This window comes from Grampus griseus (genome assembly GCF_964374135.1).
Source record: "Grampus griseus genome assembly, chromosome: 2".
In the NCBI taxonomy this organism is placed as follows: Eukaryota; Metazoa; Chordata; class Mammalia; order Artiodactyla; family Delphinidae; genus Grampus; species Grampus griseus.
The window spans coordinates 104527531-104599619 of NC_139018.1; the positions used below are offsets into that span (position 1 = coordinate 104527531).

At 43.5% G+C, this 72089-nt stretch overlaps 1 protein-coding gene across 1 annotated transcript; it reads right to left on the bottom strand.

Moving 5' to 3' along the window:
* Positions 1–10359: 10359 nt before the first annotated feature.
* Positions 10360–56589, bottom strand: LOC309818090 (nuclear receptor ROR-alpha-like). The gene is made up of 2 exons (XM_082647532.1): positions 56400–56589; positions 10360–10717 (listed from the first exon to the last, which is right to left on the bottom strand). The coding sequence occupies exons 1-2, from the start codon at positions 56563–56565 to the stop codon at positions 10704–10706; spliced, it is 180 nt and encodes a 59-aa protein (XP_082503658.1). The 5' UTR covers positions 56566–56589; the 3' UTR covers positions 10360–10703.
* Between the last annotated feature and the right edge of the window lie 15500 nt (positions 56590–72089).

Below are 72089 nucleotides of genomic sequence, written 5' to 3' on the forward strand. Positions count from 1 at the left end.
TCATGACCCCCCCCTTCCATCTTCCAAGCCAACAGCATAGCATCTTCCAACTTCTCTCCCTCCCTCCCTCTCCTGTGTACCAGCATGCGCGCTCTCTCTCCCTCTCTCTCTCTCCCCACCCCACCCCACCCCACCCCACCCCTCTACTTCCAACATCAACCTCCTTCTCTCCCTCTGACTTCCCGCCTCTCTCTTATAAGATCCCCGTGATCACACTGGACCCACCCACATCATCTAGGAGAATTTCCCCATGAAAGTCCTTAACTGACCACATCTCTGAAGTAATGTACTCACAGGTTCCAGGAACTGGGATGTGAACATCCTTAGGGGGTCATCATTGTGCCTCCCACCCTTCCCTACAGGATCATTATTTAAATGTGAGAAGAGAATACATGTCTAGTCCCCTGCACACTGCCTGGCCCCCTGAAAGGACTCCCAGGATGTCAGCCACGGTTACAGCAATAAAGCAATACAAGCATCACAGGAGTGAGGGAAGTGGTTGTCGGTGCTTCCTTAGGTAAAGTGGGGCCACGTGGTCAAATTTTAATGCGAGCCGCAGGAAGTACTATTGTGGCCCAGAGACATCCCTTTAGTTTCATAGCCTCACCCTTCATTTAAAAAAAAAAAAAAAAAAGTTTATTGGCCACCCCCTAGATACCACTACTTCCCACTCATAGTAAGACTTAGGCTACACAGTTTAGGTTATTCAGCTAGTGACTGGCAAGGACAGGATTTGAACCCTCTTTTGTTCGACTCAAGAGCCCATTCTCTTTCCAGGCACCAGGACTGGCTCACAGGCACTCTGGTCATCAGAACGGCAGCCAGCACACTCCTTCAGGGCAGAAGGCAGGTCTATGCTTCTCTCGTGTCCTCTCAGCCCTCCACCCATCGATGGACACACAGGGATGTGGGCCATGACACCCTGGTTATGTTTTGAGGAGCAGCAGATTCCGATGAGATGGATAAATGACTCTCAACTGGGAGCAGGCATCACAATCACCTGCAGGGCCTGAGAAAACAGATCATAGGCCCCACCCCCAGACTTCCATAGGCCTGAATTTGCATTTCAAACAAACACCCAGGTGATGCTGCTGGTGGTGCAGGCTGACGCTTTGAGAAACACTGTTCTGGAGTGATCTGGGGATAAATTCATTAGAGGAGAATAAATGGCTCAGGTCTGTGGGACCCATGCTCCCTAGTCCCCACCCACTCTTTCCACTTTTTGATTTCCACAGAGCTGCTAGGGCCACCTGACTAATATATCCAGCAGACGGGATGGGACCTACAGCACACTGTTCACTCCACCCCCCGCCTCCCCACCCCGACTCCTCCAGGTGGCCCTTATTGGAAGCCTTAGCTTTGTATCATCTTCAGAAGGAGGCCTGGGTCACAGGTCCTCCCAGTCTCTGCAGCTGGGCCAAACAATGAAATACAACGTAAGACACCAAACATGCCCTTTGGGAATGAGGCAGCAGGGCAGCGGCGCGATGCCTTTAAAAGGGCAAAGGTTCTTGGGGCCAGGGATCCTCAACACCTCATCCACAGCTCAAGGTCATGAGCTAGTCAGGGTTCAAGGAATTCGGGAGCCAAGTTTTCCTGTGTGCTCCGTGGTGGTATTTTTTTATTTTATTTTTTAAATTTTTTATTAATGTTTATTGGAATATAGTTGCTTTACAATGTTGTGTTAGTTTCTGCTGTACAGCAAAGTGAATCAGCCATACATCTACATATATCCCCTCGTTTTTGGATTTCCTTCCCATTTAGGTCACCACAGAGCACTGAGTAGAGTTTCCTGTGCTATACAGTAGTTCTCATTAGTTATCTATTTTATACATAGTGGTGTATATATGTGCAATCCCAATCTCCCAATTCATCCCACTCCCTCCACCCTCAGTATTCATACGTCCCGTTCTCTACGTCTGTGTCTCTATTTCTGCTTTGAAAATATGTGGTGGTATTTAGATGTGACCCTCCAGCCTGAAGGTCATGCACATCAGCCTATTTTGGAATAACTGTTGATGAAGATTTTTTTTACACTTTGCTCAGGGGACCAGTTGCAAGGAGGAGCTTTTTATGAGAGCAATATATATTATAGACATCTGAATATATTTCCATGAGAAAATAAGGATGAAGGAAACAAAAAGATGGTGTAATGTTCTTACATGACAGATGAATATTTAATACGCTGGGGCTTATCTTTAAGAGAAAAAAAAAGACCCTTTGCAATTTGACATGCTTCCTACAACAGCAATCCATATACAAAATGACAAACACTACAGGCATCCATATAAATACCATGTATTTCATTATTCCCTTATTACAGTGGCATAAAGACCAGCTGCTACATGAAGTATCATGAAAACATAAATTACTGGTTATAAATAGAGTATTTAAAGCATGAGGCCATCCAAAACGGGTTAGTTTAACATAGGCTGCTGAGAACAAGTCTGAGGAATTGATAGGACAGGCAGGGTATGCAGATGGCAGGAGATCAGCCAACAGAAGCTGCAAGAGGGGTTCTTGAAACAGACTTAGAGGGAGATAGAGTGGAGCTCTCAGGGGCCCAGAGGAACAATTCTGCTTTCAGTTGACCCTTGCCACCCCAAGAGGGACCAATTCACAGACTGCTTATCACCACTATTTTTAACTTCCTGGCAGGCTAACCCAGTGCAATGGGAAAATTGCCCAAAGTAAATACACACTCTCCCTTGATTCTTCTCCTGGCAAGTAATTTTCTATTATTTTCCGTTAGAACCATTTCCAGGATAGATCACATTCCAGAGGCAGGGCTTAAGTGTGAAGGTCCTGTAAGGAGCATCCATCCTAGACCGGGGAGCTAAGAAAAGCCATGTCTTCGCTCTCCGCTCTAGAGGCTGTGTCCAAACAAGCCCTTTAAGAAGCTTTCCAGGCTCTTCACCTTCAAGGCTCCTTTGTTATTTTTATTTCCTTGGAGTTTTGCTACCAGACAAGTTACACATAGTCATGCATGATTATTTTTCCATGAGACAGGTTAATATGAATAACGGGTTTTGAGCGTTTCTTTATGTCAGGCCCTGTACATGTATTCTCTCACGGAATCCTCTCCACAACTCTCTGAGCTGAGTACTACTGTTATCCCCGTTTTACATACAGGAGTTACAGTCATACAGGTGAAGTAACTTGCTTGAGATCCTGCAGCTGGAAGGTGGTGGAACTTGTCTGAAACTCAGATCTGTCTCCAAAATCCATGCTTTTAACCACTATACAGTGCTGCCTTACCTTACAAGTTGCCCCACCATGTTAATACATTTCCAGACCAAAGAAAGGACTAGTTAAACTAGTTACAAACTTAGGAAGGATGAACACATAACTCGCATTAGATTTTTCGAAACAATTAACATAGCTTGAAGATCCCCAGTGAAGTCTCTGTGGAGCCCTAGCTCTCCCAGATCTCCCATGAGGAACCCCTAACCTAGAACTACAGGAGTATCATTTGCAATGAGCATCTTCTAGGTCTGCACAAAAAGAGCTAGTTAAAAATACTGTCTGATGCCCTGGGATCTAAGGTCAAATCAAGTCCAAACTCTGAAGGACATTCAAGGCTCTTCTTCACTTGGCTCTCACAGATATCTCTTCAAATCCACCTTTCAGAACTGTGTTATGCACAGAGTCTGGAACAAGAGGTGAGAGGACTGAGAATCCGTAGCAGCCTCCCCAGGAGACCTTTGTAGGTAGGTAAGATTGGGCAACATTTCCATCCTGACCATGACTCTTCACAGACATGGTAACTAATCTCCCAGGGCAACTCACCACGTAATAGGCACACTGCCTACTCTCTCAGCTTTGTGCTTTGCTCTGGACCATTCCCCAGCCTGTCCCACCCTCTCCTCCCAGGCCCAGCTCCCAGGCCTCCTCTGGGAACCTTGCCTGCTGTCTCCTGTTAGCAGTTGTCAGGTCCCACCCGCCCCCATAGCACCCTGCTTACATTCTGCCTTCTATCATGGAGAGCTGTCCCTAGTCTGACCCAGTAGACAGTTAGCTCTTTAAGCATAGGACTGGTTCTCACTAACCTTTCCCCACCCACCCACCACCCACACCCCCACTCTTAGCACAGGCACCGGCCAAAGAAGGTTCTTAATAAGGATTAGCACATCTAATTTGTCACCGGAAACCAGGAGTAGCTACTGTACTAGAAACAGGAGGAAGAGGGAAAGGGAAGGGAAGGGAGAGGGGCTCATACAGCAATTAAACAAAGAGAAGAAAAATGATGGTTCATTTTTTCCCTTAAGAATGTGATCCAGGATTAATAATGCACAAATGGTTCTCAGGACCTAGTATTTCACTGTGATCAAAACTTCCTGTAATAAACTCTGACATAAAGTTTTTTTTTTTTGAGTTTTGAAATGAAGTGTTTTTATTGATTTTAAAAGGTATGCAAATTAATTACAATTTACAAACAAACCTAAACTTTTGAAAATGATAGATTATTTTAAAATAATAATAACAGGTGAAAAAATAGTTCATTATACTCTATAAGAAATCATAGCTCTAGCTCAGTAGGAGGGTGTAACTCTATTTTATCACAGATGACAGATTTTGTAAGAAGCCAAATAAGTATACAATTTGAAAGATAGAGTGGTATATTGCTTAGTTACCTATTCTTTTGTATAAGTTTTTAATGAATAGATCAAACAGAAAAAAAAATCCTTAGGGGATTACACTATGCCATATCTTAAAACATTTTGTGCCACAATTCTAGCTTCAAATTATTTCTAAATACAAAAGACCATCTACCTCAGGCTAAGTAAAATCTTCATTTTAGTAGACATACTCAGTAGGTTACCTAACTGGTGGATTTTATTGACATAAAGTTTTAATGTTTGCATTTGTCATCACTATCAACCACCTCATTCACACCCAAAATAGAGCAAAAGTCTCCTGAGCCTGACTGCGCCTTCCCAGACCCCAGGAAGCCTCAGGCATCCAACTCCACATTTTCACTTGGCATCTGTTCCCTGGGGGAACAGAATTTACTGATTACCAGCCAATGTTTATTGGGCACCTACTGTGTTCCAGGAACTGAAGCCTCTATTTATATGCATGATATCTAATCCTCACCAGAGCCCTCTGGGATACTAGGATCACCATTTTCTAGATGAGAAAACTGAACTCAGGAGGTTGAATAACTTGCCCACAGCTGCACAGTTAGCAATGCTGGAAGTTGAACTCCAGTCTGCCTGACTGAAAAGTCCATGTTCTTAACTACTCTGCTAATTTTTAAATAAGAACATCCTTGTGATTTTCCAGAGTATAAGCAGTGACATCAAAATATCAACGGAAGAAGAAAAGGCTCTAGATCGAGGCTGGAAAACACTCTGCCAAGGACACAGCTTCATCATGGGAGCTTACTGGCCAGGGGCACAGAGCTCATCAGGCAAAGGTTCGAGCCTGCCCAGGGGCACCTCTAACTAAAGATGCCACAAGGGCTGTGCCCTTCAGTCCTGAGAACCCTGGGCTCAAGGGGACCTGGCGCTTCGCCAGCACTGCGTCTCACAAAGTTTCACGAACGGAAGGGCCAGGGAGACTCCGGACATCCCCAGTCTCATCTTCTCATTTTGAAGATGGGAAATTGAAGCCCAGGGAAGCTAGGTGTTTGCCAAGGTCACAGAGCTAATAAGCCCCTAAGCTGAGGTCCTAACCCATGTTTCTTGCTGTGAGTCAGACTTGTCTTATTTTCCTTAATAATTTTTTTTTTAAATCACAAAGTAAATAGGATCACTGTAGCAGCAGAACAGGAAGAGCTGACATGAAGAAAAAAGTGTCCCCTGTCTCACTCTAACCCCAGGCTCCTACCTTCCAGAGATCAATGGCTTGATATGTACAAGTCATACACTGTCATACTATTTCCTAGACTCACACACTAACAAAAATATAACACACACACATTTATTCATTTCTGAACCTTTAGCACTTAACATATGTTGACTATATTCCCAGGTCAACTAGATCTAGTTCCTTCTTACTCAGTGCTGCACATCACTCCACAGCGAGGAGGGTGTACAGTGCATTCAAACAGCCTCTTACTTGTGGACAGTCCAATCACGGGGTGCACCTTCTGCAGGTCATCCTACTGCTGTTTAAGTAATGAATCCTGCCAGTATGGGGTTGGGGGTTGGGGGGGTGGTTCTAACTCATTTAGTTGCATGTGGGTCAAAATGAAAACCTGGTCTCCTAAATGGAGGCTATGGCCAATCTTGCCTAAATGGAGTGACTAGGGGAATACTTAGTTTTCAGAGAGGTTCCGTTTCCTGGCACATCTGATGGCCAGCCCTTCCAGTAAACCAGTCTATGAAAATAAAATATTTTTACTGACTGCTTTAAAACTTACTTCCTAAGTGGCATGAACTTGGATGAGCCGATGTTTCTCCATCTGCAAAATGGGAAAATAATAGTACTCACCTTAAAGAAGTTGTGCAATTCAAAATCAAATGAGATAATACATATAACGTGTCCAACATGATGCCTGGCATACAATAAGCATTTAACAAAAATGGTTACCACTCTTATGGTTGTTATTGAACTTCAGGCAGGCATTCGCACATGATCAAACGAGAGACAAAGGTTATGATATGAATGTTCATGCTTTCTATGTCTTGACCTCTTATTAACATGTTATCGCGTGTTTGTGGAATGCCTGTTCCCATAGGTGGGGGGAAGCGGATGGTGAAAAAGAAGGGAGGAGGGTGGGTTGGCCTCAGATGGATGTTGGTGGTTGAAGATTTCAAAGACACTGAAGAGATAATCCAATAATCCCCACACAGCCATTCAGTGTGTATAACAGGCCTGCCATGAAATGACAGAAGCAACTCTCATGTTTAAGTCTAGAACATTTCAGCACCCACAAATAACGCTACCTCTAGCAGAAAGGAAGAGGATTCGCTGCTTTGGGTTAAGGTTAGAGAATTCAAGTGAGCATGGGGATTGAGGGGATGAGTGGGGACTTGTGTTTCCAGAAATCTGTTTTTAAAAATACTAATAGGCTTGGGTTTTTCACTCTGGACATTTTACATCTTTGAATATGTTTGTAATTTGTGTGGTCTGCACACTCCAGATTTCGTTTTGAAAGGGGAAATTTATAAATCACTGCATTATTACTACAAATAATTGAACCAAAGACTAATTTGTGGTTGCACACATGTTCACAGCCACGTGAAAAATACTGCTGTCAGCACCAGGGCCCAGTTTCCATCACATCACTGTTTTTTACAATTTAATGGGCCTCTGAATGTTGCAAATCTGAGAGAGAAAGAATAAAGAAATGTTTTTAAAGTAAAAATGAGGAAGAAAGAAGAAAGTGAAGAAAAAAATGAAGAGGGGGCTTCCCTGGTGGCACAGTGGTTCAGAGTCCGCCTGCCGATGCAGGGGACACGGGTTCGTGCCCCGGTCCGGGAAGATGCCACATGCCGCAGAGTGGCTGGGCCCGTGAGCCATGGCCGCTGAGCCTGCACGTCCGGAGCCTGTGCTCCGCAACGGGAGAGGCCACAGCAGTGAGAGGCCCGCATACCGCAAAAAAACCCAACAAAAAAAAAAAAAAAAAAATGAAGAGGAAGGAAAGAGCAAGGGAGGGAAAAAAGTCTTCCTTCCATTTCTTTATTCTTAGCCTTAAGGAAAACTTCCAAGAGCTCTACCGGAAAGTGTGTTGGAATACTCCGATTCTCTATTAATGGTATTAAAAAAAAAATAGCAATGGACCTAATGTGTGTTTTTCAAAATCCTTTGATTCTAAATCCATTCAACTATAAATCTGGGTTATTACTTCAAAAGCTAGATACATCCTGACTTTCCTAAAGTGACACAAAATATTCAATCCCAGGCCAAGAAAAATCCCAAACCAACAGAAGTCAAGGAAAATTGAATACAGAAGCTTTCAACTTGAATTATTCAGATCCAAGGAAATTAAAAAGTCTTTCATCTTTTCTCCCTAGTTAACTTTTAAAACATTTTAAATACCCTGCCCTAAATATTTCAAAATATAATACAAAAGTGATCAAATTCCATATGTGAGTTGAAGAGCACAGATAAATATATCAATTTTACCTAGAATATGCATACCCATTTCTTTCAAGGGTACTAAAAAATAAGTACTGTGTCTATTAAAAATGCTTTTACAGTCGCATTGGAAAGCTTTTTGATATTTTGATTAATTTAACTCTAAAATAAACCATCACCCCAAAATGTTCCTTAAAGATGCCACCAGAAAACGACTAGAGCTAATCAATGAATTTGGTAAAGTTGCAGGATACAGAATTAATGCACAGAAATCTCTTGCATTCCTTTACACTAATGATGAAAAATCAGAAAGAGAAATTAAGGAAACACTCCCATTTACCACTGCAACAAAAAGAATCAAATACCTAGGAATAAACCTACCTAGGGAGACAAAAGACCTTATGCAGAAAACTATAAGACACTGATGAAAGAAATTAAAGATGATACAAACAGATGGAGAGATATACCATGTTCTTGGATTGGAAGAATCAATATTGTGAAAATGACTATACTACCCAAGGCAATCTACAGATTCAATGCAATCCCTATCAAATCACCAATGGCATTTTTTACTGAACTAGAAGAAAAAAATCTTAAAATTTGTATGGAGACACAAAAGACCCCGAATAGCCAAAGCAGTCTTGAGGGATAAAAACAGAGCTGAAGGAATCAGACTCCCTGACTTCAGACTATACTACAAAGTTACAGTAATCAATACAATATGGTACTGGCACAAAAACAGAAATATAGATCAATGGAACAGGATAGAAAGCCCAGAGATAAACCCACGCACCTATGGTCAACTCATCTATGACAAAGGAGGAAAGGATACACAATAGAGAAAAGACAGTCTCTTCAATAAGTGGTGCTGGGAAAACTGGACAGCTACATATAAAAGAATGAAATTAGAACACTCCCTAACACCATTCACAAAAATAAACTCAAAATGGATTAGAGACCTAAATGTAAGACCAGACACTATAAAACTCTTAGAGGAAAACATAGGAAGAACACTCTTTGACGTAAATAACAGCAAGATATTTTTTGATCCACCTCCTAGAGTAATGGAAATAAAAACAAACAAATGGGACCTAATGAAACTTAAAAGCTTTTGCACAGCAAAGGAAACCATAAACAAGAAGAAAAGACAACCCTCAGAATGGGAGAAAATATTTGCAAATGAATCAACGGACAAAGAATTAATCTCCAAAATATATAAACAGCTCATGCATCTCAATATTAAAAAAACAAACAACCCAATCAAAAAATAGGCAGAAGACCTAAGTAGACATTTCTCCAAGGAAGACATACAGATGGCCAAGAAGCACATGAAAAGCTGCTCAACATCACTAAGTATTAGAGAAATGCAAATCAAAACTACAATGAGGTATATCACCTCACACCAGTTAGAATGGGCATCATCAGAAAATCTACAAACAACAAATGCTGGAGAGGGTGTGGAGAAAAGGGAACCCTCTTGCACTGTTGGTGGGAATGTAAATTGATACAGCCACTATGGAGAACAGTATGGAGGTTCCTTAAAAAGCTAAAAATAGAATTACCATATGACCCAGCAATCCCACTACTGGGCATACCCAGAGAAAACCATAATTCAAAAAGACACATGCGCCCCAATATTCACTGCAGCACTATTTACAATAGCCAGGACGGCGAAGCAACCTAACTGCCCATGGACAGATGAATGGATAAAGAAGATGTGGTACATATATACAATGGAATATTACTCAGCCATAAAAAGGAATGAAATTGGGTCACTTGTAAAGATGTGGACGGATCTAGAGTCTGTCATACAGAGTGAAGTAAGTCAGAAAGAGAAAAACAATATTGTATATTAATGCATATATGTGGAATATGTAGAAAAATGGTACAGATAAACTGGTTTGCAGGGCAGAAATAGAGACACAGACACAGGGAACAAACATATGGACACCAAGGGGGAAAGTGGCGGCAGCGGGGGTGGTGGTGGTGTGATGAATTGGGAGATTGGGATTGACATGTATACACTAATATGTATAAAATGTATAACTAATAAGAACCTGTTGTATAAAAAAATAAATAAAATTAAATTTAAAAAATTTTTAAATGCTTTTACAGTAGCATTGGAGAGCTTTTTGATATTTTGATTAATTTAACTCTAAAATAAACCATCACCCCCAAAATGTTCCTTAAAGATATAAGATACTCTCTAAGAAGAAACTACCAATGATGACACCCCTTTTACCAATACGCACACACCACCAGACAGGAGAAAATGCTTTATGAATTAGTTTAAACGGAAAACAACCCCACATATAACTGACAAACAGAAAACTGCCAAGAGATATCTGATAAACAGAAACATCACACCAATGGTACAGTCTTGAATAGCTAACTGCATAGAATACGCAACTTCTGAAATATCTTTTGATGGGATGGAAACATTTTCGTATATCTGGCCCATTATTTAATGTTTTTCCATGACCCTCCCTCATCCATATACTTTGGCACAAAGAAAACCTAAATACAGGAGGTCTCCTTTCTTTTGTGGACTTAAACCCAGAGAAACACAGTCTCATGAAATATCCGTGGACTTCTCTTTTGACGTGTAGTGTAGGCTGAAGGCCACCAGTCTGCAGTCGGCTTCCTCTGGTTCCTTTCAAGCCACCTCCAGTGTTTCAGCATCTCCACTCTAGGGAGAGTAAGGGCATCATTTAGCACAGCAGTTCCCACAGATGTGGTCCTTGGACCCCTGTAGGTCCCCAAGACTGTTTCAAGGAAACCGATGAGGTCAAAACTGTTTTCACAATAATACTTAACACAAGAAGTAGAGTTTTCCAGAGGCTACATGATGTGTATGGCAACAGATTGAATGCAGAAGCAGAGGTGAGAATCCAGCTATCTTCTGCTAAGCCAGACATAAAAGAGATTATTTACAAGAATACAAAAGAATGCCATTCTTCTGTTTTCGTTTTGGAAAATAGTTATTTTTATTATAATATGTTATTTATGGTAGGATGCAATGGGTTTGTTACTATTTTTAAATAAATATATTTTTTAAACTTTCTCTATTTTCAGTTCTAATATGGCAAATGTCATTCACATTAACAAATGCTCTTGAAGGTCCTCAATAATTTTTAAGAGAGTAAATGGATACTGAAACCAAACAGTTTGAAAACCAGTTATTAGCACAGTTCTTGACTTACAGTATATGCTCAATACATAAATGTGTGGCAAATTGACTGATTAAAGGGCATTAATTATTTTTAAATGTACAAGAGACTCCAGAGTTCAATATATGGATATGGCCAGTAAAGACCCTGGGATGACCGTGTTCAGGCCTCTGTACCTGCTCATATGATTTTTTTAAAAGATGGTAAGAACACAAAAGTGCAGAGCCAAAACAAAGACAGAAGATGCCTGGTAAGTACAGGCTAAAGACAGGTAAAGGCAAATAAAGGGGTGTAGGTACTGGTGGCAATGGGTTCTGATTATCAGTGGATTTCCTTCATCCATCCTATCACCACTTATTTCTCATTTCAGAGAAACAGTATGTTCTCTGAATTCAGAGAGCATGTCCTTCCAAAGGGGTTTATGAGGACTTTATACACAGGCTAATTAAACTATGTAACATCCTGAATGATTCAAGTGCTTAAGAAGACCACGAAGTCATGGGGTCATCTGTGTGGACCAATTAGTTAACTTTCTTGGGTTCCATGGTGTTCATGTGCTTCTTCCAATCTTTCTTCCTGGAAATGTCTTCTTTATCTTGTAAAATCCATTTTGGACAATACCTCCTCCAAAATGCTTTCCTTGCCTTCTTTCCCAGAAAAAATTTAAAATTCCTTCTTCTGACTTACCTCTGTACCTTGTACATATGTCTGTGGCAGCATTGTAGCACATGCTATTGAAATTCTTCATTTCCACTATCTCCTTAGTAGACCCTGAGCCACTTGCGGGCAGGGCCCATGCACTGCCTACCTTTGTGTTCCAGTACCTATCAGCGCCAAAACACTGTAGACATTTTAAAAACCCACACAAACTCTAGTCAGTCACCTTACAGACGCATAAGACAACTACCAGAATTAAGTACAATGCAAAAGAATAATAAGGAAGTTACTACTTGAAATTCTACTTGTTTCCAGCCAGCCAGAAATCTAGCACGTGTGTCTTAGTGATGATGAGTTAGTCTTGCCATGTTTGAGAATGAAGAGCAGCCCACTTAAAAGAGAGCCGTCTCCTAAAAACACATCTCCTTGGAAGAAGCTTTAGCTTTGCATCGTTCTGAAAGGATACAAATTGCAAATGGTAGAGGCAAGTATTACAAATGATAAATGAAACCAAGGTAAAAACTTCACAAGGCAAAAAAATGTAGTGAAGTGACAAACAGTCAATTAGCAGAAAAGGACTGGAGAAGAGGGGAAATCTAACTATCTGAATGCTTATATGACATCAAAGAAGGCTGGAAAGTCATGCTCTAAGATCAATCAGGCTTTGTTGCCACCTTTCAAGTGACATGCCCATCAGCAAAGAACACACATTTTCATTAGTATAGCAAAGGAAGAATTTGTATGCCTAGGGTTAGTGTTGGCAAAGAAATGGGTAAAGTAGGTCGTTTCCATGTTTACCTTTAAGAATGCGGCCATATGGTAAGAATGAAGATGCTGCCCAGAATCTAATATGGAAGAGATGTCCACATGCCTCCAAAAGGTGAGAGCAATACCAGTAGCACTCAAGTGGAAATTTGAGATAGGGTAACTAAAGGCCATCTAATCTTATGAAAAGCTCTAGCGAGTAAAGGTCTTGAAGCATAAAAGAGCTTGTCCATCCTCACAACGACCCTGTATAATTGGATGTGTATCCTTTTGTTAGACTTTGAAAATAGAAATTTATTTCTCATTCATTAGTCTGATTTCAAACCACCCTTACTGGATGTCTCAATTATCAGAGACTCCAAGGTCAAGTAACACCCAGACACGCTCCGTATCTCTTTTCTTTACTCCATTATAACTCAGTTTTCCTCGTTAGAGCTAGAGTCTTAGCCCAGGGGAAAATCTCATTGCAGAACCACAGAGTGTTAGAGGTGAAAGTCACCCCAGGAAGTGACTAATCTAACCCTATCCACTTTAGGAAAACTGAGGCCCAGAGAACTCAAATCCCTTACCTGGGGTCACACAGCTAAGGACTGTCAGAAGCAGACAGGGCCTCAAGTTTCCTTTCCTGCAGTACAGTGCTGTTTCCATCACACCAAAGCAAAGAAGTACAGATACTCGTTTGGAAATGTGTGTTTGGACAAATCGCTAGCCCTGAGCACCACTTCCTCCCTACATAAATATAAGCAATGCTTTCCACCTGCCACCACTACCCCGGGAACACACACAGCATGTGTTTATTACCTCGAGCTGACTGAGGGATGATGGAAGACAGACTATCACCATGAAGCAGCAGAGCTGATCCTACAAGGAGGCAGCGAGAGGGAGCTCAGGCCCAGGCTTGAAGAGCGGCCCACACTTCTGTATGTTTAAGAAGATGGGCTGTTTGCCTAGCCTCAAAGTGTCTCCCTGAAGTGTTCGTTGATTTCAAAGGGAAAAAGAGTGACTTTACAGTGGAGAAGCCTATTACACACCACCTTCACTAATGGATGGAGGTCTACATCCCCCCAAATGGGAAAGAGTGGGGTCCTTTTCCCCTGACATGATGTGCTGGGAAGGGCACTGCACCACTGTGGGCTTCCCCTGCAGCCTTGGCCTCCACTTAGCCATCAGGAAACACCAGATCACCCAACCTGGGGGACATTCTAGAAGGTACCTGACTAAAGCTCTTCACAAGGCTCAAGATTGTGAAAAACAAGGAAAAACCAAGGAACTGTCCTTGTTGCGGGAGACTAAGGAGACAAGACAACTCTGCGATGTGGGATCCTGGATTCGATTTTGGAACAGAAAAAGGACACTGGTGGAAAGCCAGTGTGAAATCCAAACAAGGTCTGTAGTTTAGATGGTGGCATCTTGCTAAGGCTCATTTCTTAGTTTTGGTAACTGCAGCATGGGGATGCTGTGGAGGACGCTAACTTTGGGTAGGCTGGTTGAGAAGCGGGCAGGAGTTCTTTGTACTGTCTTTGCAACAGTTCTGCATATCTAACATTATTTCAAAAGTTAAAAAAAGTCTCTCCTCCATCCTGAGGCAGGGGTCAAATCCCAGCCTCCGTCATCTCTTGCTTAGTCTGGTACAAGGGCCTCACTGGCTTCCCTACAGACCACCGTGACCTTAGGCACAACAAAGATCTCAGCTCCTCCCATGGCTCTGGTGGCCTCACCAGAAGATGGTCTGCAGTCACCTTCTCCCTCTGGTCTCTTACCACACAAGCTCCATGAAACACCCAGAGACTGAGACCTGCTCTGCTACCACTCGCCTTTCCTGGGATGCTCCACTCTCTTTCTCTAAGTAAAAAGCTCCTATACATCCTTCGCTGCCCAGCTCTAAAGTGCTCTGGTTAACCTTCGCCCCAGGGAAGACACAAACACATTGAATTACTCAGTACTCCATACTACAGCTCTCTCTGTGGCCGGACCCACCACACTGTGCAGAATGGCACATCTATGAATTGTCTACGGAATACAATTTGTCTGTTGCATTTAATCCCTTAACTCTTTGTCACTGACGTTTTCATGTGCATATGTGCTGTGTCTCTGACTAGACGGTGAGCTCCTCCCTCCCTCATATGTCCCAGCACAGCACTCAGCCTACGTGGGTCATTTAAAAAGATGTGTTGGGGTGGTGAGTGACTGAAAAACCATCCTGTACCAGGAGATGAAAGAATCTGGGGTTATACCTGTGGTCCTCAGCCCCTGTGTGCATCAGAAGCAGCCGGGAAGCTTGTCAAAAATGCAAATGCTTTAGCACAGCCTCTGCAGATTCTGACTCAGAGGACTGGGGAGGGTTCTAGAAATTGGTATTTTCCACTAGGTCCTCCACCCCTGCTAGTTGACTGTGCTGATCCCCAAACATGAGAACCACTCACTCTTTCACAGTGTGGGTTTGATGAGCTCAGCTCACCCGCTTGCCCTTCAAACTCCCTCCCTCTGGGGTCCGAGGTCAGAGGTGAAGTCAGAAGGAGTCACTAAAGGAGAGAAAAGTTCGGGGCCCTCCGTGCCAGCTTCCCTCAGGAACTGGCTCCCCATCTCGGAGGCAGCCGAGAGGTGACTGTATCTAGAGAGCACACAAACTACTTCTCTGCTCTTTCTGAAATGCCAGCGAGTTTGAAAGGCACTTTGTCCAATTAGAAGTGTGGAGAAATATTCATCCTGTCCATGACAGAGATGAAGTGCTTCTTTCAAAAGCAGCGGTGGCAGCCTGCCAGGTTTAAGAAGTCCAACTCTTCCACACTGAGCCAGCAGTTATTAATTAGTTTTATTAGTGGCAGGTCTTTAATGCAAAATGACAGAGGGAGAGCACGAAGATCCCCATTGCTACTAAAATACAAATTGTCCGGATTTAGGTTGTGTTGTTCCCCAACATGTATAGGCGGCCAGCCAGGCCCAAGTGGGGAATGGAGGATGCAGCCAAATGCCTTTCTGCAGAGTTCCGGACTATTAATGGCATGACAAAGAGGCTCAGATGCTTACCTCAGGTAGCTCTCTCGGGGAAAATCCACCACTTTGAACGATCAAGGAGGAAGAGCCTCCTAGGAGAGGACAGGGGCATCTGAGGGGAAAACCAGGAACACGAGGATGGGGTGGGGACGGGCTGGGGGCCTGCGTCATCCACACTGCTCAATGTGCCCCTATAAGAAATGAGCACTTCCAGAGAACAGTGCGGGGAGACTTTGCGGAGAATTAGACTTACACTGTCAACCTGTTTTTTATGACCATTAATCACATTTGTATTTATAAGCGCTAAGACAGGATAATCAAATCTCATGCTTCAAAGCATATGTTTATCACCACAGGCATAGAAAGGAAGGAGAAAGAGTTTACAAGCCTGCACTGTTGGCAAGAGCGGCTGTTTATCTGGTCGCTTCCCCAGAAGCCCCCTGGGGGGCTCTGGAGAACATTCTGTGAGGGAGAAGACGGAACTGCCCAGTGTCTCGCTTTGTCAGTGTTTCTACTTCCCTCTGCGCTGGTCCTAAGGCAGGAATTTAAAGGCAGTCCCCTAACATCCTCTCCCGTGATTGATGCTCGCTTAATACAGCCCTGAGCTCTTTGCCTGGGGCCTTCCAGACCTTCCTCCTTTGCCCCATGAGAGGGAGGGTCCTGACAGGCTCTAGGCGGTGCCCTTCTCCGCGACACCTTTTCTTTTAACGTCTTGTACATTCCCTGTGGTCCCCCCAACTACCCTCTAACCCAGCCTCGAGCTGCCTATGGCTTGAAGAGGTTTCACATACCACCTACCTCAGTAGCCTTCCTCTAGACCAGGCCAGAGATGTGAGAACTTTTTCTGTCAAGGGCCAGATAGTAAATATTTTAGTCTTTTTTTTTTTAATTTAAGAAAGATATACTTTTTAAAATTTTATTGGAGTATAGTTGATTTACAACGTTGTGTTAGTTTCAGGTGTACAGCAAAGTGATTAAGTTATACATATACATATATTCGTTCTTTTTCAGATTCTTTTCCCGTATAGATTATTGCAGAATACTGAATAGAGTTCCCTGTGTAATACAGTAGGTCCTTGTTGGTTATCTATCTTATATATAGTACTGTGGGCATGTTAATCCCAAGCTCCTAATTTATCCCTCCCCCCCTTCAATATTTCAGTCTTCGCAGGCCCTACAGTATCTCTGGCAACTACTCAACTTTGCCCTTGTAGTCTGAAAGCACATGTAGATGATACATATATAAATGGGTATGGCTGTGTGCCAATAAAACTTTATTGCACAATTGAGCAGTACGTGGGCCGGGTTTGATCTGTGGATTGTAAGTTGTCTGGCTCTTACTCTAGAGCAGCAGTGCCCGATCCAGGGATCCAGGTGCTAATGAGTTATGCAAAACTGGATGGAATAGTTCCAAAATTCTGACAGAAAAGGTGTATTTGCGTTTGCAATACTAGCACAGACTAACCCAGATCTCCCGGCTGGAACTGTATTAGCTACTTACTTTGACAATACATGCCTCCCATTGTCTGACTAACGAAAATTGGGAAATAACCATTAAATAGTTAGGTGATCAAAATCTTTCAAAGCATGAGGTCCATGATTGGAAGAGGGCAGGTAATAAAGTGGTCCTACTGCTTATACACAAACGGGGCATCTCAAAAGCATCTAAGGCCACATGTTTCTCTAGGAGATTCCCTCAAGTAGCTCAAAACACTTTTAATGAAGGAGGACATAGTCTCCTAACACATGAATAACATAAGTCAGTGTGAAAAAGCCTTACCACCATTATCAATATTAAGAAGGAATATCTGGAGGACTCACTGAGAAAGGAAACATTTTACAAGCCTGTCAGAACCAAAGGCACTACAAATTCAGGCCCAGATTTTCTAGAACTGAATGGAAAATGAAAAAATACACAGCTCTGGGGAAAGAAAACAAGAGTAAAGAGACCCTGCTTCTCTTGACGACTTGGCTGGGTGATAAGTAGCAACTCACTGAGGATAAAAACCAAGTCTTCATCTTTGACTCTTCAGTGTTAACACAGTACGTAAATGTTTCTTGAATGAATGAATTTTTACATCCATGCTTGATGTTATAAAAGATTCAGAATTGAATATGAGATGACCTTTGGCCTCCCAGGGTTAATGGTCTAATAAAAGAGAACATAAGAGGATGAAGACATAAATAATACACAGCATCTATATGTAGGCACTGTGTTTGCAGGTTCCTACTCAGCATCCTTGGCCTCTTGTCTTAGTAAAGATCCACTAGCCTTCTTACCTAGCTTCCCAGCTCCTAGTAGATCCAGAGTAGATGATTTAAAGAATGGTAGAAGAAGGAGCCATATGAGGCCAGCACAATATCAATGTCCCAGCAAGAAGGAGAGCTACAGCCTAAAAGGGGCCCCAGATGCTAAAGATAGAACTAATATCTGTGCTTATTCCAGCATTGTGAGAAACAAAAAAAACCCAAAAAACCAAAACAAAAAAACCCCAGTGCAAACAATATACATATTCATCAACAGGGATGAATAAATTAACACGTGTCTACACTATGGGAAATGTTGCAATTCTTAATAAAAGGAATAAATTAGATTTATATACATTGACTTGAAGTCCATGATACATTTTGAAGTTCATCTGTTCCTCACTCCAAAAGCTTGTTGAAGCAAATTCTCATGTATATAAATAAGTTATTTTCTCCATCAGTTAGCGCATTGGCCAGAAAAAAAAAATCAGTGTGTCCTGCATTAAGAACATCAGTGTGCTCAGACCTAAAATGAGGAAACACACACAAAAATGCTGTAACTCCTCAGTTTACAAAGGGTGGCCACTAACAAAAGGGACTCTAATAGATTCCCTAAAATTGAGTATTTTACAGGGTGCATGGAAAGCATGATGTCTCATGAAAATTAAACTGACTAAACTTTACAAAGACATCTTCTACATAAGGTGAAGCCTACCTTTAAATATCAGAAGATGCTTTTGCTAAAAAATAAAGCCATGAAAAATACGTTATATAAATAATTCAAGGAAGAACCTATATATCACCCAATGGATACATTAAAGAATGCTTGCATATATGTATATGTGTGTATATATACACGTATAATTTCATATATTTTTCACATAAAGCATAAATACTTTTGTTTATTTATAAGAATTCTATTTTCCTACTGGCTTCCTTTAAAAATATAAACACCCAATTGATCTTCAACAGCTCATAACAGCATAGTTTTGAGATTCCTAGCCTATCAGCTGAGAAATTAATGGTCTATAAACAAAGACTAAATGCATCAGGGAGATATTTTGTATATTTGGGTTTTCACTGGGGAAGCAGTGTTGTGTAGTAGAAGGAACATAATCTTTAGAGTCGAAGAGACCTTTGATGAAAGGCTGGCCCCACTGCTGTGGCTTTGGGCAAAGCTCTGAACCTCTGTTTCCTCATCTAAAAATAGGAACAGCAGCCCTTCCCCTGCACAATCATTATGCAGGATAGAAACACTACAAACGAAGCCTCTGGTACCACTCCCGGCCGAGAGTATGCACTCTGTCACTGTTACCTACATTATTATTTAACAAATTGCTATTTGTGATATCATCATCAGAAAAAAAAAAAAGGGAAATCCACTCTGATCAGGGCACACCTAACAGGTGAGAGTAAAAAGTGAAATGGGAAGTTGATACCACCACCCAGCCCCGTTCAAGTTCATGCTGATGTGCACCAGGACACTAAAATGCTGGCTACTGGGTTTCTCAGGCTGTGTCCAAACCACTTTAGTCAAAACCAGAGCTTCGCAGATGAACACACTGTCAAGCTTTAAAATATTCATCTTCCCCTTCTACCCTTCCTTCCAGTGGAATGGAGAGAGTGACTGCTGATCTAGGCTCTCTCTCTCTAAAGAATAAACACAATAAAGTGGCACTCAGGCAACCACAACCCACGCACTAACCCAAGGACACACCCTCATAACCCCAAGTACAGTTCTGTCCATCAAGGCACCTTCAGCAAGACCCAAGCTGCCAATGGGCTCATTCGTGAATTCTGCTTCCCCGCATTCTGTAGTCTGGCTTCTGTTCTGAAAACCTGGTGGCAACAGGAATATTTTAAAATCAGGTCTGCAGAGTGCTATAAGGTCTGAATGCCAACGACTATTGCCATTCAAGCTTCACTTCTCACAGAAAAGGCTCCCCGGAATGAAGATGACAACTGCAGGCCAGGCTCAATCTCAACCTTGTTTAATGGTGCACAAGGTACTTAAGTGGACAGCCAAGGGAGATGCGCAGCTTTTGGGGGGAAGCTCTCCATAAAGCATGTTGTGTGCAAACAGAGGTCATGTCGACACCAGTCGTCCCTAACCAACACATGGCTATTTAAGTTAAGTGCTAACCTGTGGTTTCGGCCATTGTGATTTATTGAGGAGGATGGTGTGAATAATGCAGAGGACTTGACCGTTGGCCCTTAATTTCCCTCATTTAGGCAGGCTGCGCTTCACCATAAAATAGTCATCCTGTAAATTAATGTGTTTTATTTCAAAAGTGACATGTTGTACTGGCTTGTGCTTCAAAGCAAATTACTCTGGATTGCCGGTTTCCCAACCAGGGTACAAGGGTTCCAGCCCACTCGACCCACGGTCCAAGAGAAAATCTAAATGGGAGGGAAAGGATAACAGATCTACCATTCCTACCAGGGGCCTACAGATACTCCATTCACCAGCAAAGGCAGACGTGCTACAAAATATGGGGAACCGTGCTCAGTAACCGGGCGTCATCTGCAGCTCTGTGCTGGGCCCAGTCTCAGCTACCTGGTAGCATCCCAAATACAGGTGCCTGCAGGACCCAAGGTGGCTCTTCACTTCGCTAAGACTCAAAGCCAGTTGGGCAGTGAGTCAGTCTATTGCTTTTCCTCGCTTAGCACACTCAACAGTGAGTCAGGGAATGAATGAATGATTGGCACATGCGGCTCCCAGTTTACATCCAAACGCACTGTGTCCCTCACCCGGCATATGTGATTTGGTGAGCAGAGCACCTTCCAGCTCCGAGCCTCTGGCTCTCAGAGAGCTCTAGCAAGTCCCTTAATATCTCAGAGTACTTACTTTCTCATCTGTAAAAGAGACACAGCCTCCCAGGGCTGCTGTGAGGTCCAACAGACAAGGTATCTACGGCAGTGACTGGTAAATGCAGAAGAAGTGTCTGCAAATATTAGCTGTTGCTACTACTATTATAACTCCTTAGTGTTGAAACCTTCAGCAACTCTCTTTCACCAAGAGAATAACAAAAACCCCAGCAGTCAAGACCCACTGCAGCCCATATTCCCTCTCCCACCTTACATCTCCCTCCCTTCCAGGATAAACATCCATTCCAAACATAACGTCTTTTGATTAATCCTGCAACAGATGATGTCAGTTCCCATCCCTTTTACTTTTGTTGGTATCATCCTGAAATACTCCTGTCTTTCTCTCAGCTCAGCCTAGCTAAATTCTATCCTCTCATCAAACAATAATATATTTGTAGAATCCACTGTGCTCTCCACAAGGCCAGGCACAAGATTCAGGATGGCCGTGGAGGGTCATACAGCCCCCACCAGAGGTGGTTAAGGGTGCAGGGTGGGGTCACATGACCCAGCCTGAGCCAATGAGTATGTTTTTAAGGATTCACACAGCCCCAGGGGGAGAAGACAATTGTACTTTTTCCCTTGGATCTCTTACTGGAGAAGAAATGCCTGAGAACAGAGAAAGGCCAACTCAGAAGCTCTTTGGCTGTCCTGACCTTCCCCTTAAACTTTCTAGCTACGTGAGCCCATTAATTTCCTCTTTTGGCTAGTCTGAGTTTGATTTTTCTCATTTGAACTCAGAAAAATTGTGACCAATACCAGTATCAATAGTAGCTCCATTTGAATGTGAAAAACATTACGTGAATTGCTTTACATGTATGATATCTTTTAAATTCTCCACTTTTACAGTGGTAGATCTGCTGAGAACCAGAGAGGTCTGATAATTTTCCCAAGATCACACAGTAGTGCCAGAATCAAAGGCCAAGACTCCCAGCTAATGCTCCATTACCACCATAAGCCACCGGAGGCACTAACCTAAGTGGATGGCTCTGAGGCATAGGAAGGGTTACTGGTCTTCTAAGGCCCCATTTTCAAGAACTGCCTTAGTTGAAAGGGGCTCCATAGCAATTCTCTACAGCCCCGAGGAGGGCACTGTTACAAAGCTCACCTCCTGCTGCCCTTCACTCACCCTTGCAGCCAGGCCAGACTCATAATGAATGGCCAGTGAGAAGTACACTGAAGTCCAACATGAATCAATAAGAGCACTAATGAAATTGCTTCAAGTTCTAGAGCAGAAGGTAAGTTGAATGCCTTTCAGAGATGTACGACCCTGTGCCCTTCCAAGTTCCCAGAGAAGAAAAGAAAATGCACATGGTGGGGGCAGGGGGAATAGGCACAAAGCAACACATAGTTCTTACCTTGACTTAAAATGTGTGATACTCTCTCAGACCATATTGTTGGAGAAAGCAACAGAACTGATTTCATAGATAACAGAAACTCAGTTTAGTTTGTCACTGTTCGTATTTTTGAATGAAACACTGGACATTTCAGTGTGCTATTAAAAGAGTTTCCTGAATATTTTTTTTAAATGACTAAAGGTTTGGAGGTTATTAGGAAGTAGAGAGTCTTTGTTAAAAGCACAGGTAGAGCCACACTGCCTGGGTTTGTATCCTTGTTATATAATTTTCCAACTGTTGTGACCTTGGGCAAGTTAATTAACCTCTCTAAGCTCCATTTTCCACATCTGTAACACAGGACCATTCTCATTTAAGTGCCGTGAGAATTAAGTAAGTAAAATGCTTAGCACTGTGCCAGTAAAAAAAAACTTAGCCCTTTTTTTGTCATTATAAGTAACATTGTTAAGGTTGTTACTTTATGTCATCAATTATTATTTTTTTGTAAAGCAGTGGTTTCTTTAGGATCAACAGTGGTATACAGGTGGGTTTGTGCCATCCTTAAATGACCCCAGGCTGTTTATAATTTTTTTCTCTGCTTTCTGTAGTTCTTTTGACACTGTGAGATTTCAGACTGTGGGCCATTACTGCTGTCAGCCTGGATATTATTTACATTCTGCTTCCAATTTACAATATAGCCAAGCTTGTGAAAATTACACGTGAAGCAAGATTCGCATCTTTAGACTTTGCAATAACTCTCTCAGCCACTAGAGGTCTACTCGCCATCCCCTGGTTCACTGCCCTGTTGGGCTTCCCAGAGGTCTGCTGGTCTATCCTGAGTTCCATGGTTAAACAAGCCAAACCATGTTAGATAATGCAATGATTTCCTTGGTATTCAGAGCTCTCCACAGTGGGGTTCAGGTCTACATTTCTTATCTCCTACTCCACTATTTACCATATACAAACCATCACTCCCAGACAAAGCATATTCTACTGTTTTCCATATCGACCTTGGGTCTCTTCATCTCTGTGCATTTTCACACACTATTTGCCCCCACTGATAAGCAACTGAAACCCCCTACACACACACACACACACACACACACACACACACACACAATCCCCAGTGAGCTTTCCATCTACCTAAATTCTTTTCGTCCCTCAAAGACTCATCAAGGTACACCTGCACTTCAACTTCCTAGTGATCTAGCCCCTCCTTTAGGTGAACTTTAGGTCTATACCAATCCCTAGCCAATGAGTCCCAGACTATTTGTGACGGATCTCAAAGGATTATTTTGTACCTTGATTTAACTCAGTACACATTGATGCTTTGCCTCGCCAATGAGACCATAATCTCCTGAGGCCACAGATGTCTTTCTATTCCACATGAGTGTCCAAGAGCAATAAAAGGAAGGTCTGACCACTTAGTGAGCATCTCATATGCGCCAAGCACATTGCCGGCCGTTTTATAATCTTGATCGGTATGCTATTAGGTGGATATTTCTATTGCCTTTGTAGAAACTGAGCCTTAAGGACATAAAATTATTTGTCCAAGGCCACACCGTAGGTAAGCCAAAAGCCAGAATTCAAAGCCAGATTTGACCCCGAAAGCCATGTATTTTTGCCCCATTAGATCATGTCTATTTAGCATCGCGAGCAGTACCTCCTCAATAAATATTTAGGGCTTGCTTGAATAGCTAAGGAGCAGCTTGTGCTGAATACCTGGCGAGATTAGACCATCAACCAACCAGTAACATGTGTCACCGGTCCTCAGACCCCCTGAGTCTCTGTGTGACAACTCAAGCAGCTCAGCAGTCCCCCGACAAGCCAAGGCTGCTTCAAGATGGAAAAGCCTCCTTTTCTGGCTGCAGCAGCTCTTAAGACACCATGTCTGGCCCACCGGCCCACTACAGCTTGCAAGGGATCTAATGATCTTCTCAGAGGAAAACTGGGGAGGTGAGAGCCACAGAGAAGTAACACGACAGCACACAAGGCTACGATCAAAGAGTACACGGGGGCTCGCACGCACATTTCCCCTGCGAGGAGCTTTACAATTCCAGCAGCACTCCTATTCAGTTAGCCATAATATTATGAAAGACGCTGCAAACAACTGGATTTCATTTCAAACAGCATAAATTAACAAATTGCACATGTGCACACAGCATCTGCTAACCTAATAATTAAGATATTTTAAAAAGTCACCTAATAGCACCCAAGTCAGGATAATGGGATAATTGTTACAGTGTTTAAAAAAATTCAAAGACGTACAAGCCATGCACCCATGGAGCGCACCAAACGGAAGGTTGTGTTTTCATGGTCTCTTTGAGCTCCATGTTTGGATTAGCACGATGTGAAAAGCAGCAACTGCTGTTATGTAACTAAACCCTGCATATACAGTTGTCAGTCGGGGTAAATTTAACTCTGCAGGTTTAAGGCAGAGCTGGCTTGCCAGAGCAGAACTTAGGAAACAACGAAAATTTAAAGCCACACTGTCCCGTGGACCACAGGCGCTGGTTCAGGAGCTGCTGGAGAAGGCCAGCCCGGCCAGTCTGTGCCATGCTAGGGCACTAGCCCCCTGTAATAGCTGCTTGGACGACACCGAGGGCTGACAAGAGCATGGTTGTTCAACTACCAAGCTGTCTGCATTTTCTCTCTCCCCACATGGCAATAAAGGCACTTAGGGGGCCTAACGCAGTCCAGAAGGAAAGGCACTGAAACCTAGAATCAGGGCGAGGCTTTAATAACCAGTTGCTTTCCAGAGAACAAAGTGGGTCCCCATCCCCAGGCGAGGGCTCCACCATGGCCACAGCATGGCGAAGGCTAGCCGGGGAGGAACTGTGGCCTGGGTTCTAGGCCTGGCCCTGCACTGCCAGCCGCGGGGCTAAGGAGGAGCCCCATCACCTCCCTGTGCCTCAGGTTTGTCAACTGCAAAATAAGGACGAGGGTTAACTCTCCAGGAGGCCCTTCCAAGCTTATCATTTCTCCCTCTGGTTTTATTGGCAGATCTTTGTTCATTTCAGACAAGGAATAACTCTACAGGGAACCTCTCATTCTAAACTGGGTTATGTCAGGTGAGGCCAAGAGAAGGACATTCACTGTCAAGATGTCAAAAGAGATAAATCCACTGGACCATGTTGCCCATCCTCTTCACTCCCTAGCAGAACTCATTATGAAGCGGGTTTGTCCTGGACCCCATCCAAAGAGCCTTGGTGAACTCAATCTCGACAAAGAGGTGTCCACTGATAAGATGTTCTTCCCCTGCATATCTCAAAACCTGATGGGGAGGTGGGGGTGGCCAGGAAAGAAGCCATCACCACTAGAGACCCCCAGGGAGCTCATGGAGGCTGGAGAGCTGTGTTGGTTTATTTGTTGTTTGTTTCGTGTGGTGTGAGGGGCATATTTTAACAAGGACGGAGCAGACTGGAAGAGATGCTGAAAAAAATTCACAGCATGGAGAAGATTTTCCACTCTGTTTTGTAAACTCAACAGGGCCAGACTAAGCAAGCAAGCGAGATACCTCAGGCACAACACTTAAAGGGGGCCAAAAAACTCAGTGATCAAGATAAATAATATTTTAATACAACACTTTAAAAGTTAACATTCATGAAAAAAAACATGATGAACAAAATAACAGAATCTTGAACAGAAAGCGGAGCAGTCCAGTAATGACCAGACAGCCAGATTCTTCTAAAAGAGTAAGTCTAGTTTGTGTGAAATAAACGATCATAACGTCTTCCCATCCCGCTTTAAATTTAGATCTAAGAAAATAACCAGGGGAAATTACCGCTGATGACTGATCCACATTTTCATCCTTGTCACATCCACATCTGCATTTGCTAAACATTCTGATCATGGATATTTGGGAATGAGTACTATTCTGCAGAATCACGCTGGTGGGATATGCCAATGAGTGGGATCCGGCTTCTGTTTGCTAAGACCAGACTGTGCAGAAATTCTCAAGGATGACTCCCAGGAAAGTTTGTGTCCTGGAAGGAAATATTCTCCAAAAAGGGTTTATTCTAGAATGACAGTTCTTTAAAATAATTACTATTCAAGCATCAATAAAGCTTTGGCCTGCATTATATTTTCCTCTAAAAGGAAAAGACAACTCTGTATGCAGCTGTTATGTTTACTTTGCTGGAAACATAATTCTGATGATGCCACCCCAGCTCAAAAACCTTCCATGGCTCCCAAGTGCCCACAGACTTAAATTCAAACTCCAAAGCCCAAAGTAATCAAGAACCTTACTCTCTATGCTAATTCCTATGACTCGCCTTTATTCCCCCTTCCTCCACCCACATACCAGGAGGCCTGTCCCTTTCCCCACCCTGGCTTTCCAGCTTTCCTGCCTTTACTGAGGGTGTGGCCCCCTAGAAGCAGAAACACCCTTCTCTCACCTGCCCAACCACCAGTCCTTCTCTAAATCTTATTCATTCTTCCAATCTCAATTCTACAACTACCTTCTCCATGAAGCCTTAGAGCTCTTCTGGGTGCTAAATTGTAGGACAAATTAACGTTAGTAAGAAAGATTTCCAAGTAGCTTCTGTATTTCAGTTTAACCCAAAATTAACCAAAACACTTAACTGACCAAAAATGCCCCACTGTCAAAGCATACTGATTCCTCCTTCTTTGCTCTCAGAAGCAGCACCACTGCGGGGGAGGGGAGAAAAGAAAAAGAGAAAAATGGAAAAAATAAAGCTCCTTTTCCTCATTGTTCCTCCTGGAACAAAAAATAAAACCAAACACATCCAACTTCTAAGGAAGAGGAAGTATGGAAAAGAGGTCTGTCCAGTGGTCCCAGATACAGATACAACATGAATATTCTCTGGATGCTGAAGAACACACACACAGAAACACACACCACTGTTGGCCCGAGCAGGGGAGGAAAGAAAAATTCCATTTCGAGTCCGGAAGCTTAACTGAAGCCCCCAGCTATCCCAGGCCTGTGCCGCCTGCCCCAGGTGATTTGCTTCCACAGCTAAGGGCCTGGTGCTCGAAGCCTGATTTTCCCTGAGCAGAGCGATTCAAAACCACCTTAGTCACACAGATAGAAGGTGAAAGTATATTCCAAGCAAACTACTGGACTGAGGTTGAGTTTATCAAACCAATTACACCGAGATGTTATGGGAAGTGGGGGGGAATGTAATCACGTATGACAGGGATGATCAAAACTGCTTACACAGTAAATCAGGAAACTGATAATGGGCTGACAACGGCATATACCTGACTGCGGAATTTCAGGCTCAGATTCCCCAGGCTTGTAAAACGGAAATAACGACACTGAACCAGCTGTGCAGCACTGCTGGGCACCTGGGCACCTCTGGGGTGAAGGATGGAGGGTGAGGAAGGCCTGGCACTGGGGGTGGGGATGGGCAAAGGAGCCCCTCTGATAGGCCCACCTCCAAGACCGTGGTTTGCAGGAAGCAATTTCTCTCGTTGCCCTGCTCAAAAAACATCTTAACGGGTCCTGACCTTGGACACAACAGAAACACAGCACTAAGTCAAGGGACTCTTTGGGGAGCGGAAAGAGACAGAAAGAAGTCAAAGTTGTCCATCGCGGTGAGGACTAGAGACTGCCGAGCGCCACCCGGCAGAAGTCAGGGAGAAGAATCACTCTGCACGGTTTCTGGCCGAAGCTGACTTGCTGAGGAATGGCCTAGAAAGCTATGTAGGCCTTCTCGACGACGTAAGAAAGCACCCCACCTGCTGGGAAGGTCTCTCTCCTTTTGAGACCCTGCCTCTCAGGTGTTTAGAGAGCCATCCAGGGTAGGCAAGGCATGGAGAGTGGGGTCACTGTGCATCCCAAATAAAATAGTAATAAATTAATTTGGGGGAACACAGAGTCACTGCAGGAGCCGCGGGGCCCAGAGCAAAAGCCAACTGCAGGAGATACCTAATGAATCACTGACAGACAGGACACCAAAACAGAGGCCCTAAATAAAGCAACTGACCTGAAAAAGGAAATAAATACCTGCATTTTAAAGGAGGGGCCTCATATTCCTCTGTGCATCACTGGGCTTTGTTTTCCATTCACAACGTGGTGCCTTGAAACACCCTAACAAGTGTGGCTGACTCAGGGCACGGGCTTAAACTTTATCAATGCCTGCAACAGTCGTGATCTGCATCAAGCTCAATGCTGTCCTTTTGGCAGTTGTTGCACATAATTGAGTGAAAAAAGCTGTCAGTCTAAAGCCCCGATCCCAAGGTAAATTCACTCTGAACTAACCATCTGCCAGGGCTTCTCCCACGGTAGTCAACACGTATGATCCAGAGGACTGGATTCACTTCCTCATAATTAGATCATTCCTGAATTAAATTGACGGTCCCAGGGGAAACAAAAAAAATGCAAAGCGTGTTTTGAGACCAGAAAGCAGAAGCCGGCTGGTTTTAACAAATGCAAGAAGCTACATATTTTTTCACAGCGATAGAGCAGCACCATAAACGATTTTTCTAAATCAGTCTTCATAACAATTATTATCTTCCATGCCACCCTCGTAATTTACATTTGGGTTTTTGTTTTGGAAGTTGAGGCATTTCTTGGAGGTACCACGCACAAACCCAAAGGATGGGTAGCTATTGTTTTCAGACCCAGGTGCCAAGCAAGGTCAGACCAGGTTGACCAACCTTATTAAATGTTGTGGATGTCAAAGTCTCTATGAATTTGTTGCCGCACCCATGAACCTGCTGCTTCTTCAAAATAAAGGGAAAGAATTACAGGCTGTTTCTTATATCGCACAGTAGCCGTGGTGGCTGGTAAGAGAGGCGGGTAGAATAACCCACTAAGAAATAAATCTGGAATCAGGCCCCCAAAACAATGCAATCATGCTGTGAGCCTAAAAAAATGGTTAAGAGATGAAACAGGGGCAGGTGGAATTCTGAAGGTTTCTCTGTAAACATGATTTCATTCCCTGCCAGTAATTGGGTGATTTGCCTCTAGTCAGATTCAGTCCTGTGGGTACTTAACTGCACAAGTATCTTCAAACCCTGCATATTAACTCAAATTTTTCCAGGAAATATTTCTGAATTAACTAAAGTATTTAGTAATTCTATTGTTCTTCAGAAGTTTGCACACCACTGGGTTATCATGACATTTCTGATGAGACAGAGACAGAAAATAGTGAACCACTGTCTCACAGGGCCTCCTCCAGCCATGGGCCAGGGAAGATTAATGTAACTCAAAATAGAATGAGACCAACTCATTTTTGCCTGAATATCCAGATTAGACATTTCAATGCCCACTTTTGTAGGGTTGTGATGTGAGAGGTAAAATAAAGGAGGATGGACAGAAACAGAGAAAGAAACATGAGGTCCTCGTAACATCACAGACTAAACAGAACCTAAGGGATTACCATATGTAACATGTCTCACACTTGCCTGATTTTAATAGCCACCTGGGGCATTTCCTAAACACACAGCGTTTTTACGTCCTCCTTCTAAAGATCTGGATTCAGGTGATCTGGGTGGGCCTCCATAATGTATTCTGTTATACAAGCTTACCGGAAGCAAAACTTAGGATGAAACACAGAGGCCAGAAACAAAGCAAAAATGTTAGAGCCAGAAAAGTAATGACGTCATGATGCAGTGATGGCCTGGGTTGGGGGCAGGGGGGGACACATCCCTATATGTACACACCCTGGGGAGGGCTCATAGGGGCCGGGGTCCTAACACCCTCACAGCGATGGGAGACGTGACCTTGTACCCTTGCTAGGCCAAAAGCTAGAAGTGAGATCACTACTAAAACAGAGATCCATGAAAAATTTCCCCCTTCATGAAAGAAACACTACAAAAACTCTACCTCTGACCAAAGGAAGCGAAAAAGAAACTCGCCACCTACTGAGAATTCCAGGTAGGTAATAAAAAAAAAATCTCCTATAAGAAGTTGAAATCCTAAACCAATGTAATATGCAACTGTATCCAGGTTCTGAATTTATACTACCCTTGTACTGTAAGATAGGAACACTTCTACAGCTCCATATATACAGGACTCCCTGATGAAAAATTCTGATCGAAGATGAATCTGCAATCAAAAACTACATAAGGAAAAGATCCGTTATACATCAGATACAAATTAAAAAATTAGCACCATAAGAACTTGACATAATAGAATATTATGGTAGGTTCTATAGAATAAGCTACTCCGAAATTATTAAAGAGGTTAAAAAAAAAAGAGGATAAACAATGAAGTGACAGAACACTAAGGCAAAAAATAGACAAGTTTGAAAAAAATTTCTAGAAAGGACAAATGTTAGTCATTTAAAATTAAAAACTCAAAGAACGTGACACAAAAGAATATGTTTGGTTTGTTTCCACTCATACAAAACTCAATACAAGCAAAACTAATCTATGACAATGGAAGTCGAAAGAACATTTAGCTTTGGGAACAGGCAATGTCCTCTATCTTGATCTGGGTGACGAGTACAGAAGAGTATTCACAGGTAATGCCACGATTATTTCCTTGTATGCATATTAAATAACCATGTAAAAAATTCAATGGGCAGTTTAGATGCAAATTAGACATAGAAGGTTAGTGAACTCAAAGAAAAAAGCAAGGAGATTGCCCAGAATGTTGAACAGAGAGAAACAGAGATAAAAGGTATGAAAGAGAAGAGAAACAGAAGATGAAATGAGATCTCACATACATCTAAAAGGAGTTTCAGAAAGAGAGAGAAAAGAGACAAGGTCTGAGAATTTTCCAGAAGGAAAGCATTATCAGAATGAATAAGCTCACCGAATCCTGAGCAGAATGAACACATAAATCCACAATAAACATATCATAGCGAGCCTGCAGAACACCAAAGACAGAGAAAAAGTTAAGAGCAACCAGGAAGACAAATTACCAGGAAGACAAATTACCAGGAAGACAAATTACCTATAAAGAAGCAACAATTTGACTGACAGCCAAAACATCATCTACACAATTGGTTCCTCCTATAGGTCAAAGGCCACTGCCAACTTGTTGACAACGTGGAGAATGCATTTTGCTTGAAACGACTGCAGGGAGAACATTTTTCTCACTAAGAGCCTTCCATGTTAAATGCATCCTTCATTCACTTCTTCAACAGGTTTTTACTGAGCACCTACTATGTGCCACCCTGGTCAAGGAACTTCCTCGCTCTCAAAGAGCTCAAAACTCTGGATTCAGATACTCTGACAGTAGAAATACAGGTGATCTAAAAGGCCAAGGAAATATATCTAACCCAGAGGAGAGAGGTCAGGGAAAGCTTCCAGGAACAAGCAAATCCAAGCTGAGGTCCATCAGATGAACAGGATTAGCAAGGGAAGATTTCAATCTATGAGAGCAAGGGAAGACTGTCTGCGCTGCTGCATCTCTAGGATTCAGAACAGTACCTGGCACCGGGGAGGTGCTCTGTAATTGCTTACTGAATGAATGAGTGACGGGCAAATCAGTGGAGTGGCTAGAACACAGGTATAAGGGAAAGCAGGTGAAGGCGAAAAAGTATTGCATGTTTGAGCACCAAAGTTCAGTACAGCTAGAGAACAGAGTATGTATGTGAGTGCAGGGAAGATGGGGTGATGAGGAGACAGGTGCAGGATGAGGCTTGAAAGCTAGACAGGGACCAATTTAGGCTATGTTAAAGGGTGTGGATTTTATTTTAAGAGCAATAGGAATTCAATGAAGGGTTTTAAGCAAGGGAGAGGTATATTAGATTTGCATTTGCAAAAATCACTTGGGTCCTAGTGTCAATGTCAGGGAAGTTAGCACTGTTCTATAAGGAGAAAGAATACTTCCTCACCAGTAACATGAGGAGCAGCTTTCAGATTTCCCCCAAAAGAGCTTGAGAGAGAAGATGGGAGGGAGGGAGAGAAAGAGAAGAGGGAAACAGGGGGAGAGGGGCAGCGGGGTGGGGGAGGGAGGGAAGAAGAGAGACCGAGAGACCGTGCCTGAGCAGGTCTAAGAAATAAACATAAAATCCTGGCTATCCACATCCTGCGGCGGGTGTGTTTTCCAATCAGCCCCGAGGCTTATGGCAGAGATAAAATAGGAAAGGAATATGTCCCCAGCTCCAGCTGAACATTCTGTTCAGGCTTTTCAATCTAAAAACTTCAGTGTGCTGGTCGGCACCGTTGCTGTTCTCATGTTGTTTGCCCTGCACTGGGCCAAACCCTGCCTCGAAATACCAACGTGTCACATGTGGGCCCAGGCAAGTCTCACTAACTTTATGAAGTCTGGGTTTCCCCACTTCTTGCAAAAGCAGTGAACCAGAGAAGGGTCCATGGTAATAATTATGACTTTCCTTGTATGGACGGCTTCCATACCAGGGGCGGCAAGCCCACAAGAGTCTGGCTGAATAAAACCATGCCCCAGCCAATGCCAAGTTCAGCAGCTTCTCTGTTGGCAGCTCCTGTTAGGGCTGCAAAGCGCTGAAGGAGCTGGGGGAGGTTCTGAGGATATGTTCCCAGGCCCTGGCACGTGGTAAACTCGGCACCTTTAATAGTCACAGTCTATGGCACGTGCAGCTGCCAAGCCGCAATCACAGGTTGCTCTGAGCAGTCGGTTAAAGTTACTTGTAAGGACTGCATGCAGGAATTCCTCCAGCAACATCGGGGTTTTGCTTTGTCTAGTCAGCCGGAAGTCGGCCAGGGCAGTGAGGAAGAGTTAAATCTCAAGGAGTTCTCTGGCAGGACCACCTCCAGCCCAGGAAGGGCAACAGGATACCTAAGGAATGAAAGGAAAACCTGCAACCAGAACGACGAAGAAGCTACCACAGGAACAGCCAGAGGGCAAGAGAGAGTAAAGAACCATCTCTAGGGGAGGCTGTGGTCAGCTGACTTGGCTGGACCCTACACAACTCCAGGGAGCTCCATCCGCTGAGACTGCAACCTCCCACCTCTGCAGATGGAAAGGAGCATAAACAGAGACAAAAAGGCCCCCGGGGCCCCAGGGCTGCTGTCTAGACACCGTTATTACAGTCAGGGGAATAGGATGTGAGCTGTGGTAGGAGAAGTCCGTGTCCTGGGCTCTGACTAAGCCACTCGCAAGAGGCCTCAGTCTTCTCATCTGCAAGATGGGGATCATAATACTTGCCTCATAGGGAGGTAGAGAGAATTTTAAGAGCTGAGCTCAGTGTGCTCAGGGCCTGGAGCAGAGTAAGTGACCAATAAGTAGGAGCTCGTAACTATTAGGAACTCTTATCAAAACACATATCAAGGTAACTGTTCTTGCAAACTCACTAAAGATACAGATAATATTTTATTTCATATCTGTAACCTAAATGCCTAGTACAGGGTAATATTTTATTTCATATCTATAACCTAAATGCCTAGTACAGGGCCTGGTAAGCATAAGAACTGAATACATGGTTGTGGAAGGAAGGAGAGAGGAGGAGGGAGGGAGGTGGAGAGGGAGAGAGCCGGGGACTGGGTCCTTTATTTCTCTATCTTTGGCTCCCAGCAACAGTAGCAGGCCCTACATTGAATGCTAACATTGTCACAGATACCGTTTGTTGTATGGAAAGTATCTACTCATCATCTACTTATTCACAAAACGATAGCTGAGTGCCTGCTGTATGCAAAGCCCTGTGTTGGGATCACTGGAAAACACAGAGGTAACTCTACTGCATCCCTATCCCCAAGGATCTCACGATTTAGGCAGAGACTCATATATAAATACTTCTAGTAGTGATCAACTGTGATAATACTGTAACATGGGTCCAAATAAGACAGGCCACCGGCCTTCCCTCCCTCACCCCACCCACGAAGTGACATGACACTTTTCTCCTAACTGGTTCCTTCCTGCGTGAGAGGAGGAAATTGTTTCCCTCTTTAAAGCCGTGGTTCGAAGGGCAAGAATGTGATCATGCCTGGATGCAGCCTGCTCATCCTTAGGAAGGCCTGGAAGCACCCAGCCCTGGGCAGGCTTCTCTGCCCACAGCTACCATAGCTCAGGCCCGGCACAAAGGGGGGTCTGAGGTTTACTAAAGAATGTCCTGGTTTATCTTTCTCTACAGTAACCTACCATATGGATTCAACCAAGGCAAAGCTTTCCCAGGATCCAAGAGGCAGGGTGTGATGCTCTAAACATCACTTCCACCACTGGGAATAGTAAACAGTATTACTGTTTACTAATTTAGTAAATATCTAAATTCCAAAAGATATTACTGATGCTGTGTATAATTAGGATGCTAAATAAAACAGAGTCAAGCTGCTGGCTTACAGAGGCCTAGACGTATTATGCAGTTGGAAGAATATACATGTGTGTGAATCTATGTGTGTACATATACATACACACACATGCATGTGCACGCACACACATACACATACACTACTTATGGGTCCAATTTCTGAGATTTAGACTAGAGCATGGCTACAAAACATAATGAACCCATGGAGGTGAGAAAGACAAAGGCAGTAGCCTTTCTCCTTCATCCTCCATGACACACTAGCCAAGAAAATTGAATGGACCTGGGAATAGATGAAGATAGAAACATATTGCAGATTAGCCACATTTCAAAAGGTAAACTCCAGGGCTTCCCTGGTGGCACACTGGTTGAGAGTCTGCCTGCTGATGCAGGGGATGCAGGTTCGTGCCCCGGTTCGGGAAGATCCCACATGACGTGGAGTGGCTGGGCCCGTGAGACATGGCCGCTGAGCCTGCGCGTCCAGAGCCTGTGCTCCGCAACGTGAGAGGCCGCAATAGTGAGAGGCCCGCGTACCGCAAAAAAAAAAAAAAAAAAAAAAAAAAAAAAAAGGTAAACTCCAAACTGGAGAACCATTTGAGAAGCATTCAGAGTACTGAATTGCTACCCTCCGTTAGCTAAGAGCCTACCAAATGGCATACACATCTCATTTTCACTCACAACACAAAAAGAACACCAAATAAAATCCCTAGAGTCTAGCCTATGGCATCTCTTTCAAGAAATCAACAGCCCGAATACTTAACTCAAGCTTCTCTCATTTTATCCACCTTTTCTTCACAATTATATTCAGTGGTCTCTGTGATTCATAGCTGAAAAGTGAAGAATGAATTTCTCTACAAGTATTTCCCTCTCTGGATTTGTTGTTGCTCATAATAATTCTGATGACTTTCAGAGGAAAATGCTGAAAAGTAACATTATTACATCAGAGTCATGGCCAGTATCCTTAACACTTGCTTCCAAGTATTTCATCACCCAAAGTGTAAAACAACAAGCAGGCTGTCACTGGGAAAGCTTTCGACTCATGTTCATTTATGGGGAAACCTCACATTAACATTAACCGTATATCATGGAGAAGGGTCCACAGCTAGTGTTTTCCCATTTACTGATAGTTACTACATGGTTGTTTGATCACATTTTCAATGACCCAGACAGCTCAGTCCACTAACTTGGAAGATTTTAAGTGGTTTAAAACACAAAATTCTGGCCTCTTCTACTAAAGAAGATATGAGATAAAGAATTAGCATTTCTCTAAGAGAGATCCGTTCTTTCCCCATATGGAGTAGGCTACAATGAGAGTAAGTACCCCACAGGACAAAAAAGGAAGAAAAAGGAAACTATCAACTAATGAATGGATAAAGCAAATGTGGTATGTCCATACAATGGAATAGGATTCAGCAATAAAAAGGACCCAGATAACAATACCTGCTACAACATAGATGAACTCCAAAACCATGATACTAAGTAAAATAGGTCAGACACAAAAGACCACATATTATATGATTACATTTAAGTAAACATCCAGAAAAGGCAAATCTCCAGGGACAGAAAGTAGATGAATGACTCTCAGACTGGGCCATAGGAGGGTGTAGTGACAACAACTGGGCATGAGGGATCTTTTGGGGGTGACAGAAGGTGTTCCACAACTGGATCGTGGTGGTGGTTATACAACTGTATAAATTTACTAAAAATCATTGACCTGTATACTTCAGAAGGGTGAATTTTATGATATGTAAATTATGCCTCTTTTTTTTAAAGAAGGGAGAAAAAATAAGGAATGTATATTCATTGTTGCACTTAAAATTTGGGTCTTAGTCACGAGGTCATAGAACGTCAGAGCTGGCAGAACTTGTAGCTCAGTGCCTCCGTAAGCTACACCTGGGACTCACCTGAAGAAGGTGGGGCTGGGGGGCTGGGGGAGGGTGGGAGGAGGTGGTGGTGGTGAAAGCCAGTTGCTCAAAGCCACTTCCATGATTAATGGTCAAGCTGGGATGAGAACCCAGGTCTCTTGATTACTGGTCTAGTGCACTACTCACAACTTATCTTTATTATTTTGCTTCATGCAAACTCCCAAGGCATTAATCATACAGATAACCATTCACAAACAGATGTGCTTGAGTCAAAGGTCAATGTTTTGGGGAATATAGAACATACTGGATAACCCATAAATTAGTTATTCTCTGCTTGCATTAGTGCTTGTATATTTCATTTTCTTGTCCTCTCAGTATTTGTTTTTACGTGAAACCTATGCCTGTTTATGACCTTTAGATTGAAAACGCTTTCCTTACCCAAAAGAGTCACAGATGCGTTTTTTTTAGAAGCTGAATCGACTCTAAAAGGCTCACTGCTTCAGTACCACCAACAGCAAACATCCAAATTCAGACCTAGCCACAGGGGCTTGTCTTTCTAATAGAAATGTAAAATAGATCTTTATTTGCCACAAAATTAACATGTGATCCAATTATGCAGAATAGGAAGGAATTTGTCGTTGGATTACATTAAAAAAATCACCCACACTAATTTAAAACAATGATACCACAGCCTTAATTACCTTGGGCTTTACTACTGTAGCTTTCAAACAGTACAGGAATATGATGAGACACAGCCATGCCTACGATAAAACATACACAGAAAAATCGGATTCTATTTAAACAAACAAATGAGCAAGTTAAGAATTTTAAACAACTTTTTGGAGACAAATCGACCACTCTGAAAATTATTAGAAAGCGTTAAGTGTCAACCAACATTACAGACTATATGTATGTGTCCCTGCCCCCTCCCAAATTCATATGTTGAAGCCATAACCGCTGCCCCTTGTAATGATATTAGGAGGTGAGATCTTTGGGAGGTAAACAGGTTTAGATGAGGTCATGAGGGTGGGGTCCCCATTGGGATTAGTGCCCTTATAAGAAGAGGAAGAGACACCAGAACTTCTCTCCATCATGAGGATACAGTAAAAAGACGCCCATCGGTAAGCCAGGAAGAGGGCCCTCGTTAAGAACCAAATCTGCCAGCACCTGGGTCTGAACTTCCCAGGCTCCAGAACCATAAGAAAATAAATGCGGTTTAAGCCACCCAGTCTATGGTATTTTGTCACTGCAGCCTAAGCTAAGACAACCAAATACTTCCATTACAGTTTTGCAGACCGCTGTACAATTCAATACGGTGATCAAGGTTAAGTGGTTATACAACATCCCTTTCTCAGGAACTCAATCAGAGGTTAGTTATACATGTGCATTAAAGTATGTGAGAAAATATTTAGCCTTCCTAAATCTGCATTTTGCAAGGGGCTATTCTTGCAGTGACTTACTTATACATTTATAGCCTATCTACCAATGCTTTCGCCTTGGCATAAAGTGAAAATTAAAATAGAACTGCATATTTAGCTCAACTTCCCTGTCACAGAACCAGTCCTTAACTTTCTGAAATATATGACTTTAGCTTTAAAACAATGCCCATCTCCAAACCGCTTCACTTTTCAGTTGTCTGTATACCCAGGGGCCAGATGGATGGACACTCCCAGGATGCTGGGGTTCCCCAGACAGGCAGGTGTCTCCTCCTCTGGAAACACAGAGGAAAATATACAGTTAATGAGGAGGGACAGAGCTTCACTGACCAGTACGAGTGGAAGCTCAGAATTTAAATATACCAATGACCTCATGCTCAAGAAGGTTCCAAACTGCCCCGAGGAATCAAACTTGTCTAGCCAGTCTTTCTCTAACAAAGCCCAAAACTCTTCCCCTATTCCACCTGATTGACCCATGCGATACCTAAAGTGGAAAGAAAAATTCCAAAACTGAAGGCAGTACTTGTGCAATGAGGTCTGTGAGCCCTAAACCAGAGGATCTTTGGGGCAGGAATAAAGATTCTGTTTCAAATCACAGAGCCTAACCTCATACCTGTTATAACAGAAGCAAATAAAATAACCTCAAACTGCACAACCTCTAAACTATCAAATCCTATATATGCCCTAATTTTCTCAAATGACTCAGTTTACCTAGTTTGTGAAAGAAAAAGGCAGAACTGCAAATAACAGAAATATGTGAGGTGGGCTAAAGCTACGGATACTTTTTTCTTTGAAAAAAAAAAAGTAAGTAAATGGAATAAAATGAACTCACTGAAAGCTTGAGCAATAAAGGGAAAAAACTGCACCACTCTAAGACAACTAAGCTAATGATCATAAATATCTACTCTGAGCTATTTCCTCTCAGGATCCTTATAGAGCCTCAACTGTCCGCAAGCCGACACTGGACCCTTTAAAACATAACCCAACCTATGCTTCTTCACTAGGAGCCGGAACTCTCTTTCTGCATCTCTGCACAGAAAGGCCATGACCCTCAGCTTTCCCTGGCTCTTGGGATGGTGGCCAAAGCAAGAAGTCAGGCTGGAGAACTCCCCAAGGTGGTTCTCAGGTAACCAGTTGGTTAGATTTCATCTTGTGTGGGTTAGCTTAGCCTCGCTAAGCAAAGGAGACACTTGGCCCGGGCTGAGAATGATTTCTGTTTAGATTTCTTCAGGCCTTGATTCTAAACAGCCCAAAGAAAGGCTCCGCTGTCCCAAAGGGCACCTTTCAAGAGCAACAAAAATAGGACGCTCACTGAACAAAAGGGGACTGTTTGGCCACCAACGTCCTGAACAGGGTCTGACCGTAGAACTGGAAGGGCTTTCTGCAAAGTTAAAAAGACCGAGAAGAAAACAGCAGCAAGAAAAGAATCATCACAGAATCACCCACTCCAAACCTTCTTTCCCCTCCTCAGAAGTGCCAACGGATAAAATTTAAACCTCTTTGAAGAAAACTCCAGCCGGAGCTCAGCTTTCGAGTCTTAGAAGACACTGGCGTCCCAAGGCCTCCCCACTGTCAGATCAAACACACACAAAACAGTTCCCTGATATGTGCCTGGTTTCCCCCATACCACACAAAACAGGCTTTCGCGTTAATCTGCGTATCGCACTGTGGGGAGAGACCTCTAATTTCACAGCACGGAGATAACACAAATAATTCATGTGACACATTAGCAGCGTACCTGCGGGGAAAGTGTTTAGTCAGGGCTCACTGAAAAACAATAGGAGCTCGGCCACCACGTCAGAAGGCAAAGAGAGGGCCCTTCCAACAGGCTAAGCCCCTCCTGTCACACTCACTGGAGTTGTTTCAAGTCAACAGGTCTCCCTAATTACACGACACTTCTTTATTCTTTAGTCACTCTGTGGCCTGCAACAGTATCAACTTCTTTCCAGGGCCTCCAGAGGCTACTGAATACTGGAAAGCTCCCTGCAAACAGTAAGGGCTGCAAACATGCAGAATAGCGACCCCACTAGAATCATTATCAACATTATCACCACCAGCCCACCAACGAACACTTGTGCATTTCTTTGTCTCTTCCTGGTCAATTAAAAAAAAAGTTTTTTCCCTTTAGTTTCCCATGGCTAGACCCATCCTTTGAAGGTCTCACACCCTTTCTCAAGACCCTCTTTCAACCTTCTCTCCCACAAAGCCTTTCTCCCAGGGCAATGTGGCTCTCCACAGCTACTATGCATTCCACTTCTCCCAACCCTGAGGTTCTGTCAAGTGTGAGGCAGATTCCCTTTAGAGACAGGATAAATCAATGCTGGACTGTGTAGAAAGTTTAAAAAAAAAGGGCAACAACTCTACAATCATCAATTAGACTTGTTGGGAACAAGACCACCACCCAAGCAGATAAAACTCAAATGCAACCCGAAGCAGCAAAGCGTATTAAAACCTCACTCTGAATTTAAAGACATTCTTGGTTTGTTCTGTGTGTGTGTGCCTCTAGTAAATGTAAGATATCCAGGTCCAAAGCCAGTTTTCCGAGATGCTTTTCTCTGTCACTGCACCAATCCATCCTCTTAACTTTCTTAGCCAGACCCACCTGGACCTTAGGCTTATTTTCTCCTGATTTCACTTTAAAATCCAGGAACATGTCCTGTGTAAAAATTTCACCTGCCAGTCCCCTGTCATAACTGCTGCTTCGTAATATCTCCAGCCCGGCGGTCCCGCCTGAGCTCCAGGCCCTGGCTAAAAGACTGGTTTTCCTCATCCCAAAGGCGCCATACTGTCACATGCTCCCTGCCAGACCTACATTTCCAGATACTTCCCCGGCACCTCCAACTCAGCCCATCCAAAATGGAACCCCTGCCATCTCCCCTCTTCACGTCACACCCCAAACTGTCCCAGTCAATAATTCCACCCAACTCTGGGGCTGACTCCTGTCGGAACGTCTACCATGCACCTCCAATTGCACCCCCCGGGAAATGCTCCCTCAGAGCCCACCTCCTCACCGCATTCCAGTCCCAGCCTGCAGTACGTCTCTCCAGAAGCACCACAGAGATCTCCTAACTTGGCTCCTTATCACCGTCAATCCTCCACCCCAACCTCAACATACTTACGCTTAAGTACTTTACCAAAAAGAAATCAGATATTTTTCACTTGCTCAAAATTTTGTCCTGGGAAAAGGTCCAAAATGCTTTGCCTGGCCCCTGTCTTCTTTCTCCAGCTTCATCTCCTAGTCCTGCCCACATAGTCTATGCTTAGGCCAGGCTCCACCTCATTCACCCTACCTGAATGTGCCATGAACTTGCACTTCATGAACCCTGGCCCAGAATGCCCTCTCACTTTCTGCCCTCTAAGCAAATCACTCCCCATTTTTCCAAAAATTAGGCAGAGATGCCCATTCAGTGAGCTTTCCCTGACTCCTCATGAAATGTTTCCTCCCTCTTCTGTGCACTATACATTTTGTAAATATCTCTATTATAGCACGCTCCATATTTTTTTGAAATTACTTGTTAATGTGTCTTTCCTGCCTATCGATTCTCCCCTTAATTTAACTCTGCACCTCCACTGACCAACAGGGGATGTGGCACATAGTAAGTGCTCAATTAATACGTGATGTGTCAATGAAAGGAGGCAATATATTGCATCACCTTTAAACACCGAAGCTTTCGAAGAATATTAGATTTTCTTGCTTCATCCCAGTTTTCCCTCAGCTGGCTCATCTTTCACATATTGATTCTAACCTGTACCGTCACTGGCATCCTGAGGGCATTCACTGAACGACAAAGTAAGAGGCAGAGATGTGGGACAGAAAACTCAAGACAATCTACAACGCTGTCCTCCAGGAACTGAGACCAATAAGAAGATAAACAGAGCTGAAGCAGCAAAACGTGACTTCAATAAAGACTGTAACTAATGAGCGATAAAACCAGAGTGTGTTTGCTACTAAGAAATAACAATGGACAAGACCAATTAATACCAGGATGTTGTCAAACACCATGGTAATTTTCATTATAATGTTTTATTGGGCACAATGTGATATTGATATTTTTTCACCGAGGTTTGCAATAAAATTTCTCCACTAAATATATTCTTAATCCAGATGCCAGGCATGGATGCTGTGTACTCTTTCCTCAAATGCTCACGGAGTTTAAAAAATCAACATTGTTGACCTGAGATACGGAAAGCACACAGTTGTTTATGAAGAAAATTTGCTTTTGATATTCTGGTCATCAGAGCCAGCATTATATATATATGAAAGTTAGATATATTCTAAAGTACATAAAATCTCAACTCTTTGGATGAGGTCTTTCTGGGGTTTCAGATTACCAGGTGGTGGTACTGACTGACAATGCTGCAGAAGCAAGATCCTGGAGTGAGGGCAGGTGAGAGATGGAGATGACCAACAAAATCCCTTCCAGATGGCCTCTGCACGAAAACATGGAGAGGAGGTCTTGGAGGCGGCAATCCAGCCTGGAGATTAACCAGGTAAGTCTTCAGGACCTCCCTGGAAATGGCTGGAAACCCATGCACATTTACTGCCAAACTACCCCACTGATGCCAATTCTCCTGAAGGTTCAGGGATAAAGTCACTGGAACCAAAGCAAAGTGTAATTCATCCTGGGACTTTTTAATTCACCTGCCCCACTGGGAGCAGCCACATCTGATGCCGCCTTCTCAGATCCTGTTTCTGCTCTAGGGTTAGCTTATGACTTAAGGCGTAAAAATATGCCTCTCTCCTTCTGCTGTGGTAGAAGTTGTTTGGCCAATGTCCTTCCTTGGGAGACAAATGACAAAATAAAATGACCAGAGTTCCTGGGCCATTAATGCTTCTTTCCCAACTTGAAACATGTCAATTAATAGAGGCTCCCAGACATAATAAGGATGAAAAGGTTGAAACAAATACACGAAGCCTTGTTTTCAAACCCTACCCTTGATACTATTATTGACTTGGCCTGCCGTAACTGATACCTGTCCCAAGGCAGGCCAACCAATTTGTTAAAAAGGCAACACAGGCAAGCATTTTAATGCCAGTCATATATCTTCTTCTTGATCTGCCTGACTGGTACAATATTTGTGCCTGTGTGTGTTTATGTGTTTGTGCTTGTATACATTTATATTTAAATACATAAAAATTCACTTTTTCACTGAACAATGGTTTATTTTCATTCACTGACTGTTCAATATTATATAGGATTGGGGCTTCTCAGCTAGAGTCTGTTTCTTAAAGACCAGCTACTCTAAGTCTGCACGTGTGTGTATCACTCACACCATCACAATACAAGTTAGACAAAATAGATGCTTAATGGTGTAATTCACTTTACAATGGCACTATTATTACAGCATTACTCTATTTTCATTACTACTGCATATTAGGATCGGCTTCCAACATGTTTGAGTGAAGAAATAAAACAACCTAATCACAGTGCCAATTAATTCTGTAAAAGTCATACAGTATATCAAAACAAAAACATTTTCACAGCATCCCAGGAAGATGGGATTCCACGCCTAGCTCACTTCCTCTAGCTTCCTATGCTTCTATCCCTATAATACTTTGACCTAGCCTAGTCCAATTACAATCCAAAAGTCAAAGACCCTTAGCAAGCTTAAATGATTCTCTAAGGAAGGCTATTATAATCCATCGGCACACCCTCACCTTGGGCTAACATTATTTTCCCAGATTTACCCAATACCATTGTAGTACCAATAACTACTCTTTCTCGTGCTGCTCTCTCATCAGCTCAAATACTGTAACAGCAGAGTGATTTCAAGCAGGTTGTGAGTCTCTGAGAGTATTGCTTGCAAAGTGCATGTAAATTATTAGATTACATTACAAGTGAAAGACTCAGCGGTGGGTCACCATAGTGGAGCATTAATGTAGAGCAAGTTGAATGGAACCCTCGAAGACAAGCTTCTCCACTGTGATTTTTTTTGGCAGGGAGGAGAAAGTGACTAAGGGGGGAGGGAGGGCAAGCAAAGATGGGTTGCTGAGGAATGAGGCATGAGAGAGCACCCAGCAGAGTGGGAAGGAGGGCACTCCCTCAGCCTAGATGGCTGGAGGGGGCAGCCAGCGGTACTACAGGAATAGTGAGGGTGGGGGAAGGGAGCAGGCAGACATGAGGCCCTCTTCTGGCTCAGCTGAAGGTGTGGGGTGTAACCTCAGGGAAGCCCAACAAGGGGCTGATGTGGTTGAACTTAAGTGATTCGCCTGCACTTGGCAGGATCTAGCCTGTGGCAGCGGAGCTGAGGGACTGGGATAGGATCCAGTTCAGGAAAGAGAACTGGTAGTTAAACGGAAAGACTCAGATGCCCTGGGACTCTTGCTTATTTCACAGAGCAACCAATCAGAACAAAGGAGGAATGCTGGAAGCAAAGGGAGCTGCAGACCTGAAGAGGAGAGAGGGGAGATATGGCCAGAGGGCCCCCTGCTCCTGGGTGTGCTCCGCCATCACCACCAACACTGGAGCGACACTGAATGTGTGCTGGGCATCCCGCCAGCTGCTGCACAGGCATCCTCACAGGTGAGCTTCTCAAGTACCGTGGGAAGCCGGCATCATAAACATCCCCGGTTTTCAGGTGACATAAGAAGCAGACTGAGTGGTGAATGAACTTACCTAAGGTCACACAGCTAGCACACAGCACACCTGGGCCTCACTCCCAGCAGGCTCGTACCAGCCACATATGCTGTTTCCCAACACGTCTAGCCTTGGTCTGAGTTGCTCAAGACTGGAGCAGGCCTGAACCTGCTATGGAGGGGAGGATTGGTGGATCCACGAGAGACAGAAGTGGGACAAACAAGGGTGGCTGGGTCCAAACCCAAGGCCCAGTTGGAAGTAGAAGCAAGTAGAAGCTGCACTTGCAGAGTTAGGAGGTGCAGAGCTGAATCTTTTGAGGCAGCAAACAGCTCTGCAGGGCAACGGGGGAGAGACGATCTGCACAGTTAATGAGCACCAACTTTTTGCAAGGCGCTGTGCAGGGGTGAAAGAATAAACCATGGAGCTCGTCTTCTTGTGGGGACTAGACTCCTGCCCAGGAAATAACACTAGAAGATAGTGTAAGGGAACCTGGCGAAGGAAGAGGCCACATGCTGATTGAATGAGTAAGGCCCATGTGCCTGACCACTGTAAAAGACACGGGGCTTGAGAACTGCAGGAAGGATGGGGTGAGTCTTATCTGAAGCCGAAACGATTGTAGGATCTCAAGAAGCAAAGAGATTGGACATAAGATGGGAGATGGGATGGGGAAGAAGAGAAGGGGGAGAGGGAGGGACCATACAAGGAATAGAGGTAAAAAGAGGCTAAGTTCAAGAAACATGTGGAGGAGAACCCTCAGGAGTGTCTGGTCAAAGGCGACCCAGACAATGGGCTACACTGAGATGCCACCACGAGAATGTAGGATCCAGGAAGGCAGGGATCTGACTTCTCTTGTCCGCTGCTTTATCCCCAGAGCCTAGCACAGTGCCCAGCACAGAGAAGGTGCTCAGTAAGTATTTGTTGACTGAAACAATGCCACCCTCGTGCCTGTACACAGTGATGACAGCTCCAGGCAAAGGGGATCCCAGAATTTACATGCTAAGCCAAACTAGGCAGATGCACGTCTGTCTAAACGGAACACGCTATTGATGAGCATGTGCTAAAAGTGGCACAAAGATAGCGAATGATTACAAATAATAAGCATTTACCTTATTTTCCCTCCCCCAACTCTTCCTTGAAACTATAATGAGTAACACCTGGAGTGCGACCTCAGTTACTGTGGAAACCCTCCCTCCCTCCCTCCCTCCCTCCCTCCCTCCCTCCTCTCCTCCCACCTCCAGGCCACAGCCCACAGAAAGGCTGCTTCTACCTCATGCCCAGGACAGTGGTTTTCAACTTCGAGGAGCAGCCCATAAATAGATCATGAAACCAATTTGGTGGCTCATGACTTGTATTTTGTCTTTAAATAATAGAGCAAAAATAACAGTGCATTGCAGGTAATGGACATTCTATGTGAAAAGTTTACTGTGTGTGTGTACACTGGCTTACAATATATTATGTTTTTCTCATAATAAACCCATAATAAAGACACTGCACTAGAGGGAAAAATTCCAATATTAGGACACTTGTTTTCATATCCAAGCTGAATGACCCTTGTTTTCCTGGCTAAATATGACTGTCAAAGGTACTGCTCTTTGGGCCAGTAAACTTGGCCCATCCTGAAACATCAAGAAATTCTGTGTAACGTACTAAGTTCAGATCAGTTCCTTCAAAGTGGCCTCTCAGTTTCACAACATACAATCTTTTTTGAAAAAAAATAAGATTTATTTTTTCCAGTTATAAAAATAATACATGCATAATGCAGGAAACTCAGAAAATACAGAAAGGCACAGAGAAAGAGAAACTCAAAGATAATCCCACCATCCAGAGTTGACCACTTTATCACTTCATCATTTAGGTACACGTGGGCCCATGTTAATATATACATACATATACACACACACACACGCGTGCACACACACACTATGGTTTTTATTAAAATATCCCATTCCCTGCACACTACTATGAAAGCCATGACTTTTCACTAAGTGGTAGATCCCAAGCAGCTTCCACTACAACATGATTTTTACTGGCTACATACTATTCCATTCACAGACTTGCTCAGGAGCATCCCTATAAAAGACATAGCCTTAAACCCTCTGCCTCGATGAAAGAGGACAGCTGCTGAGAGGTAACCCTCCCCCACTGCACAGCTAGAGCTGGCTGCCTCTAGCTCCAGCAAACATAAGGGCTCCAAGTACTGGATGCCCCACTCTATGTCCTGTATTTTACTTTCTACCAAGTCAGAGCAGGAGACACAGGCACAATTTTCACTATTCTTTCGAATGGCTTTACTGGCAGAGCCGCAAGCTCACCGGCTAATTTTTAATGAATAATAAAAATGCCCAGTGGGATTAAAATATAATAATACTGATAATGTTCTACTGTTGAGGCACAGCCAAAACAAAGTTACTTTCATACATATCTACCACCTAAGGCTGGGCTGACCTGCGTACGTAATGTAATAGCCTCGGGGCGGGGCGTGGGGGTGTCTCCCGGTGGACAAGAACTTGCTGGAACTTCTGAGCATCCTGACATAGCACTCAAGTGGAAAGAACATGGTTAGGGAGGGAGAAGACCTGTGTTCTGGTCACAGCCTTGCTACCTACTAGGAATGGGACCTCAGGCACATTCTGATCTCTGTGGGTACCAGTTTAAATGGGGGGTGGGGTGTAGGCTAGATGGTTCTTAAGGCCTCTTCTGGCTCTAACAGGCTTTAGTCTAATAAAACATGACCCATGGCAGCCTCATGAGTGAGCCCTACATATCTAATGTACACCCCCAAGCTCAAGATTAGAAAGCGAGCTTTTGAATTTTCTAGAGCCCTTTCAGGGGTACATTCAGTTCTCCTACTGATTCTTTTGGGGATCCTCGAGAAAGTTTAAGCAGCTCACCACTCTTCATGCACTTTCTGTAGAAACATGCTCATCCAAAGTGGGTCACGGTGCCAGAAACGGTAAAATACAGCTCCAGCAATTTCATCCTTCTCATCATCAGTCAACTAATACTCTCACTAGAAGAAGCATCGTCTTTGATTATCAAAGGATTTCATTTGCCTTTGCTTTCCCCCTGCTTCATTACCTGCACAATTGAGAGTTATGGGCAGTTCACCCTCCCAGGTGCTCTGTACTTCCAGATATAATATCCCTATCACACAAACGTTCCTGGGAGTACACGCTGTATTGTTACCGTGGCCTTTTTACCATCCACTGGCTTTATAAGTGTACAGTGAAAATGAAAAGTAATGCAGTTTATTGAAGAGAATTGCGACATGTACCCGTTTCTTCCGCCATTTGTCTGTTGAAAATCCATTAACTTCTAAGCAGTCACTCCTCCCCATGACTGGCGTTGATCATATGGGATTATATAGGCCTCTTTGCTTCTGGAAGGGCAGAATCATATCAGGTTGTCTTTTCTCCATCCTTGTCCATTTCTTCGGGTTTCTTTAAAACTAACTGGATGAGTCAATAAACACGCCAGCCATTTCCCTTAACACCTGTTCTTGCTCTGTTTCTCCAAATATTCTCTTACCTGCCTTTGTCTGTTGGCATTCTCAACAAGTTCATCATAACTTCTCAAAGTGCCAACTTTTCCTCTGTTCGTCGTCCTCGTTAAAGATAATTTAAACTTAGAAAGGCACATTCCCAGCCATTTCAGAGTCACTGCTAATTTCATCCTCTTTTGCATGGGAATCTCCTTCCCTCTAGAGATTCCCTTCCTTCACTCACAGCCCCCGCTCCCCAGCCCCCCACAGGCAGCATCCTTAATCTCTGTATGCACGACCCCCTTCCCCTATTCCACCACTCTTATCTTTCCCCCCCAGTACTTCACCCAGTAAAACACACTTTAGCATGTGGCTCTCCTTCCTTCACTCCAGTTCTGAGAGAAATGTCTGTGTCTGGAGATTGTAAAGTCACCTTCAGGAAACAGGCATACAGTCGGCTGTCAATTAATCAGGATAAGACAGAAAAAATTACGTGTGCAGCGCTGCTTCTCAGTCCATGCCTTTATGCTTTGGGGACCAAGAGGATTTCTCCCACCCAACCTAAAATTCATAGTGATGCCTTTTGTTTGGCTATAACGAATTCTCTACCTAGCAGCACAGCTGTTAATAGTCTGGATTATTTTAAACAGTGATTACCATACCTCATTATAAATTCAAGTGTTGGTCTCTCCTGTTTTCCCCCCATTCTGTTTCACCTCTCTTCTTTGCAACCTGCCTGTTTATCCTTGGTAGCATTCTTCGCTTATAACATAAATCAAATGACTCTATATGCTGTAATTTTTAGTCCCACATTCAGAGTCTGACATATAGATTTTAAGCCACTTGATTCTCCCCCATTAGGCACAGACCCGAACATCACCATTCTTGTCACGTATACAAGTCCATCAAGTTTCAGTGTCATTTATACACCATTTTATTGCTTTTTACTTCTTTCACACACGCCTACCACTTACGTACAGCAACTGCACAACATTCATATTTCATAAACTTCATCAGTATTCAGCCAAATCCTCCCCCGAAGTAAGCTAGGTATTTTTAACAGTGCACTGCCTCCTTCACAGGCGTGAGAATCCTGTACCAAGTGGTACCCTTCCTGGTACCCAGGAAGAGTTTTATCTATTATGGTCTGTTCACAGATGTAGGAACTTCCTAATTGTTTCAAAAAACTTTACGGTAGTTCATGATCAAAACTCAAATGCCCAACCACGCTGTTAGAGATCATTGGAGGCTGGATGACTATAAATCCTCTACACCTTGATTATTCCTATCCGTTTCCAGCCTCTGATTGAGCTCCAGGGAAAGCAACAAGGGTGTAGAAACTACCTGGGACAGCCTGGAGGCCTCCAGCACCTTCCAGGGTGTGGGAAAACCTGTCCTCTCCACTGTGGTGGGTCCTGCAGACAGGGCCACGAAGGGCACCTTCTGTGGACAAGATACTCACTGGAAAACCACAGGGCCGTGCCATTGTCAACGTGCCACAGCACGTAATGGGATAAGACAGTTTGTAATAATAATGTGTCAGTGGAGGCCATAAACATCTGTTAGGAAAAAAAAGATTGTTCTTCCACCAACACAAGGGAATTGTTACCTGTAATTCCTTTTCACATTAGCATGTAAAAGCCAGAGACGAAATGGAGCCTGCCTAACCCACGGCTATGGTACCTTTATTCGTCATCATGCCCTACTCCACTTTTCTAAGGATTTCTTTAGACAATCTCCTTTATGTCTTTACTCCGAAAGTAAAATAATGATAATAATAATAATAAGGCTGTCACAAAAGAACACCAAGACTCCCAAGCTGAATTTCCAACACTAGGATATCAAAGATATCATAAGATAACTCAGTTATTTGTAGTGAGGTACATCGACCTAGAGTCTGTCATACAGAGTGAAGTAAGTCAGAAAGAGAAAAACACATAACCGTATGCTAACACATATATATGGAGTCTAAAAAAAATGGTTCTGAAGAACCTAGGGGCAGGACAGAAATAAAGATGCAGACGTAGAGAATAGACTTGAGGACATGGGGAGGGGGAAGGGTAAGCTGGGACGAAGGGAGAGAGTGGCATGGACATATGTACACTACCAAATGTAAAACAGATAGCTAGTGGGAAGCAGCCACATAGCACAGGGAGATCAGCTCGGTGCTTTGTGACCACCTAGAGGGGTGGGATAGGGAGGGTGGGAGGGAGACGCAAGAGGGAGGAGATATGGGGATATATGTATACGTATAGCTGATTCACTTTGTTATAAAGCAGAAACTAACACACCATTGTAAAGCAATAATGCTCAAATAAAGATGTTAAAAAAAAAAGATGTAAGATAACCACAGACTACCATTAAATCAGGTGGGACGGTCTTGAGAAAGTCAGTCTCTGACTGTAGTACCTGGGATGCTTTCCACACTGGTCCAGTGAACAAGGGCCTAAGCTTGGAGAGAGAGAGTCTCCTCTGGAGAAATCTAACTGTTCTTTATTGACATTCTTGAAAGTCTTCCTTCTAACCCTAGAATTTCCTAACTTTCAGGATTGATGAAACCCCTTCAACTCATCTAAAGGAGAGGCAAAAATAGCTGACATTTCTATCTACCACTACACAGGGGAGAAGTTACATAATGCTACGGTAATACAGCACGTAACTTATCTGTAAATAAAATAGCCTTCCTAAATTCTTAAGGATGATTTTACATCCTCTACACTGCTAGAGAAAGAATTAAGGTCTAGACTCAGGTTGAAATTTTCCTCTAAAGTAAAAATATCAACTAATCAGAATCAACTAACTGATGTGAATTTCTATTCTGCAACTTGCAACTCAGAGAACAAAGGAGGCAAGTAACAAAACATACTAATATTGAAGATTTAACCAAAAAAAGAAAACAATTTCCAAGCAGGGATCAGGACAGATTAGCCCAATTTCTGATACTGTCTCCATTTACAGTTGTATAATGTACAATCATAATTCATCCTCAGGACAGTGACACTGTGGTACCCTAAGATCCTCGAACCTCCAAGAAAGATTCAGTTACATCCTCAATGTTCTTTCCAGGGCAGGCAAGGGGATCAGCACACTTTAAAAACACATTCAGTAAGGAAAAGACAAAAAATATTTCTGCTCAATCTCCTGTTAGCCAGAAAAACTAATTCATCAGTGACACCTTGGTACTCTTATAGAAAAATCATGGTTCATTGTATATTAATCAATGCTCCAACACTGTCTACCTGTAGAGTTTTGGGGAGGTGTTAGTTCACAATATTCAACTGTATTTTTCTTAATGTACAGCTTAATAAGATGGATGAACATTTTAACAGCTCATTTCAAACCAACACTTTCCATTCCGAATGAGATACCAAAAAAAAAACCACCCTTGTAAAAAAGCATTTTGTTTTAAATGATGGAAGAGAGAACACCTCAGAGAGGCAGAGAGAGAAATAAAGAGGAGGCTGTTCTTAAATTCTCAGCAAGGAAGACAGTCTTCATTTTCAGAAAGGTATTGCACATTCTAGGTTGGTGTTCACTCTGGCACCTCAAGGCCTTTCAAAGCAGACTCTTATTGCTCTGGAAGAACCTATTACTAGTCTGGGACGAATGGGTCAGGAATCTCCTTGAGGAGGGGAAGGATGATGTCTACCTCAGAGTCCCAGCACTCTGGCTCGTGAAAGACAAAGAGAGCAAGCAGCAGGATACGTCATTTGAGGAGAGCGGCATTCTCTGTAAAAAATTTTGTGCGTGGGGCAATCACATTACAACTCTTTCCCCAGACACCTGAAATGTAGTTAAGTATTTTGCTTCCACAGACACAGAAATACATTGATAAGCATAGAAGCACCATTCATCAAGGAGACCAGGAAGATGGGCAGGGGGGCGGGGGACACCCTCAGAAAAAGTGGCACGTGCTGTTAGGGACCACACCACACCAACGGAATTCGAAGTGACACCCAACTCAGTCTGTCCTTCCAACATCACATCACAACTTCCTAAAGGCAAGAATGGGAGAATCGGGAGAAAAACGTGAATCTTAACTCAGAACTGACAAGAGTATGGCCCAAGGAGAAGAACCCCTGGGCTTGTCTCACTCACATTCCAAAGGTTAGCTTTGGACAGGGATCAGTTTGCTTTCAAAAGTGATTCAGCTGTCACCAAAAACCCCAGAACATTTGCATCCGGAGGCAACAGCTATTGCGATTAACATTCCTACAACTCCCTACATCCCACTTAGGAGTCTGATGTGGAACCAGCAGTTCGCGCTTGTACCCCCCGCCCCAACCTCTGCTACCTGGAAAACACAAGCTTAAGGTCTCCTGGTGAGGGGTCTGGTCCATGCAGGCTCCATATTTCAGTTTCGGAAACAGAGACGTTTTCTAAAGCCAAGGGCTCCTCTTAACACCGGTAGGTTTTGGAAAATTCCAGCAGGTGACTAACATAAAAAAAGAGTCTGTTGTAAATGTTTTTAGCCACTCAGGATTTGACTTCTGGATTAATATAATTCAATTCTTTTTAAGAAAGAAGAAGGAAGCAACAGAAAAGGTTCTCATAATCATCATCAAATGCATTTTCTAAAATTATTCTATTACATTTTTAAAGGGTACAATTATAAATGTTTTTATGAGCAATTTACTGGAAAATAAAAGCCCCTTAGTTTAAAAAATAATTATTCCATCCCTCTGGCAAAGAATTTTATCCCAGCCAGTAGCTCCTTCAAACTATGGGGCATCATTTGTTCCCTGGGGAGAGCCAGGTCCACATAAGAAAAGCTGATTCAAGAATCAATCTCTAGAAAGTGCTCGAAATTGCCAGGCAAGAAAGCAGACCAGAAAGTGAATCAGTCAAGACTGAGGAGGGGAATGGTGGCACAGCACTTTGAAAGGCAAAGACTTCTGTGGGTCTAGAAGTCCTCAGGGCTCCATATAAACTACAGGCCTTCTTAACTGATTTTAAGTCAATCTAAGCGAGCTTCCAGGGGGTTCGATCTCAACCCAACTGAGCTTTTCAGTGTTAATCCCATCTTTTGGCTTCGATTTTTCGCTTAGGTCAGCCTGCCCTAAAAGCCTTCCACCTTCAGCACTGGTGTTCCAGACCGACTGCGTGACACACAGCTCCATGAGGTAAACTTTAGGGAGGTAGAATACGTAAGCTCTGGCATGCGCATAATAAGGAGATTCTGAAAGAGGGTTTTGTTTTTGGGGAGGGGGGGTTGAATTTTTAAATTTTATTTTATTTATTTTATATACAGCAGGTTCTTATTAGTTATCTATTTTATACGTATTAGTGTATACATGTCAATCCCAATCTCCCAGTTCCTCCCACCACCCCCTCCTTTTCCCCCTTGGTGTCCATACGTTTGTTCTCTACATCTGTGTCTCTATTTCCGCCTTGCAAACTGGTTCGTCTGTACCATTTTTCTAGAGTCCACATATACGCATTAATGTACGATATTTGTTTTTCTCTTTCTGACTTACTTGAAAGAGGGTTTTTAACAACAGTTATGTCACAATGCTCATGGCTCCCTGACGTCCCTGAAAGCCTTGTTAAATTAAAGCTTCGCTGTAGTTTTTCCGCTTCATTCTTACTTCCCATGTTGCCTCTTGCCTTTCTTTCTTCCCTTTCATTGGGCTGAAAAGATGGAACTGAACGACACCAGCCATCATTAATAGCACCCAGAAAACGAAACAGTTCCACTAAAACTGCTAACATTCCCTGCCCAGTTTTCAGAAGAAGGGGAGGCCGTCTTTCAGATTATGAAGTCACACATCTGACTTTGGAAGCTCAGGCACTCATGGTGCATGGCCCATTCACCGGTAGATTCCCAGGTGTTCAGAATCCAGCAACAGCTTCAAGTCTACCTAGGTAATGTCTCATGAGGTCACCTCAATGTCACGAGAATCCTGACCACAATCTCTGTGGACTGCAAACACTGGCTGCCTGGAAGCTAATCCAGCTACCTCTCTGGAAAGCATCTTCCGAATCAGAAAGCATCGCACTTCACCCAATACCAAGGACTCCACTCAACCCTCCTTGAGGTTGAAAATGCTAATTTTAAGGTGATGATGTTTGCTTTTCCTTTTGAGTTGTGTGCCTTTATGTTTTAAGTATTAAAAAGCCATAATCACCTAGTGTGTAGGTTAATTTCTTTCCGATATTGTAATTTATGCAACATTAATACTGGATGCCAGCTCCAATTTTCTTGCTGCTTACACTCTGGGAGCCGACTCGCATATTCTGCCAACTCCATTACATCATCTGAAAACCCAAACATTTCCCATTTTCAAATCACTCTCATCTACCAAGCATACTTACACATTCTCTCTTTTTCTCCCTAGCTCTCACTCTCAAAGGTTGGTACCCCTGAGGAGCAGACAGTACATCTGAGGTTAAAGTCTGCAAATGCACATAATTTCTGGAAGCTATTACTACTGCTGTGTTAGCTAAAGGATGCCTCCATCTCTGACCTTCCTTTTTCCATTCAGACTGTTATATAACCTAGTGCCTGCGTGCAGGATGTGAGTTGAGTGTTTGGGCCTTACCTCCTCTCCCTCCCCCCATTAAATCTCTGGAGGGATGGACAAGAGGTTGGTTCAAAGAAGAGAGAGTGGGGGGTGGCCCTCTAGGGGGCAAGGGGATGTGGGTCAGCAGGTCAGCTGTGCAAGATGCATCCTACCCCTACGCTGTCCCTCTCCCCTTGTTGCTGAGCCTAGAGGGCTGGTGGTACTGAAAGCCCCATCGTTATATAATTTGCAAGAACAGCCAGTTACGGATTTGCTAGTCGGTTCTGCAGCCTGCCACCCCGATCTCTTGCAAGAACACCTTCTGGCAAGAATGACACCTGAAGATGCTAATAACACACGGGAGGGGGATGCCTAAGATGGAGGGGGGTGGCAGCACAAACCAGAAATTACTGTGGCTTCCTACATACTATGTCCCCCACCCTTCCCAAAAAAAACGCCTCAGAAACACATGAAGGGGATTTTCTCCAGTGTTTCTGATTAACCCTGTTACATAACCCTCTCGCATTCCAAATCCACCGTCTCAGGTCTAAATATACTCTGTGCAGCCAAAAGCTCGCCACACACAAACTCCCCGAGCTAGCTGCAGGTCCCGGCCCCCAGCCCCGATCCCCCTCCCTGTACTCCCGACCCTCGCTGCCCCCTCCCTCCCGCTCAAACCGCAGTTCAATGTGTTCACTCTTTCGAAATCGCCTTTAATTAAATGTTTTTCGCGTGTGTCATCCTGATGGCTTTTACTGTACTCGAATTCCGTGAATGGGAAAGCGCCTGGACAGGGGGTGTGGCTAAGGTGTGTGTGTACGGGGGGAATACTGTAAAACAGCTAGCACATGATCAGCCATATTCCTACCTCCAACTCTAACATCGAGAAGAAGGGAGCGGCTCCCGGGGGCCCACACTCGCCTCTCCCGCCCTCCCCAATCGCCGCCAGAAGCCGAGTGGCAAGAGGAGGGGGCCCGCTGGGCCAGTGCCCAAGCCAGGGCTGGAGATCCTCTCTACCCCCCAGCCCTGGGCGGCTCGCGCGAGCCTGCTTCCTCTAGAGTGACAGGGATGATTTATACATTATTAACAACAGTAATTAAAGCCGTAGCTTCCTCCTGTTGTTTGCAAACTCCAGGCGCATTCAAATAAATAATCCCCCATCCCCAAGAAAAACCCCACATCAGGTGCCGATACCTTTAAGAAAGAAGGAAGAGGGTGAGCTTTCCCCAACACTCCACTTTAACTAGAAAAAAAAGCAAGGAGGAGGCAATGGAGCCCCCTGCAAACAAACACATACACACGCACACACATTCTACAAAATGAAGTGTGTAAATATCGCCCGGGGAGGGGGGAACATCGATCGCACTATCCAACCAGCATTCAACTCGCACTGACCATTCCCAGGTTCTTGCAGAAACGCTTGGAGAGGGAAGGATTTCCCAGGTCAGAAATAAGTTTGGGTGCCTTGGCGATCTTTCTTTTTCTGCTTGTTTGCTTTTGCAGACGCTCACTCCGAATGCGCGTGGAGCGCCCCACAGGACCGCCGCCCCGGGCGAGTTGACGCGCACACGCCCCCCGCCAGGCTGGGCGTCCGGCTGCGAGCCCCGGGTCTGCAAACTTGAGCATCTCCCCTCGCCGCGCCCGCCAGACAACTTGGCGAGCACCTCGCGCGCCCGCACCCTGCTTCCTCCAGCCCAATCTCCAAATCCCAAACCCACCGCCGTGCTCCAGAGAAGGTCCCCACGTCGCCCCCCAAGTCCAGGAGCGCCCCCTCTCCACCCCCGGGGCTGCCCTGGTCACTCAATCCTAACGCCCCCCTCAGCTCTGCGGGGAGCCGAAAACCCACCCCGTCTCGGGCTGCCGGGGCCGAGACTGTCAAAGGAGAAAAGGTAAAGGGGGAAGAGGGTGGTCATAAACAGAATTTTTTTTCCCCTTCCTTTCCTTTTTAAAGGACACTGCCGCTTTAAAAGTTTCTTTCCCGGGCCCCCACTCTCCGGTTCTCCGTATTTTGGGGAGCGTATTTAATTTCGGCAACGCGGCTTCCCTCCTCTCTTTGCAGAAAAATCAAAGCCAGGGGGTGAACCCGCCGGCTGTCAACCCTCCTGCCGCGTCCCCCGCCCCCCTCTCCTCCCGCAACCCGAGAACGGGCTGCAAAAGTTTGCAACATTTCTGGGGGGCGGAGGGGGGAGGGGAAGGGGGTGCTCCGAGCTCTGGGCGCCGGCGCAGGCTCGCGCGCGGCCCCCGACCCCGCGACCCGGGCGCCCGCTCCCGGCCGCCCCCAGCTCCGCGCCGGGGCTCCCGCCGCCCCCTCCTCAGCCCCTCTCGCAGCCTCCTACCTCTGCTGGTGCTGGAATAGCTCTGTCTGCGCACCGGGGCGGGCGGCTCGGTCTTGCGGGCGGATTCCTGGTTCAGCGGGGTCTCCCTGGAGCCGGCGGCCGCGTCCGCGCCGCTGCTGCCCGGCTCGCTGGCGGCGGGGTCGGGGGCTGCCGGAGCTGACTCCATGTTTTTTCCCAATGTAGAGATCGCTGGAGATGGCGAGCTCCGAGACTCCCTCTATCTTCTGTTTTCGGAGCAACTCTATGGTACCAAAAAAAAAAAAAAAAAAAAAAACGGAGAAGGAGACCGGGGAAGGAGAGAGCAGGCGGCGGCGGGCGGGCGAGCGAGAGCGCAAGGGAGCGCGCGAAGTGTGTCTGGGTGGACGTGTGTGTGCGCCGGAGAAGGGATGGGAGGCGGGTCTGGCCACAGGCAGCGCTAGCGAGAGCTTCTCCAGCCGGTCCCCACACCCACATTCCCCACCCTCCAGACCCCAGACCGAGAGCCACGGACTGGCTGCCAATTTTGGGAGGTGGGGAAAAGAGTGGAGGAGGAGGGGAGAGCCTCACGTGCCCCCCTAGCCCAGGGACAGAAATTAAGATTGGCGACAATGATTCTGTACCTACTTCTGAGACTCTCTCGGGAGCAGAACTTGTCCCCATCCGCAGCCAGCCTGGGAAGAGACAAATCCGGTTATCCACGTCGGGGAATCGCAGGTAGCTCCCTGCCAGCCCAGACCAGGACTGAGGAGAAACTAAAAAGGAATTAGACCTGGGCTGACACCCCAAGGAAGGCAGAGGATGGGAGGACGGAGGACGTGGCACTTCTTACTTTGCCATGGGACGTCTAGTGGGTTTCCAGTATTGGTTTGATATATGTGTCTAAAACACAATTTGTGAGTCTAGAATTGCCATGGATAGCCAATTTTTGGTATGGTTGAAAGCGGTCGCTGTCAGCTCCTTTGCTGTTTCCTCCGAGAAGGATCCAGAAACCACTTGGCAGGGCAATTTCTACTAAAGAAAACTTTAGCTTGATTGGTCGAGGACTATCTAAACTGGATGAAATATGCCACACTGCATCTAGTTAATGCATGGCTGCTAATTGTCAATTCCCACTGGTACTATTGCTATAAAATGTACAGTCTCATCCATAAAAGATATACTGGAGAGGCGTTAATAACATCTGAATGATAAAATTCAGGTAATTAACAGCTTTTAATAAGTTACATCATTGTAGGCATCACTCCGCAGTCCCCCCTTCCACTGAAACACGCCCATCGGGTGCTTAATGAAACCCAAGGGTAGTGAAGAATTGCATCAGTGTTACTTTGATCTGGAACTCCACTATGAAGGAAAAATACAAATTGGATGAGTGGAAAATATTCAGGTGGTAGTAGCCTGATTTCCCTGCCTCAATACTCAATCCACCATTTCCTCTTGCCTGCCGAGACACTGATGAAATCAGTACATTTTTAACACACACCCACCTTCCTTTCAGAAGCCTTGCAAATTTTGACAACAAAAAATATTGTTATATACCAGAAGGTGGCATAAATATGAGTATTTAGGGGGTGGGGAGGGAATTGGGGAACATTTTGCTTTTGCTAACTTCCTGGTTTGGAAAAATGCTTTTGAAAAATAAGAGGAAAAAAACCTAGTTAGATAATAGCTTAAGAGGAACCTCCATATGCCAAACTTCACACATGGTTTGTGTTACTGTTACTGATCTTGGTCTGATTTCAAATACACAATGCTATTTGCCATGGTCTGTGTGTTAATCAGCAAAACCTGTGGTCCACTCTTCGGAGTGATGCAAATGAGATGTGAACAGTTCTGATACCTTAATCCAGTCTCTGCAAGGATCCCTGGCTTTTGCCTGTCTGTTGGCGCCTACAAACAATGCCATGATTGTCTCCTCCCTCCCAAATCAGATGTGTGGGTTTCCCCATACATCAAAGCACAGATTTCCAGAGCAGCCTTCACGCCATTTACAATGGGTCAGCCTGTTAATAACGTTCTTGATGCAATTGACCTAGCTTGTCACACTTGACTTTTCTAAGTAAACAAATATATCAAAGTGCACGGTTTAATAAATAAGTTCCTCTGGGACAGCAAGAATGTCAAAATACATCCACGGCTCCATATTTATTTTAGAATATTTGGGAGAAAAGAAACTTTTCATATTAAATTTCACCAATGATTCTATTTGGGATGCAAGCAGCTCAAAAAAGATCTCTGGCTCATTTTAGGTACCAATAGCAACTTATTAATATTTTGGGTGAAATGTATTCCCCTGGGCCTTTATGGGTTCTTTTGCTGTTTTCCTTTGACTAAACTGGTATTTGTTTATCCAGGAAAGACCATCCTGAGTATGGCCCCAGTGACCTTAGTTAAGAAAGACTCCATATTCCCGTCAGGGTACCAAAAAGCCATTTCTCTTGCCTTCCTAAAACAATTACTGCTTCTGCAATTTAAAACAATTGGGAACTCAAGTGCTTTCCCTAAGGGAAAAATAAAAGTGAGTTAGATCCATTCCTTGACTGTCAATCATTATTACTAAAGTGTAAATTACCTCGATTGGGGAAGTGTTTGAAACCTGGGAAGCACAGTGATTAAGGTTATATTTCTTTCCTTCCCTTATGTCCCTTCCCTGATTACTAATTACAAGGCTTTCCAATTTTCCAAATATTTGGAAAGATGGGAGCCTTCCTTAGACTCTGTTCATTGTGAAAGGCAATAGTGTTTGCTTAAAAATGGTTATTTTACTTTGCAGTGCTGAGTTCTGAGACAATGGCTTAGAAAAACCTATGCTTTGTAGAAGACAGAAGCCTAAAAACCATTTTCTGTAGACTCCTCTTGCCCACCCCCAAACTCACCAGAACTCCCCTACCTCCTCTTCAATCACAGGCTCCCCTCTTGATGGTGACTCCAGTTTTTTCTTATTCCAAGGTCATTACTGGGAAGCTCAGAGTTGGCTTTGACTCCCCTCTCTCACTCCTGCACCTCACTCTCCACAGCCAGCCAGACTCGCCAGTTGCTTTCAATTCTACCTCTGTGACATCTGCCCCTCCTTTCTGCAGCTAACACTCCAATTCCAGACATTATTGCTCGTCTAAACCATAACCTTCCAAATAACTCGCCTTTGGTCTTATAACCATGCTAATCCATCCCAGAAAGCATTGCCAAGTTCATTATCCTGAACTATAGTTCTCATTTCCCACCATGTCACTTCCCTGCTTACAAGACTTTAATGGCTCCCTATCGCCTATCCAATTAACTACTAACTAGTCAACAAGGTATTCAAGGCTCTACCTCACTTATCCCTGCACTCCTGCACCAGGGATGGCAAATTGATCTCATCTCATGAAGGAACTCCTGAGGCTGTCTGGAAAGGTGTGGGCTGTGATTGATGAATGCTGTCTCCCATGGGTGGAGGGTTGGGAGCGGGACACTGGCGCCAGGAGTTTGCTAAACGGCCTGACATCCTTACATAATTCCTGCAATCCATGTGTAATCCTCAGACCAGGCCACGTGCTGCTCTCTACTCTTCCTGCTTGTAGTGCAGGATACAGGCACAGTTGCCTCTGCCTCTTCTGAAATGCCTTTTCTTTTCTGCCTTCTCTGTTAATTGAATCCCTACCTTTCTTTAGAGGTCCATTCTAAAAGGCAACTCCTCTGTACAACCACCCCGGTTTACCCCAAACCAAATATTTGAACTGTCTTAGTACTGTGCACCCCTCTTAAGGCGTCTGGTCTGCCTTGTGCTGTGGTTGGTTGAACATTTGCCTTACCCTTCCTGGTGGAAGATCCATTCCTAGAAAACAGGGGCTTTGCCCTTGCACACAGTAGGAACTTATTAGAGTTAGTGGATTTGAGAAATGGAATTGATGATCTAATCATAAAGTAGCATGTCCACACAGTGATTCCATTACACAATAAGAATGAAAACCAAAGTGTTTCAACTTTCAATCACTTGAAATAAGCTTTTCCCTCCTGGATAAAAGATTAGTTGACATGTACAGGCTGTTAAAATTTATGTATGCAAAAAAATGTTGACAGTTATTTTCTTTGCATTTCTGGGAGAGGGAGAGAAGGAAAATTATGGAAATATATAGTAGAATTTCCTTGGGAGAGGGGAGCTTTCTACAACATACCTAAGAACAAAGAAGACAGAAAATTAAAACCAAGTGCCCAGGCAAGAAGTTTCTTTTCTTTCAAAAAAGCATCAAGAAACTGCAGCTGAGCTTCCCTGGTGGCGCAGCGGTTGAGAGTCCGCCTGCCGATGCAGGGACGCGGGTTCGTGCCCCGGTCCCGGAAGATCCCACATGCCGCTGAGCGGCTGTGAGTCATGGCCGCTGAGCCTGCGCGTCCGGAGCCTGTGCTCCGCAACGGGAGAGGCCACAACAGTGAGAGGCCCGCGTACCGCAAAAAAAAAAAAAAAAAGAAAAGAAACTGCAGCTGGAAAATATGATGAAAATAGAAGAAACTGAAACGAACATGCAGCACCACTCTTGGGCATGGGAGGGGCTCTCCATTCTGCTGCAAAGTTTATAGGTTTATGGTCAGAGCAGCCCCAACCAGAAAAGTCCAGGTTAAGAACAGCACTTTGTTCAAATCAGAGGAGGACCGGTGTAAATCCGAAGTCCTCATGGGTGGAACAGGAGATCCAGGCTTGCCAGATGCTTCAGAATAAAAAGGAAGATGAAGGCATGCAATGTCCACTCTGGATGATCCACTCCACCCCTCTTCCTATTTTGTAGAAGAGGAAACTACAGTGACTTGCTCAAGACACCCAATTAATCCATGGCCGGGTGTGGAATCTTCCTATTACCGGAATTCAAGATCCAACTCTGCCACGTACTAGCAGTGTGGTCAAGGATGAGTCACTAACCATTTCTACGCCTGTGTTTCCTCATCTATAGATGAGGGTAATTAGGAGGGTTAGATAAGATGAGCCTTCCAAAATGCTTGCCACTCAAAATTTTGCTATTATTGTTATGCATCTTTAATAAAATCCTGTATAAAACTGTACTGTCCAAGGCAGTAACCACTAGCTGCATGTGGCTATTGACTACTTGAAATGTGGCTGATCCAAACTGAAATACGTGATAAATGTTAAAAATCCACATTAGATTTTGAAGACAGTACAAAAAAATGTAGAGCGTCTCATTAATAATTTTATATTGAGTGCATGTCGAAATGACAATAGGTTGGATATATTGGGTTAAATAAAATATATTTTTTAAATAATTTCATCTATTTTAACTTTTAAAAATCTGGCTACTGAAAATATAATATTACTGTGTACTTTACATTATACATCTATCGGTCAGGGCTGGTATGGAATGTGTCTGGTACATAGTAGGTATTCTAATGATTTAACTAGAGTAATTGCTAGGGTTCAGCTGGGGGGTACCACTGGGTCAAGAGTTAACATCCATCTTGTCATTTTACAAAATCTTAATCGCGTGCCTACTTTTTGCAGGGCATTAAGCTGGGTGCTAAGGAAAAGAGAAGCAAAACTACTGTGTTTTACAGAGAAAGTAAGATGTGTTCACCAAAACTAAGTGGCATTCAGTGATGAGGCTTCAGCTGCCCTAGAGACCACCACAAAAATAAAGGAAGCTGTGAATACATCAACAAATAAAGGAGTGCAATTTATTGAATACCTATTAGATTCTAGATACTCTCTCATGTCTCATAGTTATTCTATAGATTAGGCTCCTCCACTTTGCCATGAAGCAATTCACTTAACTTCTCTAAAGATCCATGTTTCCATTTATAAAATGGGTTTGATCACCTTTTTTTTTCAACCACTTACAGCAGAGTTGGTGAGGGTCTCATAATATAGATGAAAGTGACTTGGAGTCTTAGAGGAGTCTTAGAGGAGTCTCTCCAATAGAACCATATTTGTGTTATCCAGTATGATGGCCACTAGCCATATGTGGCTATTAAGCACTTGAGATAAGGTTGATGTGACTGAATTTTTTCCTTTTAAATAGACTCTATTTTTTTAGAGCACTTTTAGGTTCAGCAAAATTAAGCAAGAAGTGCACAGATTTCCATATGCCTCCTGCCTCCACACGCTCACTGCCTCCCCCATAATAATATCCTCCACCAGAGTGGTACATTTGTTACAGTCAATGAACCTACACTGAACCGTAATTATCACCCAAAGTCCATAGTTTACATTAGGGTTCACTCTTGGTGTTGTACATTCTATGGGTTTTGACAAATGTATAATGATAGGTATCCACCATTATAGTATCATACAGAGTAGTTCCACTGCCCTAAAAATCCTCGGTGCTCCACCTATGCATCCCTCTCTCCTCCCAACCCCTAGCCATCACTGATCTTTTTACTGTCTCCATAGTTTTGCCTTTTCAAGAATGTCACGCAGTATGTAGCCTTTTCAGATGGGCTGCTTTCACTTAGTAATATGCATCTAAGTTTCCTTCATGTCATTTCATGGTTTAATAGCTGATTTGTTTTTAGCACCGAATAATATTCCATGCCTGGGTATACCACAGTATATTTTTCGATTCACCAACTGAAGGACATCTTGGTTGCTTCCAAGTTATGGAAATTATAAAGCTGCTATAAACATCCATGTGCAGGTTTTCGTTTGGACATAAGTTTTCAGTTCCTTTGGGTAAATACCGAGGAGCCCAGTTGCTGGGTCATATGGTAAGAGTATGTTGAATTTTGTAAGAAGCTACCAGACTGTGTCCCAAAGCTCTGTTATCATTTTGCATTCCCACCAGCAATGAATGGGAGTTCCTGTTTCTCTACATCCTCTGCAGCATTTGGTGTTCTTGTTGTTCTGAAGTTTGGCCATTCTAAGAGGCTTGTAGTGGTATCTCGTTGTTTTAATTTACATTTCCCTAATGACATATGATGTGGAGCATCTTTTCATATGCTTATTTGCCATCTGTGTACCTTCTTTGGTGAGGTATCTTTTCCGATCTTTTACCCATTTTTAAGTGGGCTGTTTGTTGTCTTATTATTGATTTTTAAGCTATTTGTTTAGTTTAGATACCATTCTTTTATCAGATATGTCTTTTGGAAATATTTTCTCCTGGTCTATGGCTTGTCTTCTCACTCTCCTGACACTGTCTTTCACAGAGCAGAAATGATTAATTTTAATGAAATCCAGCTTATCAATTCTTTCTTTCATGGATCATGCCTGTGACGTTGTATCTAAAAAGTCATCACTGTGTCCAAGGTCATCTAGATTTTCTCCTATGTTACCTTCTAAGAGTTTTATAGTTCTGTGTTATGCATTTAGGAATATGATTCATTTTGAGTTAATATTTATGAAAAGTTGTAAGGTCTGTGTCTAGGTTCATTTTTTGCATGTAAATGTCCAATTGTTTCAGCACCATTTATTAAAAAGACTACATTTTCTCCATTGTATTGTCTTTGCTCCTTTGTTAAAGATCAGTTGACTGTATTTATGTGGGTCTATTTCTGGGCTCTCTATTATGTACCATTGGTCTGTTTGTCTGTTCTTTCACCAATACCACACTGTCCTGATTACTCTAGCTTGAAAGTGGATTTTTAGTTTTATTAACTTAAATAGCCACATGTAGCTAGTGGTCATTGTAATGGATGGTGCAGGCTTTTTATTTCAAGTTTTAATCTTTTGAACTTCTGCGCCACCTTCACATAGATATTCACTAATCGGTTTTAGATTCTATACATTTTTATTTTGCACCCGCTATGGAAACATGCTATAAGGGATTCTGATATGAATCAGGTAGATTTACATCTTCTGTGAGGGGGTAAGTCAAGTCCGTCAGCACCTGTACTCTAAGCTATGTAGTATTAAATGCCATGGGAGAGGTTCAGATAAAGTACTAGGATTGTAAAGAAAAAGCCAGTGTTCGCTGTTGGAGAAATCAAGGAAGGCGTCCTTGAAAAGAGAGCTTTTCATGAGTTGTTTTTCCTGGAGTCAGGACTAAAGATATACATTTAGGAAGTGGTCGTGGGAATAGGTGAGCTTTTTGCAAAGAGATTTGAGGCTGCTGACTCCATTTCTGTTCTCCAGGTGCACCAACTCTTAATGTTATATACAGGCATTTTTCCACTGAGGAAATATGTAAGAATCTTCCTTGTGCAAGGCAATGTCCCAAAGAGAATACATCTCAAATATACATACTTTGTACTCCAGTCAGTGGTTCTCAAAGTGTGGTCCAAAGACCAGCAACATCAGAGTCACCTGGGAACTTGTTAGAAATACAAATTTTCTAAACTTAAAAGCTTTTGCACAGCAAAGGAAACCATAAACAAAACAAAAAGACAACCCACAAAATGGGAGAAAATACTTGCAAACGATCTGACCGACAAGGGATTAATCTCCAAAATATACAAACAGCTCGTGCAGCTCAATATCAAAAAAACAAACAACCCAATCAAAAAATGGGCAGAAGATCTAAATAGACATTTCTCCAACGAGGACATTGAGATGGCCAAAAAGCACATGAAAAGATGTTCAACATCACTAATTATTAGAGAAATGCAAATCAAAACTACAATGAAGTATCACCTCACACCATCAGAATGGCCATCATCAAAAAGTCTACAAACAATAAATGCTGGAGAGGGCGTGGAGAAAAAAGAACCCTCCTACACTGTTGGTGGGAATGTAAATTGGTACAGCCACTATGGAGAACAGTATGGAGGTCCCTTAAGAAACTAAAAATAGAGCTACCTTATGATCCAGCAATCCCACTCCTGGGCATGTATCTGGAGAAAACCATAATTTGAAAAGATACATGCACCTCAATGTTCAGTGCTGCACCATTTGCAATAGTCAGGACGTGGAAGCAACCTAAATGTCCACCAACAGATGAATGGATAAAGAAGATGTGGTACATATATACAATGGAATATTACTCAGCCATAAAAAAGGATGAAATAATGCCATTTGCAGCAGTATGGATGGACCTAGAGATTATCATACTAAGTGATAAGTCAGACAGAGAAAGACAAATATCATATGATATCATTTATATGTGGAATCTAAAAAAATGATACAAATGAACTTATTTACAAAACAGAAACAGACTCACAGACTTAGAAAACAAACTTATGGTTACCAAAGGGGAAAGGTTGGGGGGAGGGATAAATTAGGAGTTTGGGATTAACATATACACACTACTATGTATAAAAAATAGATAATCGACAAGGACCTGTTGTATAGCACAGGGGACTCTACTCAATATTCTGTAATAACCTAAATGGGAAAAGAATCTGAAAAAGAATAGATACATGTATATGTATAACTGAATCACTTTGCTGTACACCTGAAACTAACACAGCATTGTAAATCAACTACACTCCAATATAAAATTTTAAAAAAATACAGATTTTTCTGGTCTCACATCAGACTTACTGAGTTAGAAACTCTGGGGGTGGGGTCCAGCAATCTGTGTTGTAAAAAGCCATCCTTGTGATTCCAATGCACACTCAGGTTTGAAGACCACTGTCCTAGATCCAAGACTACCTAAATTATAAATGCACATATATGAACAACTGTGAATCCTAAGGAGGGCTCTTATATGAGAGAAAAGATCCATGCCTCTGTGGACTTAACTTGGCCTACATCTGCAGCACAACCACTGACCCCCCACCCGGTCCCTGTAAGGAAACTTTTACCATAACTAAGTCTATACTGGGCTCATATTTTGGTGGTAGTTTTTTCCCGTTTTTTTTTTTTTTTTCCCCCTGTTTTTCCACAAAAACTTGGATAGAGCTTAAATTTTAAAATTAAAAAAAAAAAAAAAGAAGGCAAAAGAAAAAAACCTGTTAAACTAGCCTGGGGCACTGATGATTCAGAATGCCAGTTCTGCCCTGGTGAAGATAAATGTTTAGATGGAGGGCCTGTGTGAAACTGAGTAAGAAATCAGCAGGAAATATTTTCTGCTTAACAGATCAGAAGGGTGACAAAGACAGTAGCACTGTTCCAAAAAGCTACATCATAGTAGATATTATGGGTCAAACTTTCCTTTAGAAATAGTTCTAAGTTGCTCCTCTCTTTCATGCCCAAAGAAATGTAGTTGGCCCCAAAATGTAGTTGGCCATCTCACTAAATAATTTTTTAAAATTTTACATATGTCAGTTACTTTACACACCAATGCTGCCTAACAAAGCATCCCCAAACTCAGTGGCTTACAAAAATAAGCTCTTCTTTCTCATTCTTATGTCTGTAGGCAAGCTAGGGTTCAGCTGGGCTTGGCTCCTAGTGGCTGACTGGATCTAGGTCTGCTCTGTGCATCTCTCATTGTTCTTGGGACAGTGGTTGACTGAGGCCTGCTTTGTTCGTGGCCAAAAGCAAGTGCACAAGAGAGCAAGCCCATCAACCAAGCACAGGTCAAGCCTTCGCATGCATCACATGAGCTAACAGCCCATTGGCCAAAACAAGTCACATGGCCAAATCCAAAGTCAAGGGGTGGGGAAACACCCTCAGCCCACCAAGAGGCCAGGGCGAGGGTTTGAATGTGTAGCCCTACATACCACAGGAGAGTGAACAATTGCGGCCAATAATCCAATCATCAGAGATGGCTTATCTGTAGACCAGAGGTTCTCAAGCTTGGTTGCACGTTGTAGTCACCTGAAAGTTTTAAAACCTACTGATGCCTGGGTCCCACCCTCAGAGATTCTGGTTTGATTGGTTTGGGGTGCAGCCCAGGCTGGAAGCGGTCAAAGCTCCATGGGTGACTCTAATGAACAGCCGAGTCTGCTCAGCCGAATCTGAGAACCACTGATGTTAAACCAAATGCCATCAATAAAGGAAACCAAAAAATTTTGACCACTGCTTTGGGGAGGTCCCTTTCCTATTCATTTTGGGAACTCCCTATCTTTTAGGACCTTTTACAGTTAGAGCACATTATTGTGTCAGATGCAATTTCTGTTCCCTCTAGTGAGCAGCCTCAGGTCAAATTCATAAAAAGGTATCATCAGAGATTTTCTTAGGGTTGAATTTTAATGAATTGCTGGTGAGTCTGTTACTTAGCTATCGTTAAAGTGAAAACACTGGTGTGAGTGCTAATTGCTAAATGTCTATATTTCTGGAGAACCTGTGTATAAGAGTATAGAATCCTGCTCTTATTAGAAGTTAGGATCTATATAGTCTCAAGGCATAGGATGCTTGTGTAGATAATGTATGTATTTATTTTGTTTTTCATATCTTTTCATATTTTCAGTATGTATGTACACTAAGATTCTTTTTTTCTTTTCTCACTTTCTTCCTTTTTGTGCCTTCTGGCATTCAAAATTCTGTAAATACGTGGAAGTTATAAAAGACCTTATAACTGATCTTATAAAGATCTGTTCTAAGGGAGTTGTTTTCTGCCATACATTTTGGAAAAGGGATACCTGGGGCTAATTAAAATCAGCAGCTTTAGTCTTCTGTAAACCACGCTTCTTCCCAGCAGAGTTTTCGCCACTTAAGGGTCTCAGTGTATATTTAGTCTTAAGGCTCTCATGTCATTTATTTCATCACTAATTTTATTTCACAGTTTTCAGTTTGGGATCTTTCTGAACCTCTTTATGACACAGTGAAAATAAAAATATTACATTGTACTCCCCTTTCTGATTTTTTTTTTTTTTTTTTACAGTAAGAAAGCTAATATTTCAAGGACCAACTTGAGTTTTAGAAAACCCTTCATATTTTTCAGGGATCATCTAGATATAGTGATCAAGCAAATCATCCTCCCATAACTTCCCAAAATGTTGTCTGGCTCATAGACTGGCTCATAGACAGGCTCATTTGTTGGAAAAAGAAGAAGATAAATCATCAGTTTACATATTATTTTCCCCCTCAATTGATTGCTGGCTGTCAAGATGCTTGAGATTTTGAATAACCAATCAAATTATTAATTTTTGGATGAAATTCCATAGTGCTGTGGCTAATTGTGGATGCATATGCATATTTGGGGAGGGGGAGCCCTGTGTAGAACTACAAAAACGTCAGTGTCAAAGGAGAAGAAAAAAAAGATACATCCGCCCTGCAGATGAGTCACTGGGAACATATTAGATACATTTATCAGAGTAGGAAGCACTAAAGAGTCAATAACATTTCAGTTTGACACTTGCTTCACATCCAAAAGTTAGATCCGCAAATATTTTCTTCCTGGGGACATGTTGTCAAAACAAAGAAAATAAAGCCTTGGGTCTACACAGCTGTTACCCTTCGTACTTATTCCATGATGATATGACCAAAAAGGATACATCATCATGCACCAACCACTGTGTCACTGCAGGAGGCTGAAGGCAGGAGTCACAGAACAGCTGCCAAAAGGCTGTGTGGCTTTGGAGAAGTTGCTCAACATCTCTGAGTTTCAGTTTTCTCATCTGATGGAACCAGATGATTTCCAAGGCCCCTCTGCAATTCCATTTAATTGCCAAAAGAATTCTTGGCACTACAAAAGACACAGTGTTGGAGGGAGCTGTGTTACAAGAGATGGAATAAAGCAGATGTTCAATATGGAAGATGTTACGGATGGAATGTTCTGGTGCTGAGGAAGTTCATCAAATGGAGAAATAACACTGTGGACCCAGAGAACAGGAAGGGTTCTTAAGTGTCAGCAAGGAAACTAGAGAGGTCAGTGCGGACTTGGCCAAAGTCACTCACAGAGCTGGTGGCCAAGTGAAAGGAGGACCCAGGACCCCCATCTCCCCATTTACCACCCCTCCCCCCTCTGTCCCAGGCTGCTTCATGGGCCCAAGTTTAGCAAACCAAACTTTACTGGCAGCTGTCCTCATTTGGCTGACAGAAAGGTCACTTGAGAGCACCATTTGTTTTACTGGAGCAGTGGGATCTTTGAGGACAGACAGAGCCTTTATGATAGGAGACAACATGATCCCCATGAACATGACCCCAAATGGGGTCAATAGTTTACATTCATTGTCAGCCATACCTTAACCATATGACTCTACAAGGTCACCAGTTGGCCTCAGCCTTAACCAAACGATCAGGCTGGATTCGAGTTAATTTGGGCTTGGCCCATTTGGGCAAATAGTTCCACTCTTCAATTTTAGGGGTGCCCCAGAGAAGATATAGTTATGACTTGGAATCCTTACCTGCATGCTTACTGAGTTGTGGCTTCAGGGAAAAGTCAACATGTTCTGAACGATACAAGGAGTGTTACTTATGTTATCACAGTGCTAGGAACTGCGTGATGGAATCCCTGCTTTACAAAGAAACTTAGCCCAGATTCTTAGGGAGTTTGACCAGAGCTCCATAGTTAATATTCAGTGAATATAGGCTCTCAATCTAGGTCTGTTTAATTGCAGTGCCCCTGTTCTTTCTATGACAACATTTTCTTTCTAATGCAAACAATAATAAAATGAAAAACAAAACTAAAGTTTAAATCTCAAACTAGGGAAATGAAGAAGAAAAGGGGGCAGATGGATGGATCAGTGGAAAGAAACAAGAATTAAGAAACCTGGGACCAGGGCTTCCCTGGTGGCGCAGTGGTTGGGAGTCCGCCTGCCGATTCAGGGGACACGGGTTCGTGCCCCGGTCCGGGAGGATCCCACATGCCGCGGAGCGGCTGGGCCCGTGAGCCATGGCCGCTGAGCCTGCGCGTCCGGAGCCTGTGCTCCGCAACGGGAGAGGCCGCAACAGTGAGAGGCCCGCGTACCGCAAAAAAAAAAGAAAGCTGGGTCCAAATTCCAAGTCTTGATCATTGTCTCATCCTCCTCATCAGCACATATTAGATATTATTATACAACTAACAGCTACTGAGCACTCAGCCTTCAAGTTCTTTAAACATATTTCCTGCACTTTACACATATTTCCCAGACAGTGACACAATAAACAGCTAAAGCGATCGTTCCCCTGTTACATTTCAGGAAACTGAAGCACAGAGAGAAGTAACACGACCAAGATCATACAACTCATGGATGGCAGATCTGAGGGTGACAACCCTGCCCCCCTTCTCAACTTCAGACGACACCAGACCTGCCCATCACTGCCCAATGCAGGCTCTAGAACTGTTCAGATTTCCTGGACAAATCACTTTCCTCTCCTCTCCCCAGACATCTGCTTCCTCATCAATCAAACAAGGAGGCTAGACTAGATGAGTTGTAGGGTCCTTTCCAAATCTAACATCTGCTGATTCTATGTAAGACAGGAAGACTTAAAAAAAACCACATGATTACAGAGAAACAAGAGTAAGAAGGGAAAGGAGGGGGAAAAGAAGAAGGAGAAGGAGGGAGAGCAGGAAGGGGAAGAGGATAGAGCAGGAGAGTGGTGGCAGCCTCCCTCCCACTGGTCCTTCCCCCAGAGGAGTCCTCCACACTTTGGTCAGCAGAATCCTCTCAAAGCAAAGGGCCCTGGTTTTTGAAGGCGCTGAGAGGCATTTGAGAGCCAGAAGTTCAAGCCCTGTGTTCTGGAGACAGAGAAAACAGGCTTCAGTTTGGGTTTGGCTCCAACCAGCTCTGTTTCCTCAGGTGAGTCACTGCTTCTCCTGGACCTCAGTTTCCTTATTTCTAAAATGATGGTCTCCGTAACCACAAATTCCCCTTTTGCTCTTATGGACAGTGATTCTATCAAAAGAATAAGCTTCCCTCCTCTCCAGTACTTCCTCCACTGAACTCTGACATGTTTTACAGTGAGAGCTTGTCTGGGTTTAAACATGTAAGACTACCATTAAACTGACTTTTATAGAGCGGAAGTACCTTAAATGTACATACATATATATATATATATATATATATATATATATATATATGTATATATGCCATCCACCCCTCAATAGTCACTCATGCGTTTATTTGGTCATTCCCTCCACTGACAAACATTTTTTAGGGCATTGTGAAAGTAATATTAGTTACCATTTATTGTGGGCCTGGCATTTTGCTAGGTACTGGAGATAAAGATATGATAGTCTAGAATTTCAGCTCAAGAAACTAGCTAATGGGGTGGGTGGTGGGAGTGGTATGGAATGCAGTATGAGGTACGTGTGTGAATTACTGTATTAATTTTGCGCCATCTATCGGAACCATCATCCATCAGGATCCATCCTTCAGCAAGTTATGTTATGGAGAGAGCAGAGGTTTAAGACCTCTGAACATGAGTCCAGATGCCTAGCTCTGTTACCCTTGGCCAGTCTTTCTCCATGTGGGACTTTACTGGGTTGTGGAAAACCCACTCAAAATGTCTTAAGAATAAAAATGTGTCAGAATACAAGAGGTCCTATGATAGGATGGATCCTGGGGTTGGCTAATTCTGCCTTCAGTGATATTGACAAGGGCTTTTCCATCTCCCAACTTTGCATTCTCTGAATGTCAGCTTGGGCCTCATGCTACCTCCCTCTTGATGACAGTATGACTGCTGCTGCACCAGGTATCATGTCCAGCAGGAGAAGAGGGCCATCTCATCCTTGTACTTTTTTTAAAGAGAGAAAACCGGCCCCAGGAGCTCCTCAATATATCTTCATTCATGCCTGTTGGCTAGACTGAGTCACAACTCCACTCCTAAGCCAACCACTGGAAAAGGGATTGGGAGTACCAGAATTGGCTCAGGCTAACTGAGATTCATTCTAAATTGTTGAAAGGTCACCTTCCCTGAGGGATGGATACCCAAGCACAAATGCAGTCCTGTTAGTGAGCCAGCCATTTCTGCTACAGAACCTTCCATTCCTCAGTTGGAAATAGGAAAAGTAACCATTGCTCCTTTGCAGAACCAGAACTGTTACCAGTATT

Coding starts and splice junctions, on each gene's coding strand:
- LOC309818090 (XM_082647532.1), bottom strand. CDS start 56,565: ATGGAGTCAGCTCCGGCAGCCCCCGACCCCGCCGCCAGCGAGCCGGGC.